The following is a 72,089-nucleotide window of genomic DNA, read 5'->3' as shown; positions in this document are numbered from 1 at the left end:
GCCACTAGTTCTTACCTCTACGAAATCCTCATCCAAACGGACTGATCTCTTTTCTCCACCCAGCTATATCAATCACTTTCTATCTCAACCTCCCTAGTGCTGGAATTAAAAGCATGTGTGCCTCCCAAATACTGGGAGCAAAAACATGAGATTCCCAAGTGCTGGGATTAAAGGTGTGTGCCACCACTGCCTGGCCTCTGTGGCTAACTGGTGACTGGCTTTGCCCTCTGATCTTCAGGGAAGCTTTATTTATTAGAGCATACATAAAATATTACCACACATACTGATTCCTCTCTTAATTTTTTTAAAGATTTATTTTATTCTTTTAAAATTATGTATATATTAATGTGTGTGGGGGGGGGTATGACCATGGGTACAGGTGCTGGGGGTGGGCAGAAGAGAGTGTTGGATCCCTGAAGCTAGAGTTACAGGCAGTTTTGAGCCACCTGATGTGAGTGCTGGGAACCAAACTTGGGTCCTCTGTAAGAGTATGTGCCCTTAACTACTGAGCCATTTGTCCAGCCTTCCTTTAACTTTGTATCCTTCTTTGTCACAAATCCTCTTGAGCATGGGTGACTGAGTTGAAGGGACAGAGTTGGCAGGAGTCAGCTACCTGTCTACAGATAATAACATGAGCAGGGAAAAGCATGCAGGCCCGTGAGAGCAAGCAGGCACTTGAGCGTTTCATTAAGACCAGTGTGCAATGGTTCTGGGTAGGAAAAGGCCAAAGCATTTCATAGAAACCAAACCCAAGAGCTGAACAAACATGTTGGGGACACATTAAGAGTCAAAGAGTTGGGGTGCAGTTAGTTGGTGGAGTGCTTTCCTGGTGCTCAAAGCCTTGGACTTGATCCCCAGCATCACATGTACAGCACGGTGGTACACATGTGATCCCAGCACTCAGGATGGGGAGTGTCAGTCACTGTGAACTTGATAGGCTCTAGAATCACTTAGATGACAAACTTTGTTTATATCTGTAAGGGAGTCTCCAGGTTGGGTTCATTGAAGTGGGAAGACCCATCCTAAATGTGGGTGGTACTGCTCTCTCATCTGGGGTTCTGGGCTGAAATAAAAAGGAGAACGCTAGCTGAGTACCGGCATTCATCTCTCTCTGCTTCTTGACTGGATGCCCCCTGATCAGCTTCCTCACACTCCTACCACCGTGACTCCTCTGCCGCGACGGTCTTCGCCTTCTCTGCCACAGTAGACGGTACCCTTCAAGTATGAGCCCAAGTCAGCCCTTCTCCCCACAAATTGCTTTTGGCGGGGATCTTGCCGCAGCGATGGGACAAATGACTAACAAGTAAAGGAAGGAGGCTCAGGAGCCCAAGAATATCCATGACCATATGAGAGTTCAAGGCCAAACTGAGATACAAGGGATCCTGTACCAAAAAAGAGGGAGGGGCCGGAAGGATGACTCAGTGATTGAGAGCACTTGGTGCTCTTACAGAGGGACCCGGGCTCAGTTCCCAGCACCCACATGGTGGCTCACAATTGTCTGTAGCTCCAGTTCCATGGGATGTGGCATTCTCTTCCAACCCTCATTGGCAGGATGCACACACATGGTTCACAGACGTACATACAGGGAAAACACTCACATACATGAAATAAATAAGTCTGGAAAAGAAAAAGGGATGATTGAGAGTCATAAGAAGCCATGGGACCATATATAGGATCAGTATATATATCAACAAATTATAAGTAGAAAGGCTAAAGATCAAAGGAGACAAAACGTCATGAAATTTCAAAATGAGACCACACCAAGAAATACAGGAATTAAAAACAAACAAACAAACAACAATACATGCAGGAGAGTAAGGAAGAGCTTATCACCCAAATGTAGAAATTCATTCCAAGGCACTAGCTTAAAATGGAGACATGAGAACCCCCAATGGATATGTTTCTTAGTTGTTGCCAGGCCTTTTCTCATCTGTTTTTCTTCTTACCATTTGTGTGCACACACCAGTGTGTACATCCATGTGTGCAAGTCTAGAGGCCAGAGGTCATGTCAGGTGTTGTCCTCAATCACTCTCTAACTTCTCTCCTGAGGCAGGCGCTCTCACCAAACCTGGAGCTCTCTGACTGAGCTAGCCAGTGAACCCCAGGAATTCTCCTATTTCTGCTTCCCGTGCTGGAGTGAAGGCCCCACCACCCTGGGCACCCAGCCTGTAAACTCAGGTCCTTTCCCTCTGAGTCACCTCTGAAGTTCACCTCCTTTGTCATGCACGGTTCCCCCCACATCTGTTTGGGAACTGAATTTTGACATGGCTGCTGTTACCTGCTTATTTGTCTCTTCTTTCTCAAGAGAGGAGATTGTGTGAGGAGTTATAGTTATTTGAATTTTCTGTTGATTTGCTGTCTCTGTAAATAAGCTGTTCCTGTCTAGTACTCCAAAGGTACTTATCTCCATGGAAGGCAAATATAATAAGGAATAAACAAAGAATGGATCATCAAATCTGTGCACAGAGGAAAGTGTAGGCATGGAGATTAGCTCTCAAATGAGCCTTATGTTGTCTCTGCCATGCTATCTGCTCATTGTTCCTGGTAGGGACCACTTTGGAGTTCTTTTATTTACTCCATGTAGCACTCTGTGAGAAAAAAGATAGGTATACTTCAGAAGTTATATAACACTCTAAAAATAAACTCCCTAGGCTGGTGATATGGCTCAGCTGGTGGTAAAGGTGCTTGCAGCCAAGCCTCAGTTCAATCCCCAGGACCAGTAGGCAGGGAGGAGAAAATGACTTCCAAAATCTTAGTTTTCCTATGTCCTTTGTCCTTGACTGCCACAAGTGAGCTGTGGCATGTGCACACCCCTCACTCTCCCACAATAGACAAATGTAATCAAACAAAAATAGTTGTGCTAAAAATAATAATTTCTCTGGATCACAAAAGCTTATATGGGTAGCTCAATGGGAAACTGCTCCTTGTCTTTAATCCAATTGAAAGTTGTAGAAATAATTTTTAAAGCAACATGGACATACATGTGTGTGTGTGTGCATGTGTCTCTGGTGTGTGTGTGTGTGTGTGTGTGTGTGTGTGTGTACATGAATGTGTCTGTGTGGTATATGTGCGTGTGTTTGTGTCTATGTGTGTGTGAATGCACACATGAGTGTTAGGTGTGTGCGCATGTATGTAGTGTGTGTGGTCACATAGCAAGCACTTTTTGGTGAGACCTGGATTAGATAGAACATGGAGGCGATACTTACCACACTAATTACACAGACATCTGCAATAATTAATGTTTGGAAGAAAGAATTGTATTTTGCTTCATTTTTGCTTCTTCAGAAAGGGAAATAATAAAAGCTCGGGGAATTACGGAAATACAAATTTATATAATTATCATCACAAAAATGAGGCCAAAGCCGACTGAGATCTAATGAGGTTGTTGTGGCTATAATTATCTAGTTAATTAATGCAATTCAGTCACCTAGACACTGTTAGCGCACACCGAGTATGTGCAGGCACTAGCCTAGGCTCTGAAAACACAAAGATGAGTGAGCCATGGTTTCTCACGTCAGAGGGTGAGAAAACCCAGCTATGGGGCTGTGGGAAGTGACCAGCAGCAGTGTGCCAGAAGTAGCTCAAAGCAGGGTGTCTCAGGTACGGAGGTCAGCAGTCTCCAGCCCCCAGGTTCCCAGATCTGAGCATCTGGGCCTTGGCAAACCCAAGTCTCAGGCTCTAACCCAGGGCCAACTCCACCTTCAGCCTCCTGCTTTCTGCTCACTCCCAGCTCTGGGACTCTCTTCCCACATCAAAGAAGTGACCTAGCCTTGTAGATTACACTTCTCTCAACACTCCCCTCTCCTCCTCCCCAATGTCTCTACTGTGGTGCTGATGCTCACCGTTTCTGGTGTATTCTACGAGAACACTCTCCAACTAGGTCTTTCTGTCTCCTGTTTTGACCTGTGTTCCTATGCAGCTTTCCATTAGCAAAGGGCTCTGCTTTAAAGTATTCTATCCATATTTCCAGAAACTTCTATGGGTCCTCATTGCCTTCTCTAAGGGAACAACAGTCAATATGTCCTCCTGTGATGATCCTTTGTAAGCAGACACAACTTGTCTTATGTTCAGCTCTGAGGGTAGTACCATACAAGTGTTATTAACAGGAATGTGTGTGTGTGAGGGTTGTTTACAGGAGAATGAGCACTTTACCAGTAGCTACACCACTGGAGAAAATGTCTGTCCCTACCCCCAACAACCACCAACCTGCCAATAGCTCCTTAGGGAGGGGAGGAGCGTTTTGAGCCCTACCCTGATCCATGATGGGATGCTGGCAGGCCTAATCTTGTGTAGGTCTCAATAGGGAAATTTCTTTAAACATCAATGTTTTCTGAAGCAAAATTTCCAGAAGTGGGGCTGGCCAATCTGTGTTAAGAGTTTCTCCAGATGGCTCTGTATTGGCAGCCTAGGCTAGCTGGAGAAGCAGGGTTTTGGAGTCACAGTGTGAAATTCAAACTTAGCACACAAGGTCTTGCGTATGATTCTTCCCTGGTACACACCCTACATCAGTCTGACTTGTAACTCATCTGCAGGCCTCTGTGCTGTTCCATATTTCTACTTCCCATCCACCCCGGAAAGCATGCCCTGAGCCTTCTTGGATGTCCCCCCATCTCTTATCTGAGTGGCCCCTCCTTATTAGCCCTATGTAAATCCCCTCTCCCTGTGTACTTCCATCTGTCTCTATGGGTCTCTTTCTCTTACTGAACTTTGACTACTTTGGGGTGGGGCTACAAATTACTCATGTCCTTAATCGTGGTACCCACCCTTATTCCTGATTCATAGCTGGCACATTACATAAATGAATGAATGAGCAGAGTGCTTGTTCTACTGAGACCAGGCACTGGCTGTGCAAGAAGTAGTTCCTCTTGAATACTTAGAAAGTTTCCAGTAGATACCAGCGAGTCTAGCTAGCACAAGCTCATTAGCATGAGCTGACAGGGAACCCAGATACACAAATGCTGCTACGTAAATATAACTGCTGCTTCTCCTCAGTGTAGGATTGATGGACTCTTGAAACATTTAGATTAATGTAGTGTTTGGAAGATGTCCAATGTTTTTATTTTTCATTTGCTTTGGCATTCATTTAGGGATCAGCCATATAAAATATACACAGAGTACATCTTTTGTTTTTCCCCGAAGTCAACCTTTTTAAAAATTTGATGTTTTTTTTTCTAGTGAAAATATTATGAATCCCCGACCACGAAGTAAGAAATCAACACTTAATTTGTACTGTTTAACTATAGCATGTAAACTGAAATGGAATTTTAATTAAAGATTTAGTTCTTCATTTTTTGATTATGTGTTTGGGTTTGGGAGTGTGTAAGTGCAGATCATCCTCAGAATCCAGAGGAAAATGTCAGATCTGCTGGGGCTAGAGTTAGAGGCAGTTATGAGCTGCCCAATGTGGGTGCTAGGAACCAAACTCAGGTCCCCTACAAGAGTAGTACGTGCTCTCAACTACTGAGCCATTTCTCTAGTCCCTTGAAATGAGTCTTTTGAAGGACTTTTATGATGGTTGAAGAGCAGCCAACTTGACAGAACCTGGAATTACTTAGGAGGCAAGCTCCCAGTCAAAACTGGGAGGGGTCGTTTTGCCTCTGGACATGCCTTTGGAGGATTATCGTGACTATATTACTGAATGTGAGAAGGCTCCTTTAGCTGTTTTGGCTTCTCCACCGTGATGGACTGTACCGAACTGTGAGCCAAAGTCAACCTTTCTCCCTGGAGTTGCTCTCATCATAGCGACAAACAACTTCTTCTGTATTTATTCACCTTTCATGATTTTTCTTTTGATAATAAATATTCATTTTTACTTTGGTGACTCCCCTTCCTCTTTCTGTGTCCACGTGGTTCATTTTGGTGGGGAGAGTGCTAGGGATGGGGTGTAGACTCCAGCTTGGCCAAGTGGCGATACACTGTGGGGTTCAAGAAGGATATCTGATCCAAGTTGGCCAAGAGTCGATCCTGTATCATTGTCAGTGGTACTGAGATAGATGTGCACTCTTCACAGTCAGGGCTGATCAACTGGTAGAAGCTGAGTCATGGCTGTCAGTGTGAGTAAAGTTGCCAGAGAAAGCCAAGAGAAAGGCTGCATTTGGGGTCTGGGGATCTGGCTCAGTTGGTGTGGTGCTTGCCTAGTTCCTTCCACCCTCCACCATATAAACCAGACATGGCAGTACTCACATCCCAGAATTCAGGAGGTAGAGGTAAGAGAAAAGAAGTTTTAGGATCATCCTTGGTTAAATAGCAAGCTTGAAGCCAGCCTGAATTACATGAGATCCTTTCTACAAACAAACAAACAAACAAACAAACAAACAAACAAACAAACTGTGGTGGTTTGAATAAAAATGGTCCCTCACAGGCTCATATAATGAATGCTTAGTCACCAGGGAGTGGTACTATTTGAAAAGATTATAAGGATTGGGAGGTGTAGTCTTATTGGAGGAAGTGTTTCATTGAGGATGGGCCTTAAGGTTTCAAAAACCCATGCCAGGCCCAGTCTCTCTCTCTGCCTGTGGATCAGGATGTAGCTCTCAACTACTTCTCCAGCACCACACCTGTCATGCTTGGTGCCGTGCTCCCCACTATGATGGCAACTGACTGAACCTCTGAAAGTGCAAGCAAGCCCCCAATTAAATGTTTTCTTTTCCAAGAGTTGCCCTGGTCATGGTGTCTCTTCATAGCAATGGAACAGGGATTAAGACAGAAGCCAAAAGAAAAAGGCAGGTTGTGAAACCACTTATGAGCCTTTCCGTCCAGCAGTGCCTCCATGCTATGTTTCTACTGAAATTTGTACTCGCTTGAGCGCTACATCCTCAAAAGAAAAGCATTCCTTCTTATTCGTTTTTTTTAAAAATTCAGTTCTGCATATTCATGTGAGTGGTGTGCAGGAGGGGGTTCAGCGTCATCCTTGATCACGTTCTGTTTAGGCAGGGTCTCTGAACTGAACATAGCCTGTTTAGTTAAGTAGCTTGCTCGGACCCCATCTCTGCTTCCCAAGTGCTGGGATGACAGGTAGCTGTCGCACCTGCCTGGGTTTTACTCGGGTTTTAGGGATCCAAGCTCAGGTCCCCATGCTTGCACAGCAAGGGCTTCATCCACCGAGCCACCTCCTCAGCCTTCCTTGTGATTCTTACGCTGCCATAAGACTATTCTTTCTCATTTACTATTAAATGCATCTTGTCCACTAAGACAGTACACCAGATTTTAGATAACCATTGAGTTTGGTGTTTTTCAGAAGCAGGGTAGGGAGTTGCAGTGTGGCATTTGCTGCTGTGGAGCTCCAGAGTTAGAGTTAAGTCAAGGAATTTCACTCCTTGGTTACATGATCTTAAGCCACTTACTCTCTTCATACCTGGTTTCCTCATTTGTGTATGATGGCTTTTCTACAAAACTATTATTCTGTGGAATATTCTAGAGTACCCAAACTGATACACTGTTAGAGAAATTGAGTGACATAAAGGATTTTCATGCCTTGACTATGAATGCTATAATGGCACAGACTGCATCAGAGGCTGGGATAGGCAACAGGAAAAAAAAAGTAGAAAGTTTGATAAACTTTACTTTGGATAAAGCACAGAAGATAATTAAATTCATCATATTACTATGATTAGCTTCATCTCTAATTGGGAGACTTGTTCCTGAAATGTTGGGACTGCTCTGCTCTAAGATGTCAAATTACCAAAAGATGAAAATAAATGGGCCAGAAAAAAAAAGTGCACTCACATCCAGCTCTGTCTTGTCAGACGAGAACCAAGAGGAGAAGCCTGAGTGTTGTATTTTCCATCTCTGAATCCATGGGACTTAGTCCACACTGACTGTACACCCCAAAGGGTTCTACGGGGACACTCTCCTACAAGTATGAAGAGCATTTTGATCACACTCACCTCAAGCTGGAACTTCTTTTTATCATGTGTGATGAAACCCCAGTCCCTGGGCATGCTCGGAAAGGCCTTTACCACTGGGCTGCATCTTCAGCCTGCCTGAGTTCTTCACTTGTGTGTTGTGAAGATAACAGCCCCAAGACAGAAGTAGGGGTCAGAGGGAAGCAATTAAAGTCTAAAAAGCTGACCCACTTTACAAGTAGTTTAGAAGTAGTTTTGGTAAGAATGGCAGAAAACGTTACATGAAATGAAATTGTTGGGATGCCTACTTTTGGAGACCCCCTCTGTTGCAAGGGGCCATGGCTTTAGTTTTCAGTAAGTCAGAAAATTAGGTCACAGTGTAGTTGCAAAGAACGAACGCTGTCCTTCTTTATTTAAAAGAAGTAGTTTTCATGGTGTGTGTATGTGCATATCTGTGCACATGCAAACAGGTGCCTGTGGAGGCCAGAGGGTGTCAGATTCCCTGGAGCTGCAGTTACAGGCAGTAATGAGCTGCCCAGCATCAGTACTGAACTGAACCCAGGTCCTCTGCAGTAACAGCGAGTACTTTTAACCAGTGAGCCATATCTCCAGCTCTTTTTATTTAAAAAATAATGAAGGTATTCTACAGCATTCTTACCTCCCAATGGTCAAGACTGCCATATTTATACATGACATTCAACTCACCTACAGCTAAAGAAAGTTGTTGCAACTTACCATTTGTATTTTCCCTTTCAAATTGGTACTTTCTACTCTTGACACTAATATTTATTAATATTAATAGCCTGGGGCTGGGGAGATGGCTCAGCAGTTAAGAGTACTTGCTACTCTTTTGTAGAGGACTCAAATTCAGTTCCCAGGACCAGAGTTGGGCAGCTCATAACCACCTGTACCTTCAGCTCCAGGGGATCTGATGCCCTTTTCTGGCTTCTACAGGGACTGGGCTCCCATGCATAAACCCAGACAACACACTCATACACATAGTCGGAAATGGAACTAAATCTAAAAGAATGGCCCAGATTATTTTTAAAATTTAAAAATATATTAATGGCCCTCATCTAAAACAAATCACACTGGCCTAACCCAATTATCCTAAATGCATGCCATGTTTATATAATAGAATGTTCATGGGCTTTCAACTTGTGTAACTTTTTATCAGTGTTTTCATCAATCAACCCCCCAATTAGCCTGTCACAAAATGAACACATACTGATTTTAATATGACATAATACAGAGTTGCAATAAAAAATGGAATAATTTCTCCCTCTAATCCTAACCCTCTACATTTCCGATTCTTGGTGTGAAATCTCTATCATTTGTATGCTAATACCATCCATAAACATAGCAATATACAGATCCCACTCTTCCTTCCTTCCTTCCCTATCCCCAGCCCCTCTTGGTGCAGTTGGCCAAATATTAGCTTAGACTGAAAATACAAGTTCATAAACTGGTGGCCGACATTGTAGGTACAGTTTGGAAAATATTTTACTTGCTGAATACTAGGGTATTTCAACACAAAAATCTTGGGGTATCTTAATCTTAAGTGGCTACATAGTGATAAAATTATCAGTGTTGTAGGGGCTTTTTTTTTTTTTTTTTTTTTTTGGTTTTTCGAGACAGGGTTTTTCTGTGTAGTTTTGGTGCCTGTGCTGGATCTCACTCTGTAGACCAGGCTGGCCTTGAACTCACAGAGATCCTCCTGGCTCTGCCCCCTGAGTGTTGGGATTAAAAGCATGCGCCACCACTGTCTGGCTGGCTGTTGTAGGGGCTTTTTACTTCAACTGTGCCCAAAGGAAAAATCTCAAATGCTACATGCTCTAATGTGAAACGTGGCAAGATCAGAGTACTTCAAGTCTAAATTCCTAAAAAGCCAGTCTCTGGCCAGGTGAGTGGCACAGATAGGCAATCCCAATACTTAGGTGGTAGAGGCAGGAGATCCCAGGTGCTCAAGGCCAATCTCAACCATAATACATATCAAGCTCATAGGCAGCCTTGGACTATATGCTTCTCTGTATTAAAAAATAATCACAACAACAATAACAACCAAAAAACAAATGAATAACAAAAAAAATTGGAAATTATAGAGTTTAGGATTAAGTGACAATTCAACATGGCTCCTGTATTCCCTATCATGTATACCTTCACCAATCCATCTTTCAATGTCTATCACTTACGAACACTTGGGTTTATATCTAACGTTCTTTGGCAACTTAATGGGGTTTCTTTTCATTATCTTTATTGTGGTATTGTCAATCAGATTCAGTTGCCTGTAACCCAAATTTTGTATCACAGTGGTTTAAATACTAAGGGTTTACTTTTTTCCTATGTAAATTTGGAGGTGGTTGATTCAGGGCTAATAATGCCTGAATTCCCTGGTCATGACGGACCTGCATTCTTTCTAATTACCTTTCTTAGGACTGCTTTCCAGTCCCAAGGCCAGTGTCTAAATCAAGGTTACTATTGCTGTGATGAAGCACCATGGCCAAAAGCTACTTGGGGAGGAAAGGGTTTTTCTGCTACCAGTACCACAGAACTGTTCATCATTAAAGGCAGTGAGACAGGAACTCAAGCAGGGCCGGAACCTGGAGGCAGGAGCTGATGCAGAGGCCATGGAGGGGTGCTGCTTACTGGCTTGTTCTTTGTAGCTTGCTCAGACTGCTTTCTTATAGAACCCAGGACCACCAGCCCATGGATGGTACCACCCATAATGAGCTGGGTCCTCCCCCACAAATCACCAACTGAGAAACTGTCCTACAGGTTTGTCTACAGCTGGGTCTTTTTGTTTGTTTGTTTGTTTTGAGGCAGGGTTTCTCTGTGTAGCTTTGGTGCCTATCCTGGATCTCACTCTGTAAACCAGGCTGGCCTCGAACTCACAGAGATCCGCCTGCCTCTGCCTATCAAGTGCTGGGATTAAAGGAGTGTGACACCACCGCCTAGCTACAGCTGGGTCTTATTAAGGCATTTTCTCAGTTGAGGATCCCCCCCTCCGCCCCCCACAACGCCGTCTCTGATGATTCTAGCTTATGTCAAGTTGACATAAAACTAGCCAATACAGTTAGTTTACCACCCCTGATGGCTGAAGATGTCTTTTCTCTGTATCTATCTCCAAACAGGAAGTAAAGGGTCTAAAGCAAGCTGACTTTTCCCCCAAGTGATTTAGCCTGCTTTGTAGAAATTTTTTCTAAGTTCCACCCAAGTGGCTTTACTTATATCTCATTGGCCATAGCTTACTGGCCACACCCAGCTGTAGGGGGGTTTGCAAAAGGCAGTGTCCTGGTTTCCTTTCTGTTGTCATAAAACACTGACCAAAAACAATAGAGGAAAGGAAAAGGTTTGTTTCAGCTTATACTTCCAGGTCAGAGTTCATCACTGAGGGAAGCCAGGGTTGGAACTCAAGGCATGAACGCAAAGGCAGGCTTGCTATCCCATGCAGTATCACCCACTCACAGGAGGTTATTACAGCAAGAACCATGGAGGTGCACTGCTTGCTTGCTTGCAGAGGCTTATGCTTAGCTAATGTCTTATACAACCCACGGCTGTGTGCCTATGGAATGGTACCACCAACAGTGGGCTTGGCCCCCCTGCATCAATTAAAAACCAAGATAATGTCCCTACCAAGACAATCTCCCTACAGGATAATCTGATCTATAGAATTTTCCAGTCAAGGCTTTTTTCTGACTCTAGACTGTGTTAAGTTGACAGTTAATGCTAACTAAGGCAAGTGGTGTTTCTTCTGGGTTCATTGGCATCTGAACAAAATCTAAGCACCAAAGAAGCCTATGTATCAATCTCAGTGCCTCATACCTGTGGGTTAATGAATGGCAAGCACTTTATCAGCTGAGCCACACACCTTTCATTAGCATTTCCATTTCTTCAAGATTCACCAAAGTGGAATTTCTAAATCTAATACATGTGAGTATTATGTTTAGAGACAAAGTCTCATATAGTCCAGATTGCATATATACATGTCTCTAAGTATTTGTTTTAGTAAATGACTTTTTGAATTTTATTTTTATTTAGTATATGAGTGTTTTGCCTGCTTATATGCTGTGCAGCCACATTAGAATTCCTAGCCACTCCCCCAGCTACATGACTCTACATGCGCTCTTCCATATGTGCTGTCCAGTAGCCAGGCAAGATGCTTAGTCATCCTACGGCCTTACACCCTATGTAATCTGTGGGCTGTGTGATCACAAAATCTGTTCACAGCATGATCATGTAATCTATGTACATGTGTGGCATGGCTACGGAAGCCCATATGTGCATGTGTGGGGGTGGGGGACCTATAAAAGCAGGTTCCACCTATTCCTTCTCTCTCTTCCTGCACAGTCATTCCATAGGCCTATGCACACTCTTTCTATTCCCTTCCCTTAATAAACTCTTTTTGTTTGTTTGTTTGTTTGTTTGTTTGTTTGCTTGCTTTTTTTTCCAAGACATAGTTTCTCTGTGTAGCTTTGGCACCTTTCCTGGAACTCACTCTGTAGCCCACCCAGGCTGGCCTCCAACTCACAGAGATCTGCCTGCCTCTGCCTCCCACATGCTAGGATTAAAGGAGTGCCCTTAATAAACTTTTTTTCCCCCATGGAGCTGAGGACCGAACCCAGGGCCTTGCGCTTGCTAGGCAAGCGCTCTACCACTGAGCTAAATCCCTAACCCCTTAATAAACTCTTATAGTGGGTTTTGTTGTGCCTCGTGGCTTCTCTTGCACGGTAAACAGAACTACTTAATAAATAACAGCCATGCATGCATGCATGCATGCATGGTGTCCACAGAAACCAGAGGAGGTCAGATTGCCTAAAACTGGAGCTGCATACTGTTGCAAGTCACCATATGGGTGCTGAGACTCCAACGTGGGTCCTCTGGGAGAATAGTCAGTTCTCTTAACTGCTAACCCATCTTTCTGGTCCCCTTCCCCCCAAGTCTAATGTTAATGGATAGTGTAGGGTAATTCCCCAGGAAAATGTGAATACTCACCATAGGATTTAACATGTCTACTTTCCCATGGCCTTGGATATCTTTCCTTTTAAATATCTTTTTCCTGAGCTAGGGAGAGGGTTCTATCAGTATAGAGCTGATTTCATGAGCATGATAATCTGAGTTGGGATCCACAGCATCCACAGTAAGATTGAGTGTAGTGGCTGACACCTATAATTCCATAATTCCAACAGTGAGGAAGTGGAAACAGGGAGATTCTTGGAGCTCACTGGCCAATCAGTGTAACAGAATTAGTGAGATCTCGTGAGATCTAGGCTCAGTGAGAGACTGCCTCAAATAATGAGAGGAATAGGAGACGACATCCAGTGTCAACCTCTGGTCTACACACACACACACAACCTACACACACACACACATACAACCTACACACACAAAGGAACATGTGTATAACACACACACACACACACACACACACACACACACACACACACACACACACACACACACACACACACACACATTGTTTTCCTTATACTCTTTAATTTAAAACCCTCTAGTCAGTGAAATTTAGCTGTCCCCGAAATCAAGTCTTTCCACTGGACTTCCCTATCACTTAGAATTCTTACATTGTTGCAAATTGTGGGAACCAGCTGCAGCTAACTTAAATCAGAGGGAATTTATGAGAGGGCACAAGAACTGCAGATCCTTGAAATGTGGGCAGCCAGACTTGGAAATTGCTAAGAGCTAAGCATTTGGTTGATCTGCGCTGACAGGAAATTGGGGTGTCTCAAGTGAGCAACGAACCCAGCTACCAAGTAAACCCCATTAGCCCCCCTTAGTTTTCCTTTCGCTTCGAGCCGGCCATCTCTGCACGGTCTCTTGACTGACATCCTCGGCCTCTGTATTTGGAGAAGCGTGGGCAGAAGGGGAGCATATGTAAACAGGGTGGTCAGAAACGGTTTGACAGGAAGTCTCTCTGAAGTTCTCTGCGAAGCTGAGGGAGGCTGACCAACTTTGCGAGCAGCAAACAGGAAGTCAAGGAGATCACAAGCAACAGACTGTTTGGGTAGACAGAGCATGAAGAACAAGCATAAATAACATCTCCAACAAGCACTGCAAGCTTCCAAATGTCTTCAACAGCCACTGCCTTTGCGGGCTCAGGACAAGCCTGACTAGGTGAAATAGAACGTTAGAGGTTTCCTCATGTCTTTGAATTTTTTTACATTCTCTCCCCCCCCCCCCCCCCGAGTGTATGTATGTCACAGCACATATGTGGAACTCAGACAACAATTTGTGGAAGGCAGTTAGCTCCTACTGCTATGTGGGCTCCAGGGATGGCACTCAGGTGGTCAGAGTTGTCGGAAAGTGCCTCTGCCTGTTGGACCATCTTGCTGGTTCCCCCTCCCCCACCCCCGTGCTTTTTCATATGTGGAGGCCACATACAACCAAACCACAGAAGCCTCTGAAGTGGCAAGTACAAAATGGCGGCAACAGGTCAGCTATAAGGCCCCAGGAAAGGTTTGTTTACTCTCTGTCCTGGTTAGCTTTCATTTGACACAGCCTGGAATCTCCAAAAAGGAAAGCCTTGCTTGAGGAAGCTACATCTGACTGTCTTGGGCATGTCTTGATGGAGTATCTTGATAGTTAATTTATGAGGTGGGCCGAGCCCACTGTGGGAGGCATCATCCCTAGGCCATGAAACGTAGCTGATCATGAGCCAGAGAGCAAGCCAGCAAACCTGCTCTTTGGTTCCCGTTTCCAAGTCTCTGCCCTGAATTCCTGCCCTGACTACCCTCAGTGATGGTTGTGACCTGGAAGTGTAAGTCAAAAAATTCTTTCCCCCTCAACTTGTTTTCTGTTGGAGTGTTTTATCATAGCAACAGAAAGAAAATTAAAACAGCGTATTCATCTTTTTCTTTTTCTTTTTTTCCTGCAGCTATAACAGAATACTTGGTGTCTTAGTTAAGGTTTCTATTGCTGTGAAGAGACACCATGACCATGACAACTCTTATAAAGGAAAACATTTAATTAAGGTGGTGGCTCACAGCTTCAGAGGTTTAGTCCACTATCATCATGGCTGGGAGCATGGTGGCTGAGTATGGCAGTGTGCAGACAGACACGGTGCTGGAGAATTCTACACCTTGATCCAACGGCACCAGGAAATGAACTGTCTTACTAGGCATGGCTTGAGCATATATGAGACTTCAAAGCCAGCCTCCACAGTGGCACACTTCCTCCAACAAGACCACACCAAGTCCAACAAGGCCACACCTCCTAATAGTGCCGCTCCCTTTAGGAGCCATTTTCTTTCAAACCACCACAGGGATAAGTCATTTTGAAGAGCAGAAAATTATTTATCTGCTTTGTCCCTCAAGGCTTGGGTCTCAGAACTCTAGCTAGGGGAGGTAAAGGAATGAGGAAGGGGCAGACACACACACACACACACACACACAGACACACACACACAATGAAGCTAGGAATAAGGTGAGCTTCATTGCCATGGCCGTATCCCAGAACCTCACTCACTCAGCCTGTTGATTCTGTACAGCACAGGAGGAGGAGCTAACTGGTTAATGCGGAGACTCTTAATGGGTTAAGTATTCAGAGTGAGCACCTGCTGAGTGCTCACCCTAAGTTGGGTAGCTATAGCAACTCACCCCCTTCTCTAAGGCTCAGGGATCATTTTGAATAATGGGGTAGAAAGAATCCAAGACCTGGGAGATGGGGAAGGGTTTTCTGGACACTATGGTTACATGCACAAGATCAAGCCAACAAGGTAAGTCAACATTCCAGCAGGCAACACTGAACTCAGGGAGTTACAAAAATCAAAGAAATAAAACAGGAAATGAAGAGGGAGAGGGATTGTTGGGAGGCTCCTGGAAGAAGTATGAGACAATCAAGATACATTGTTTAAATGTACAGAACTCTCAAGGAACAAATAAAATACATTGTATTGAAATAAATTAAAAAAAAAAAAAAGAGGCTGGGGAGATGGCTGAGTGGTTAAAAGCACTTGCTGCTCTTGGAGGGGACCAGAATTCAGTTTCCAGCACTCATATCAGGTGGCTCACAACTCCAGTTCCAGGGAAACTGACCACCTTTTCTGGCCTCTGTGGGTACCTCATGTGTGCACATACATTCATATATACATACATACACACACAAAATAAATAAAAATGAATGAATAGCTAAATGTTTGAAGAAATGCAGAAACCCACTCTAAGACAAGAGTATTCATCATTCCCAAGGGCAGAGCCCTCAAAGCATAATTTCTTCTTAACGCTTCTGCCTCCCCACATCCCTCCATGGGGGTTTAGTTTCCAACCTGTCTATTTTGGAGGATATATTCAAACAATAGCGCTTAACAGAGAAACACAGAGTTCAAAATTCTCTTGGGGAGAATTCTCTGGCAACATCAGGCCTGCATTCCCACATAGCAACGGGTAGTTACCGCCGTCTGTTGGGTGTGGGCGCTATGTGTTGCCACATCATCCTGGTGGCCCGCATCGCCCATCACAAACCAGACCAGAACTGGAAGTTTCTGATCCTTGGGTTGGGATGTAGCCCAGCTGGCAGAGTGCTTGTTAAGCAGGCATGAAGCCCGGGATTAATCCTCACCACCACACTAACGGGGCATGGTGGCACACAGGTAATCAATCATAACACTAGTGAAGCGGTGGCGGCGGCAAAGAAGATCACAGATTCAAGGTGATCCTTTGCTGCACAGCGTGGCCCACATGAGGCCCCGTCTCTCTCTCTCTCTCACACAAAGCTTCTGGCCTTTGCTGTAACTACTTCCTCACAACTGTCCAAGGCTAGGGTGTTGGGTAGTCTTCTTGGGGACTGTCAGTCTGAGCTCCTCTTGATGACATTTCCAAGGTTCCTTTAAGCCGTGCTTAGTAGCACTGTGGTAGAATCTTTCCTGTGTGACTTAACTACCTTTAACTGCTAAAAACAATCTGTCCATCTGCTGGTGTCCAGTCACTGCTGGACGTTCTGTCTGGGGTGGTCTCTCAGCACAGCTCCTCCCACATAACCCCAAGAACCTGATGAGAAGAGGTCATGGGAAAAGGGATTAGCACCTTCTAAAATGTACGGGGAAAACCAGGAACCATGCATCTGAAAGAAGAACCACTCTTGATTGACTGCTGGGAAAGCAACTTCTCAGAAACCTTCCCTTAGTATGAGGAGCTGTGACTACGCTCCATATTAACATATTAGCTGCCCTTCTGTACATATCAGGTCCTGTACAGGCTGGCTTTCTTTGTGTGTCAAAGTGAAACAAGCTAGAGTCATCAGTGAGGAAGGAGCCTCAGTTGAGGAAATGCCTCCGTGAGATCCAGCTGTAAGGCATTTTCTCATTTAGTGATCAATGGGGGAGAGCCCAGCCCATGGTGGGTGGTGTTATCTTTCGGCTGGTGGTCCTGGGTTCTATAAAAATGCAGACTGCGCAAGCCAGGGGGAGCAATCCAGTAAGCAGCTCCCCTCCATGGCCTGTGCATCAGCTCCCATCTCCAGGTTCCCTGCCCTGTTTGAGTTCCTATTCTGACTTCCTTCTGTGATGAACAGCAACGTGGAAGTGTAAATAAATAAACCCTTTCCTCCCCAAGTTGCTTTTTGGTCCTGATGTTTCATCGCAGCAATAGAAACCCTACCTAAGGCAGGTCCCATAGGAATCCTGGTCCCTCACAGCTTTCTGCCTGCGAATTCCAGCACACACTGTATCCACTCTGGATTCTCCTGCACCAAGTCTCAACAAATCAGATGTCAATTAGAAAAATACAACTCTCACCTCAGAAGGGATAAAAGAGAGTTTATACTGGAGCCAGATATGAGTGACTATGGCCCAGGAACACAGACCTCGGTTGCCATCAAATTTGTGTTCCAATGTAGCAACAGTTTCATGAAGTTTTTACAGTTACAGAACAAAATAAGCTGTAAATTAAGATGTTTTTAATATATTAGTGGAAATATTAGAGATGTGCCTTACAGCAAAGTTAAAAAAAAAAAATCACTGCTAGGCCTCAGATAGCTGATTGATACCCAGAGCTTTTTGATGGATGGAAAGGAGAGCTCTATTAAGTTAGTATATTCCAAAAGGTCCACCTGTTAGTCACAAACATGTTAGGCCAGACATAGGCATGGGCAAAGGAATGGCTAGAGAGGGGGCAAAGACAGCCCCCAATAAATTGTAATTAGGCCTTTGACCCATGACATTCCAACCTCTCACAGTCAGTAAAGTTATAATTAGTAAACAAGCCTTCCAGAAGGTTCCATGTACAATGGCCCTCTTTCTAGAAAGTTCAATTCTCACGGTCCCCAATTTTTTCCCTAATTCCTTTGATATTTTCCAAGTTGCTTTGGGCTAAGCTTGAGTATGCTGAGCGGGCTCTACAAACTCCTGCACCCATGCTGTTTCTCATGGTTCACTTTTCATCACATCCTCTTTGGTTGTCTTCATTTTAACCACTGAACTCTTCCTCCTACTTGGGGAAGAGGTCAGACTCCCCTCCCCCAGTGCCATCTCAGGTCAGGTCGGGACCTAAATACTGACACCTTCTCTTCTTGGGGCCTCCCTTTCTTCCTTCCTCTGCTCCTTACTCTGTGGCTGAACTACCAACCTGGTTCAGTTGCTACTGCTCAGCTGTTCTCCAGCTCTTCATCTCTGTTTCTCACAGTCCTCAGCACTTTTCTACGGCTCTCACTACGATTTGCTTCTCTCCTCCTGTGTAGAACTCTGAGATCACAGCGCTTATCTATGCTGCACCCCACTATTTTCAGGGTCAGTCCAGTCTCTGCCATACAAGACAGGTGAGAAATACTTTTCTGTCAAATGACTAATCACAGTAAAAGAGAAACAATATTTTACCCCTCAGGTCAGCTTAACACCTGATAACATGGTATTTTGTATTGAATAAGACATCCTTTCTTAATATATTTTTATTATGGTCTCATATAATCAAACCTATGGTGGTTCATTAAAGATTAGCCTGTTCAAAATATGCCCACTGGTGCAGTGATGGCTCAGAGGTTACAGAGGTAATCTACTACTTTTGGAGTAGATTTCAGGCCTGCTCCACAGAAGGGAATTTATGCCTGGTATGGCAAACCTGTCTGAAAGCCTGTGGCTCAGGAAGTCACAGGCCTTAGCAGGAAATCTACTACTGTTGTCTTGCTAAATGGAACTGTTGTAATACTACCTTCTAAATAATGATATTTCTACACATAGGTGAGTGCCATCCTCAACCTTGGCTGGAGAAGCTTCTCTCTGCAGTGGTCAGCAGATAAAGCAGACACTCATAAAGTGCTGAGAATATGTGACTATGTTGAGAGCTTAGCCTTACATGGTACAACTCCGTCAACCCTTACCACTCCACAGAGCTCAGGGAGTATCATGGAGGAGGGGGTGGAAAGCATGTAAGAGCCAGACGGGGAGGGGTGCGTGACATGCTGTCTCCAGGACAGTCCCGACACCGCAGCTATGGTTACCTGAAGCTCAAGCCAAGATCAGCCAGCATTCCAACAGGCCAAGCTGATTCGGTTCAGTGGGTTACAAAAATAAGTGGAAAAGAAAAAGAAAGAGAGAACACGAAGAGAGGAGGGGGAACATGCTAGGGTACCCAGGGAAACTGGAGAGAGGGTTCAGGGTAAATTTGATCAAGATACATTGACTAAAATGGCTCATTGCAATGGACATTTGCAAGTAAGGCTGATAGGACACTGTGTGACATTCCCAGTGCCACCAAGATGAAGGAAGAGGGGTTGGAGAGCTGGGAAAGACAAAGGAGCGAAGTGGGGGTTTTGTTGTTGTTTGGTTTACTTTTTTAAAAATTTTCTTTTGTAGGGGGGCACTGCAAGGGTGAAGGGCAGATATGGAGGGACCAGGAAATGAGTGGAATTGGGGTGTATGGTGTGAAATTCCCAAGGAATCAATAAAGAAATTCTGTTATAAAAAATTAAATAGGTAAAAGAAACATTTAAAAGCTACACTGTTTACATGTATAGAGTTGTTAAAGAATAAATAAAAGATAAGCCTGTTGGGAAGGAAAGCTATTAACTTCCCAGGTTCCTGCTTATGAGAAAGCCAAGTCTCTCCTGCACACTGTCTTTGCAGAATCCCCTGGAGATGTGACCCAGCAGCGTACTTTAGGCTTTCTATGTTACTCTGATGCTTTCAAGTTTTAAAAATATTGCTTTTTAAGTCTGTAACGTAAAAAACACACATCCTTTGTCTTTTTCTTTCCACCACAAAAAGCTGGTATCATGCTAACAGTACTACAGAAGGAAGTCCATCAATACTCCAACCCAAATACAGGCCACTTGTATAGTTTATTATGTAGAACACAACCTCTGGGACGCCGGCCTTTCTCAAAGGCCCAAGAGAATCTTACTACTCTTGTAGGAAGTCTATCATCACCCCAAAACCCAAATAAAGGCCACTTGTGCAGGCTATGTAGAACATAACCTCTGGGAAGCTTGCGTTTTTAGCTTTATTATTTTACATTTACTTGGGGTGGGGCGGAGGACTGTGCAAAATCAAAGAACAACATTCTGGGGTCTATTTATTCCTTCCACCATGTGGGTCCCCAGGGAATCAAACTCAGGTTAGCCGCAAGAGCCTTTACCTGCTTAGCTGTCTCACTGGTCCAATGCTTGCCTTTCCTGAAGACACTCACTGGAACCCCAAATTCGCCCCACCCCCCAAAGTATTGTTTTTTTTTTTTTTTTCTTGTTTATGTCTTTTTGGTGAACCTGTGCAACACAGAACATAATCTAACCTTTTGGACGCCTGCCTTTCTTAAGAGCACAGGCCCACCATCTTGGGGATCTTGAAACCTACAATGTAAATAGAATAACTGACATAAATCTCAGGACACAAACCTTGGTTCATCCCTTTCCTGACTGCTCATCAAGATGTGCTACAGCGATAAAGGGGGCACGCTGCTGAGCACGTTTCCAATTAGCCCCTCTCCCCCGCAGCAGAGAAGCGCTTCTGCTCATTTCCTCAAGCTAGCAGAGAAGGAACACACACACAGACGTACACACCCACGACCACCAAAAGGCAGCGGCTTCAGAACTGGAAACTCAGCCTGACTTTCTGGGCTTTCGCCGGACGGAAAACGCGAAGTGGAGTTTTCCGCAAGTCGGAACCGGAGCCGCGGCCTACGGCTGCCCGCCACCGCGCATGTGCTGCCCCCAAACCCTTCAAGCTCCGCTTGGGTTCCGGATGTCTAGCCGTCTGAAAACCCGAAGTGGAGTTGTCGGATGTCCGGAAAGGAGCCGAGGCCGCCCGGGCGGCACGCTACGGCGCACGCGCTCTCGCCCCTCCCACCCGGAACCGGAAGTAGGCGCGACCGCGGCCCGGGGCCTGGCCTGGCCGGGGCGTCGGCAGCGGCGGCCATCTTGGCTACCCGCGGCAAGGCAGTGTGAGGGGAAGAAGTTGTAGGGTGGGGGCGGGAGTGAGGAGGAGGAGGAGGAGGAGGAGGGCCGAGAGAGCGGAGGGGTGGAGGAGGAGGAGGCCGCGGCGGGGCAGGGCGGGGACAGCCTGCCGGCCGGCCAGCCTGCCGGGCTTGCGGAAGTACTAGGCTGCTGCTCACTCGCTACTGCTCGGGCTTCCCACAGCTCCCTCCCTTCCTCCCTCAGGACCGAGGGCGGCCCAGGCCAGTGCATGGTCAGCTAGCTCCCACCTCCATCCCCGGCCTCTAGCAGCACGGAACGGGCGGCGGCGGCGGCGGCGGCGGCGGGCGAGGAGGAAGATGGCGGGACGGCTGCCGGCCTGTGTGGTGGACTGTGGCACGGGGTACGGCGGGGCTTCTCTGGGTGGGGGGCACTGAGGCTGGGGACTGCCGGAGGAGGGAGATGAATGGGGAGGGGGGGGGAGTGAGCCGGCCGGACTGGCGAGGGCTGCTGGTGCCGGGAGCCTCCCTCCCTGCTCGGGTCGTCTCAGCCCTCCCGGGACGAAGATCTTTCCAGGCCCTTCCCTCCTGAGAAGGCCGGCCGGCCGGCCCACCTGGCTTTCCTTCCCCCACCTCTCCCTTTGGGATCTTGGGGGACTCACAGGGGACCGCCAGACATGGGATCAAGGGAAAAAAAAAAGAGAGAGAGAAAAGAGAAGCGCTCCCTTCTTGCAGGTTTTGCAAGATCGCTGTGACAACCCTCAATCTCTAGGGCGTGTGGGTGGGGAGAGGGAAGAGCCAGGCTTGTGAAGATGGAAAGCTGGAATGGGGGCTTTTGCAGAGGACCCCCCCCCCCCGGTCCCCGTCCCCACGCGCCGCCTGTGTTCCACCCGGCACCCAGTCCTGGCCCCCTCTCCCACTACCCAGTGGACCAAGTCACATTTCAGTTCCAGCGAGGAGGATCTCATGGGGTTATTGCTCTTGCCTCAAAAAAAGTCCCTTAGTGAGCAAGCGCGCTGCAACTTCCTCAGTTTTGTCAAAGCCGCTTCCTGCTTTCCGTCTTTTATAGCCTTATAAGGTAGTTTTTCGTCTCCAACGTTAGCACGTCTTGTTAGAACTTTCAAAATTAAGCAGGTTGCAGAAAGAGTGGATTCTGAGTGCTAGGTATCAGTGTGTTTGAATTAAAAAAAAAAATGTTCTCGTGCCCACGGAGGGAGGCCGAGAGGGGAGAGCAGGGACGCACCCTGGAAACTAAACTAAACGTTTACGTTCGTTTTGTGACAGTGTCTTGAATGCCGAAAGGAGGCATAGAGGTATAAAGGAATGTATAAATTGATTTAAAGTAATTGTTTCTGATAGTAGTGTGGTTGACTGAAATGGCTTGAAAGTGGTGGTTTTGTATTAATGAAGCTTTTAGAGAGTTACAACTTGCTCTGTGCAGTGACTTAGAGAGAAGACTTCATTTTTGATGTTCTAGGTTGAAATACTTTGTGGAGGAGAGACTCCTGTGTTGATGTCTAACCCTCAAACACACCAGTGGTTTTGAGGACAGTTGCCAGCCTTTCCCCTCTTATTCACTGTTCCACGGTAATTTAAAAGATGCCTTTCCCCCCACACTAGTTAGTCTGTGTAAATTCCTCCAATCTTAAGTCTCCTGCCTTTATTTCTAACGTACCATCCAGGCAGCCGGAAACAACGGATATCGTAGTTCTTTTTTTTTTTTTTCTTGGAAAATACTTAGTCTTGGAATTCCTATGTATTTCTTAGTTGACATCCTATTAAAGTTAGATTTTCTTTCAACCCAGTCTCGTTCCCCTGAAGCGTTTCTATATGTATATTTAAGTTTATCCTTTCATATAGTTTAATTGGTGAATAGATGAGTGAATAGGACTTTTCAAGTGCCTTGTATTGAAGTTACAGATACTGCTATGTAATACTTCATGCTTTAGAAATGATTGTTATTGTTAGGAAATCGTGTAGTCATTGACCACCTTATAAATAATGCCGAGACAGCTTAAATAGGATGTTTCTTTTTATGCATTTCTTTTGAAATGCAGTCTTGGTTATTTTTGAATGAGTAGTATTGGGTAGCTCATTGAACTTAGCTGTCCCTAAGTGACCTTTTTTTTTTTTTCTGAGCGGGTAACCTTGAATTAAAAACACACGTTGAGTGACCAGGAGGAGTGGTGCCGCTTCTGTGTCGGCTATTTCTGTCCAATATCTCAATTACTAAATCATTACATTACTACACTCATCTCGCCTTACAAGGATTGGTTAGCTGGACATTGATTTATGATACAGATTGAACTGATTAAAGTCATGTTCTCTATTCAGTATTTTTACCTTTGATCACAATCTGATTTTCCCAGTTTAGAGTTCTGTTTATTTTGCTTCTCAAAAGGATTTTTGTGTAACATCCCCCTTCCCCCACCTCCCAAGTTGGGTATTAAGTATAGCAGTTTAGAAATCATACCTTGAATTTTATCAGGAAACCCGTCTCTCAGTGACCAGGATAGCTAGCATGTCCAAGACTGACTAACGGAGTTTTTCATCTAAATAACTCCCCAAATGCAGCAGGTGCTCCTTTAGCTTGTGTTTCCCTCCCCCATGCTTTAGCCATTACACGCACCTCTTACGTGGCTATCTTGTGCTTATAGAGTGAGTGAAACATTTGCAGGTTGTCCATCCCATTTCATTAAAGAATTTAGGCAAAAAGTGATAGTCTGCTAATCTTGATGGTGGTCTTGATGCTTTAAGAGTTAGGACACATGAAGTTTAATTCCAGAACTTTAAATTAGGAATCCTCCAGCATAATTCGTCATCAAAGATTCATCATCATGACCCAGGTTCAGATCATGGAGTGTTTTTCACATACCTAAAGAATTAAGAAAGAAAGACTTACTTCATATCCATATCATGGCAACATACTTTTTGGTCTATATTGGCAAAGTATTGTAGAATAAAATTCCTGCTCAGAAATCTGGTTGCTCAGAAATCAGTGTAGGACTTGGGAGTGTAGCTTAGGACAGAGTGCCTCAACATGCACAAGGCCCTGCTTCAGACCCAGTCAGACAGAGGGAGCAGTGATGAGAAAAGCAGTTTTTAAAGCATGGAAAGGATGTAATGCTTGGTAAATAAAGTTATTGTAAGGGAGTTTCATTTTTGCCTGTTTTCACTCATTTCTCCACCATTGCATTGTGGACTTTCTTTTCTCTTTATGTATTTTGTTTTTCACTGAGAAACTGCTTTAGTGGGTTATACCCACTGATTAAATAACAGGTTAATATACAGCCTTATTTTGCAATCTTGGATATATTTAAATAAATTATAGAATTTCTCAAATCTTTTTTTTTTTTTTAAGCAGTCTTCTAACTGTAAGCACAAATATTTTTGTTGGTTTTGGTAAAAGTAGGGTCTTTATAGTTCATCCTGTGGCCAAATCCTATTAGTTAGTAAAGAGGAGTTTGAGAGCAGTGAGAAGCCATGGATGAGTGAAAGCATACTTAGGAAGTTTCTCTTTCTTGACTGTATTCTGTTTGTAATGTGTTAATAATACAGAAGGCAGGAACATTCATAATATCTTGATAACAAAGATTCTTTGAAACTCTTACTCTTGATTACTTGTGTATGTTGTTTAAGGTAATAGACACACTGCTGTTGAGAGGACAGGTTCTTAAGACTCCTTTCCTGCTAGCATCTTTACTGCCTGCCAGGTTCATGTTTTCTAGACTGACTTTGGGATGCACTGTGTAGTGACCTTTCCAGGGCTATTGTTAAACACAGTTCAGAATTTTTATTCTTAAGAACAGAAGGGAAAGGTTGGCTACTGGTAAATCCAATGGCCAGGGTTTTAGTTTGTTCTGTCTTAATTTGACTTCTGACAGCTCTTTTTTGCTTTTTACAAGTGAGAAGGGAGAATATTACCTTTAATATCATTTAGTTGGTAGGTTGTGGAGTAGCTGCTTGAACTAAGTTCTGTATTTGAGCCTGTGGGGTTCTTTGAGCCCCCTTTTAGAGAATTATATACATCAGTTTCTGTTAGTAAAATTAATTCAGCCTAACTCTTGTTTACAGTGATATTGTAGAAATAATCCTAGCCTTATGAATTTGATTCAATTAGTGAAATCTTTTTGTTTTTCTTTAGATTTTTTCCTGAATATTTGAATTTCTACACTATCTCCTTGTTACTTAAAAAAAAAAAGAAGACTGGGGTTTCTCAGGAAGTAGCTACTGCTTAGTAAGAGCATGTGCAAGGCCTGTGGTGAATGCTGTGTATCAGCTCCTCACCCTTTCCCTTCTCCTTGAGCAGTGCTGTTTGTGTTATATAGACAAGAAACTTAAGCTCCAGGAGGTTAAACCACTTGCCTAACTTCAGTAACATGGAATCTGAAGGATCAACCATGGACAGTTTTTAATTGTTTCAGTGTTTTGGGTTGGGAAGGGATTAATTTATTCGATAGTTACTTGAGGATGGTTGAGGTTTACTTTATACTTCCCAGTAGTAGTCCAGGCACTCTTGGAATTATAGTAAAAATATCTAATACAGACTGCCCTCATGAATCCTAATCCTAACATTAAACATTAAAGGTGGTGGATAGAGGCAGGGTTCTCTCAGTTTTTGTTTTTTTGAAGTAATCTCACCGAGTAGCAGTAATCACTGTAACTCAGGCTGCTCTTAAACTTGCAGTGATTCTCTTGTCTTGGTTTCCTGAGTGCTGGGTTGACTGTTGTGAGCCACCACAGGCAGCTGATACTGGCAGTTATCAAACACTAGATATGTGCTTTTCAGATAGTAAGAGCTGTTTTCCAGGTTTTCAGGAAAGTGGTGACTGTGGTCAGGAAGTCAAGCAAGCTGTAATGAATGTCAGATTTGAGCCATCCTTTCAAGGAGCTGGGTAGATGCACAGGAGAGCATCTTACCAAGGGAAGGAAGGAAAGCTGTTTGTGCACCCTGCTGAGGGGAAAAGTGGCTGCTTGGCCTGTACTGCCGGCCTCCTTCGTGAGTTTTGGGCTGTTGGATAACATAATGTAAGTTTAGATTTTATATGTGAACTGACACTTTCCAACATCTCCTGTATTAGGTTTTATATGTCAGCAAAACTTAATTGTAAAAGAACTCTACTTGATAGGAGTCCAAATTCTCAAGGAGAGTAGTTGATGCTGAAACCAGGACGTTTAGTCCATTTACTGAGTGGAATGCAGTAGGACTGCGTGGAGGAGAGTGAGGTCAAGCAACCAGGCTTGGTGTATGGCAGCAACTCGATCTGTACTGCGAGATCTGCTCCTGTTCTTACAGTGAGTGAGTGTGAAACAGGAATAGGAGTATGCCTTTGCTTGGTTCTTTCTTTCTTTTTTGATACTGAGTCCCATGTAGCCCAGGGTGGCCTGGCACTGTTGTCCCCACCTCTTGAGCAAACACCAAGGTGACTGGCACCACCACACCCAGTTAGGAGTATGGTTTTTAAAACTCTGTACACAGTGTGTGGAGTCAACGAGCGTTTGTTTCAATGGGCTTCCTAGATGAGTCTACTCGTGTTTGTTGAGAACACAAACCTCACTGAAGCTTCCGGGCAGCCTGGAGCTCACTTCGTAGCTCAACTCAGGGCAGTCTTCCTATCTCAGTCTTCCAAGAGTGGAGATGGCAGGTGTGAGCCAGCACACTCTGTTTCCTGGATGATTCTCAAGCAGCCTGCTCAGCAGCAGCTTTGCGGGTGGGTAGGGTATCGTAGGGAAGGTACAGTTTGCAGCCGGCTGGTGGTGGTGGGGTGGAGTGGAAGGTGGATGTTGGAAGACTGCTGCTCTCGTCTGCACCTCTCCTTTCCCTGTGCACTCTTTCTTTATGGCTTGCGAGGAATTGAATTCAAGCCCTGCCACGGAAGAACCTGTGTGCTTTGCACCCTTCCAGTTCAGAAGGTCTTTCTTTTCTCACTTAGGGTTTAGCAGTTGTAATTTTCTTCCTTATTTAGTTTTATAATGCTTAAAAATGGTTTCTTACACAGGGCTCGGCACATGGGGAGAACATGGTATGTTGCAATTATAATCATCAGTTAGCTCCCTCCTGGTTTTTTTTTTTTTTTAATTAAAGTTTTTAAGGAAAAGAACATGATGTTTTGTGCTTATTTTCTTATCTCACACAGACCTTGGCCTTCTTGCTGTATCTGGTGCAGTCAGTATGGGTTTTGCTTATTTAAGAGGAGAGAAGGCAGTACAGCTAGGGTTTGGAATTAGGGTTGTAAATTCATAAATGAGGATTTCACGATCGTGACCTTGAATGATTAGGATGATACAGGAGTTAGCCTATGGTTTTTGTTTTTAGTTTTTAACATTTATTTTCTGGGGTGTGGGTGTGGGCCCTGGGGATGAAACACAGGGGACTAAGCTTGGCAGCAAGAACCTCTACCCACTGGGTCATCTCCTTTGCTCAGGAATTAACTTTAAGAACCTTTAAATTTGGGAGACACAGAGATGGCTCAGTGGGTGAAGGCACTTGAACCTGGCCTGACAGCGTGCACGAAAGAAAGAAATACTAAAAAACAAAACAGTAGAATTGGAATAGTTGTATTTGTAATGCTGTTTTGTAGCTAGAAATGTCCTTGAGGAGTGAGAAATAAAGGGACTTCCTTAAGTCAGACATTCCGACGTTATATCATAACAGTTTGTATCATAGCAGTTTGTAGACTGGCTGATAAAATGAGAATTAAAAGAGAAAAGAACAGAAAGATAGAGTTGCAGTGCTTCTTTAATACGCCGGCCTCCTCCGTGTGAAACAGCTTCTGGAATGTCATGACGGGAGCTAGGGAGCCAGCGAGTCAGTGAGCGCCTGTGGCTTGTGAGTCATACTCTATTTCATCCTGTTTCTTCTGAGAGGCAAACTTTTTAATCAGGAGGGGAATATCTCAGAGTTGTGCTAAAACCCCCTGTCCAGCAGTCCCCGCTCCCCAGCTCCCCTACGAGTGAAATAGTTACAATGTTGTCCTGGAGGCAGAAGTGTGGAGTGGCTAAAATGTATCATCAAGCACATTTCTCGAAGTCCTCTGGATAATAAAAGCATTCAGTGCTCTCTGTAATTCTATTGGAACTTGTTAGGGTTTTAATGACACTACCTGTCTGTAATAGCCATATGATAAAAAAGGAGGAACAGAACACTAAGTACTAGCCACACTACAACATGTGCATTCTCACTCACCAAGCCCTTAGAATATTCATGGATTAACCAGTGCAAGATAGGTGATGGTTTAAATTTGGTTCTTTGGAATAAGATAGTAATGTCTATTACTTTGTGTTTGGTTGCTGTGTGTGTGCCTTCTATAAGACACAAAAAAGACCTGTCATGATCATGGGAACAAAAAAAGACAGATGACATCCCTATGTTCGTTCTCAAAAGGCGTTTTGTGATATTGTAAACGTTTGTTTGCTTCAGGGTTTTTTTTTTTTTTGTCCCAAATCATTTCTGATCCATTGCCTTAAACTCGGCTGTTTGCTTTTTCACACTTGTTCCTTGAAACCGGTAAAGGAGTGGCAGTGAGTTTGTGTGTTGTGTGTGTCTTCACCCTTTCTACCCTAACTGGTTTCTACCCTAACTGGTACTTGAGTGTATTGAGGTGTTCTGAGGCTGAACATTCCACTATTTTCTTCCTAAGTGCTTTTGTTCTTCTTTTAAAAGATAATTTATTTCAGTTCCACCGTCTAACAAGCCACGGCACTATGCATTGCCTTTCATGAAAGTAAGGTAGGTACTCTTGAGAAAGTGTGTCTACTTCTTCTTGAGTGTTCAGTATGAACAAAGGGTTACCAAGAGGAGGGATAGCAATCCTGAAGGGCATTTAGGATACAAAAGACCTTATAATTTAGGCTTGATTTTTTTTTTTTTTGATATTTGAAGTAGAAAACAAATGCTTGCTTAATTAAGTTTTAGAAATTATTTTAAGTAAATATAATGTGTTTTGTAAGCATTTTTAGAAACCAATTACTTTGTTACTTTCATAAATTAAGTGAAATGTTAATAATTTTTTTTCAGAATTTAAGTGACATACCTAATAATTCACATAGAATTGATTACAGAACTGAGCACTTATGGGGGCTTTTCTAGAAACACAAAGCCCAGCGCTGCAAAGGAGAGAGGTGTGTGTAGTGGTGAGCTCAAGCATGCATTAATTGAGTGGCTGTGGTAAAGCCTTAAAGCCCTCCCCCAGTGATACACCTCCACCAACAAGGCCCCATCTCCTTTTGGGGCTGTTCTCATTCAGATAACCACAGATACTGAATGGGTTGTGTAAATCAGCCATTTTAAGGCCCTTTTTAAGTTTTTGGTTTTTTTTTTTTAAGATAGTTATTACTCTTTCAGAAGTCCTACAGAAGTAGATACGATATATTTTAAAGATATAAGGATCATGAGGTATTGAGTAGATCTAGAGCGGTGGTTCTCAACCTTCCTAATGTTGCGGTTCCTTATGTTGTGGTGACCTCCAGCCATAAAATTATTTCATTGCTACTTCATAACTGTAATTTTTCTACTGTTATAAATTGAATTGTAAATATCTGACATGCAGGATATCTAATATGAGACCCCCGTGAAAGCATCATTTGACCCCAAAGGGTCACAGCCCACCCAGGTTGAGAACCTCTCATCTAGAGTTTGAGGAGCAATGTGCAGTCCTTCTAGAGATTGACCCTAGTGGGAATATACTGTACTCAGTAAGTGGTTAATTTTTTAATCCAGATAAGAGATTTCTTCTTAAGCATTCATCCTTTAAAAATTAATTACCTAGCGGGGCAGTGGTGGCGCACGCCTTTAATCCCAGCACTTGGGAGGAAGAGCCAGGTGGATCTCTGTGAGTTCAAGGCCAGCCTGGGCTACAGAGTGAGTTCCAGGAAAGGCGCAAAGCTACACAGAGAAACCCTGTCAAGAAAAACAAACAAACAAAAAAAATTAATTGCTTTTAGAACTACTAAATTCAGTATAAACATGGAATGTGTAGGAAGGTTATAGTGATCAATTACAATGCAAGTTAAATGATAAAGAACTATGTGTGGTCCATTTCAGTATTCTATGAGTAAATATTGTACCTAAGGGTGTGTTGACAATTGCAGATTAATTTTCCTTAGTTCAATTAAGAAGATAATTTTTACTATAGTTAAATGTTAAAAGTGACTATTTCTGTAGTTTGAAAGTGAGTATCTCTTGAGCAGTGAAATGGAACTGCTGAGTTTGATGTGGTGGTACATGCCTGAACCCCAGCCCTAGGGGAGCAGGAGGTTGTCCTTGGCTACATAGTGAGTTTAAGGCTAGCCTGGGACACATGAGACCTGTCAATCCTTTATGTTAGAAACTATATGAAACAAAGTGAAATGAAAAATGGAACTTAGGAAAGTAAATTTCTCTGAAAATGGAAAACTAGACTGAGAGAACTTGCTGTTTGGCTCTGAAATAATGATTGTGTAGGTTAAATGAAACCAGTTATTGGAAAGTAGAATCAGGTTGCTGTTTCTGGAGTACATGGCATATTTGGGTGTATTATCTAAAAACACAAAATTGTAATAAAGACATGAATGTTTACTGTTCAAAAGTCTTTGTAATTTTGCTTTATAATAAAGGGTAATGGTGATAGCAAATAATTAGTAATGGCTGAAACTTTTTTGTATTTAGAACATTCAAAGGCATTGTAATCTGTTGTGAGAAATTGTATTTAAAGCCAAATTTTTGTCTCCTGTTGTAGTTTTTTTGTTGTGGGAGTGGAAGTATTCCCTGACTGGCCTTGTCAGTATGTGTGAATGACCCTGCTCATCTTGTTTCTAGTTCCATAAGGGAAGTTATTTGAAAAACAGATTGAGCTTTTAAAAAGGGGAGATGGTGCTGGACGGTAGTGATGAACACCTTTGATTCCAGCACTCAGAAGGCAGAGGCGGTGGATCTCCATGTTGGAGGCCAGCCTGGTCTACATAGTTAGTTCTGGGACAGCCAGGGCTATGCAGAGAAACCTTGTCTTGAAGGAAAAAAAAAGGTGGGGGGAGGGTGGCCTTTAAAACTGATAGGAAGACTGAAAAGAATCAAAAAAAATGTACCCACCGTATACATTAGTCCCACTGTAGACGTTTTTGGATACAGTAACATTAGCACAGTTATTCTAGTGGATATAAAAGAAAAGAAATATTGAGTGCAGGTGCAAAGAAGGGAGGTCTGGACAGCAGGAGCCCCATCAAGGATGTGCTGCAGAAAGAGCGTGAGTCCTAAGCTGAGACCTCACTTCACGAAGGATTCAAAGTTCTGGCAGACTAGCTGGAGTTACTAGACCATGGATTGGAGAGTTGTTCCTGATGTGTGATGACATATTCTTTTCCTCCTAGATGAGACAAGTTTTGCCTCCTACCAAGACTTAATCCTCAGCGGTGGTTCTTGTCAATTAGCGTTGGAAATTAGATTCTGGAGGGAAAAAAAATAGCACTCCCTACAGTGGAAAAGATAGAGAAGACTAAATATACAATACATTCTGTATGCCAGGCACTGTTCCAGTTGTTTTTCGTATGCTAATTCATCATATACCTAGGCTCTGTTTTAGTGTAAACTGCTTGACAGAAATCAGGCATGTTAGGTGTGACATTTAAAGGCTTTCACACGATTGAGTAGTTTAGCATAGTCACCAGGTAATACAGTCATCATCACAGTCAGCTGGGGACATTTTCCACACTCTGCTCACTAGCAGTCACATTCGTTCCCTCTGTCTGAGCTCAACCCTTTGCATGCATTGATCCACTTTCTGTCTTTGATTTGTGAACTTTTAGGATTTCACAAAAATGGAAGCATACAATTTGTGGCCTTTGTGATTGACTTTCATGAGGGAAGTATTTACTGCTGTAATCTCTGCTGTTTGTGATAATGGACAGATATTGTCTGAGTGATTGGGAAGACAGTCTTGGAAGAGATTATTCCAGGAATGGATAGAGAGGCATGTAAGGAGGTCTGGAGGACAAGTCATTTGGGAAGGAAACACTCACTGATTCTAAGAAAGTGATGTCTGTTGTTACTTTTAATTTTATGGAAGGGAACTTTGTGAATTTAGTGTCATTGCTTAGACATTAGAAGTCTGTTTCTGTGATCATACTTCTGTCATTATAGATGTTTGTAGGATCAGGATCCAGGCTTCCAAATGGTGGAACACCCTCCCCTCCCCTCCCCTCCCCTCCCCTCCCCTCCCCTCCCCTCCCCACCCCACCCCACTCGGTTTTTTGAGATAGGGTCCTTCCTAGGGGAGTGTAGGATAGCCTGGGACTAGTTCTATCGGTCAAGTTGACCTCAAACTCAAGAACCTTCTACTCTAGCCTCCACATACTAGGATTCCAGGAGTGACCATTGTACTTGGCTCACCTGTGTCCATTTGGTCCTAAGTTCTGGCTAGATTCCAAGTTTGAACTTGAGGGAACTAGAATAGTGTTGTCTCTGTTGACTGAGAGTTCAGGTTTTCTCCCAATATTCCACTAGGTTTTTTTTATGTAAGGTTGAACATTTACTTGCAGATGGTAAGAAAAACCCTGGAGTTCTACAATTAGAAAAGTTTTCTAAGCAATTTTAATACATTTTCCCAGCTAATATTTGCTGCTTGTTGGGCAAGTTCTGTGAAATAGCTCTGACATTCTTATTCTAAAGTTCCTAACCCTAGATTTTGCCCTTGGAGTTTGGGTCCAGAGTGAAGAAAGCTGTGGCAAAGCTAAAGCCAAGCTCTTTACAGGGGGTGCATTGGTCTTCATCTTCTTTCATTTCCGGTTGGATAATCATAGCTTCAAGTTGTGTGCAATGTTTTATGCCATGTAAAGGCAGAAACAGGCTTTTCATAGGCTTCTTTCAGCTACTGAGAAATTGTAGAAAATGGCTTCACAGAATCAGTAGGATGAAGACCTTCCATGTGCTGTGACCTTGTGTTTGTTGTGTTGTGCTGTCTGCTGTAAAAGTTGTGAAATTCGGAAAGAAAGAAAACAAAGAAGTGCCATCCTTGACTCCCCTCCTCACCCTACCTTGTGCTACTGGGCATTGAACCTAAGGCATGGTTTGTACTGTATAAATCCACTACCACTGAGGTTCATTCCCAGCCTTTCCAAGTTTGATTTGGGGATAAGTGGGGTGTGGGTGCCCTGCCCTTTTTCCCTTTTTGTAGACTGCAGAGTCACCCACTGCAGAGGAATAGTGTATTTGCTGTTCTTTGGCTTTTACCACAGCCTTTCATCGAGTTCATTTTAACATTGATTCTTATTCCCATTAAGTACTTTCATATTTATGATCTGTTGCTATCTTCAAGTACCTTTTGTTGTGAGGTGCTTTTGAAAGCAAAAAATAATGTACAAACTGCTGTATTAAGTCAGAGAACCCTTGTCAGCTGCATGGTTGTAATAACAAAACATCACAGTTTGTAGAAGGTATAGTCATGTCGAAAGGAAGGGATGCTAATGCATTTTACAGTATAAGGATACTGACTTTACTAAAAAGTGTTTTTGTATAATTGGGTTTCTTTTAGCAATATACAGTGAATAATATAATAGATGTCTATACTGAATTATTGCCTGCTGATATTCACATATTTATTTCACCCTTTTATGGTTTTGAAGCCAGGGGAGCTTTGCCAGTGAATCTCCAGATTCTCTCCTTCCTGGACTGTGTCACACCACCAGTTCTTGCATAAAACATCGTGTGTGTGTGTGTGTGTGTGTGTGTGTGTGTGTGTGTGTATGTGTGTGTGTGTGTTTTAAGCAGTTTAGGTCTCCCCTGTCTCCCAACTGGCTATTTCTCCTGCCGTTATTTCAGTTATCTAGACTTGGTAACTTCAGAAGTGTTTGGAATTCTGTCTTCTGAATTCCCATCCCTAGGTGCAGGCCCATTCCCCTAAACTTTAGAAGCCAAAATCAGCGTTGTGGAGGTGTGCTCATCCACCGTGGTGGCTGTTCTAGTCTAGAAAAGTCTCTTCTGAAAATTTCCTAGGCCATAGAGAAACATTTTTGGTTGACTTTCTCAAAAATGTTATACTGTCCTTATAGGTTTCATAAAATTTAGTAAGACAGCTTTGCCATTTTTATTCCATGATATAGGGATACTTTTCTCAGTATAGCTAAGTATAAAGAAATAAAGTGGATTCATAATTTGCGTATGTAACAGCATACACACATGCATCTGTGCCTGAGCTAGCTCGAGAATACAAGAGAACTTGATGGGGTGACTACTGAGCAGGTAGGGATAGCTATGGGAAAGAATTACCTTTAATTTTATTTTGTATTCATTAAAATTTCTTCATAAGCGTATAGTACTTACTCAGGAATTGCTTAAAAATAGTACTCATGCATGGATAGAACACTTGAGAAATAATGATAGAAATTTAAAAATCAAAGCCCCCCCTCCATCCTGTTAGTTGGAGATAGTGACTCCTGTTTCTGGTGTTGCTCTTCTGGAAGAGAAAAACAGTGATGTTCTCTTACTTTGTTTGACTAGCTTAAGCTCCCAACACATGTGTTTCTTTGTTAGTAGTCGATCCTAGGGTTTTGGTGCTTGTGTGTGTGTGTCTTTGACATGTTTTGAAATAGTCACTAAGTATGATTTCTCTGTGTAGACGTATTTGGACATATTTTTGAACTGTTGAAGGTGACTCAATATAATATAAGCAATACAAAAAACAAGTACACAAACTGAGTGAGTAGTGACAGCATCAGGATGCTACCAACTTTGCTGGAGAATCACCATTCAAATTAAACATCTCTGGCTGGAGAGATGGCTCAGCAATTAAGAGCACTGACTGCTCTTCCAAAGGACCCAGGTTCAATGCCCAATACCCATGTGGTGGCTCACAATTGTCTGTAACTACAGTTCCAGGGGCCCCGACACTCTTACACAGGTATCCACACAGGCAAAACATAGCCCAGTAAAGAATTAAATGTCTCCCAAAAGAATGATTTATTTTTAGTATGTATTTAAGGTGTATAAATAGTGCTGTAAGTGCACCATATGCAATGATTCCTACAAAGTAACATATCCAGTCCCTAGCATATAATTGCATTCTACCTTTATGTGTGGTACCTTAAGCAAATTTTGAATATGCGGTACATTACTATTAGCCGTAGTTACCACGCTGTTCCTTAGGTAATTATTATGAATAATTATTCTTGTAATTATTTTTCATATTATTTAGTAATTACTTTTGTAATTGAAAGTTTGTGTCTATCAGCATCTTTCTATTCCTTTCACCTCCCAGCCCTAAACACCATTTTTGTTTCTTTACAAATGACTGTCATATTCCACAAATCTTTATCTTTTATCTTCAGTAATTTGACTGTGATGTGCCTAAGTATAATTTTCCTGGCATTTAAATGTTTGAGGTCTCTCAAGTATGTAACTAAATTTGGAAGGTTCTTAACCATGGCTGCAAATGTGTCACTTTTTGGTATTGTATCCCGAGCCCCAGGGGTCCAGTGTTTTTCTTACCTCTTTCCCTGCTTCCAGAATGGATACTATCTGCTGATGTGCTTTCAAGTTGCCTAATTTTTTTAACTTTTTCACTTTGCTGTTGTGTTTCCTCAATGGTCTTTATAGGAGACTTTTTGTTTGTTTGTTTTTTAAAACCTAACCTGTTTCCATTTGTCCTTGGTATAATTTTCATGTTTCTGGTGATTTCTTCCTTGTTATCAGATAGAGTACTGTTCTTTTATTTCATCGTAGTAGTCAAAGCTGATGTCCAGTCTTTATCTGATAGTTAACAAACTTTGGGATTGTCTTCTGGTTTTTCATATGAGGAGTTTAATGGGGACTAATTGTCTGACTAATTAAATATACTACTTATCTCAGGGAATCAGAGCACCGGATCCAATTTTAAAAACTTTATTTACTCATTTATTTATTTTGTATGTTATGGGTATTTTGCCTGCATGTATGTCTATACACCACATGTGTGCCTGGTGCCCTCAGAGGCCCAAAGAGGAAGTTGGATCATCTGGTACTGCAGTTAGAGATGCTTGTGACTTGCCACGTGGGTGCTGGGAATGAAACCCAGGTCCCTGGAAGAACAAACAGCCTGTGTTCTTAACCACTGAGCCATCTCCTCAGTCTCCTACTTTTTGGTTTTAATTTGGTGGGGACTGTATTAACTGTTTTAAAAATTGACTAATTTTAGAGAAACTGAAACAAATCTTATCTTGCAGGCAGTAGATTATCATTTTAAGATTTTAGGGTTAGTCAGTGATTTGTAGAGATTATTTTCTTCTGTTTTGTAGGAGTGCCAGACTTAAAAGCAGGACATCCTGTTTGAGGGTTTCTGTCTGGCTCATGCAGTTTGAGGTTATCTTGTATTAGACAAGTCCTCAGTTTTCTATGATGTATTCTGTTCCATTTATTCAGGAAAACAAGGTATACCTTGGGTCCTCTCCCTTTAGTGCAGTGGGTCTCAGCCTGTGGGTCACTATCCCTTTGGGGTCAATTGACCCTTTCATAGGGGCTGCAAATCCAGTATCCTTCATATTAGACATTTATGTTATGATTCATAACAGTAGCAAAGTTACAGTTGCGAATTAGCAAGGAAATGTTATGGTTGGGATCACTACAACATTAGGAACTGTATTAAAGGGTCACTCACAGCATTGGGAAGGTTGAGAACCGCTGCTTTAGTGCAGTGACAACCTGGACTTGGGTGGTACTGTTGACATTTAATGTGCACAGTCTTGTTTCTGACTGCTTATGGTTAGTGTCATGGAATCTCCTGGGAGGAACATGTTCGTGTCAGCTTGTGGTAGTTTTTATGCAAGGGAACACTATTGATTTCTGTCTGCAGACCTGTGCACAGTTCAGAAATGTCCACTTCTAGATATTATTGGGAGTTCTGTTTTTTTCTACATGTAAAGATTTAACATTAGGAAGAAATTTTGGATTGGAAGAATAAAGTACTACTTTGATGTGAAAGAGTATCAGATATTAACTACAATATAAGAGTCTCAGTTGGCTTATAAAAAGATGATTGTCATAACTATGTAAGTTTTCAATTTAAGGTATTTATGTGATTTAAGATGATGTAAGGAATGGAATGTGGAGAGAATATCTGGAAAATAGAATTAGGACTGATATTTGTGTGTGCTGTGTATACTGTGGTAAATACTTTACTGTGTTATCTTGTTTAATCCTTGTGAAAGACCAGTTAACCCTTTTTACAGATGGGATCAAGTCTCGGAAATTATTAAATAATGAAAGGGCAGTTGGCTGTCTGGAGAGGTTGTGAAAGCTTTCAAACAGGTAGTTGATATGTACATACCCTGAATTTTGCAAGATGAGTAGGAGTGTAACGGTTGTGTTGAGGGCTGGAGAGCAGTCGTCAGATGTGGTCAGAGCAGGGTTAATAGACGCTCAGTGGCATGAGATGAGCCAAGCTCTTCAGAAGCTCTCAGCTGTTCTGTGCCTAGGGAGGCTAACACAGCATTGGAACAGCTGGAAGAGGTTATTAGGCATCCCATATTAAAGGAACATCATCGTATTTGTTGCAGAGTTTTGCTTTAGAAACAAAAGCATAGGCAGTGGGAAATACTTGAAGGTTTGGTCAACAAAGCAGTATCATGTTTTGGACAGTCTTGTGTTTCTCTTAGTATTTTATGGTTGAATCTGTTTAGTATACTCAATTGTTGAACTTAGTTTGGGGCTGACCATCCCCAGAGTTGGTTCTTCTTTCATATTAGAAAAGTTTTCTTTTCTAATTATCAGAGTTCAGTGATGTCACAGCAAGTTACTTCTATCTAGGAAGTTTGAGTATGGACTAATACAAACCGTTGTAGTATGGACTAATACACACCGTTGTGACTTGCTTTCTAAAGCCTATTTGTAGTTAATGGTTTGTCCGTCTCTTAAGTAGCTCCCAGCATGTTGTCAAAGCGCCATTATGACTTCTAATTATTAGAATTTTTATTATTTTAGTAGTTTTTGTTTTAATAATATAGATGAAACACTGAATCAAAACATTAAAAAATCATTTGTTTGAATAGTAAAACACTCAAGGATATGAAATTACAGATAATTAAAAGAAAACCTTCATCTCCTTTCTGTATTCTACTTGCTTTGCTCCCCTAGATGCATGCACACAGTAAATGAGTAAACTTAAAAAGGCTCTTCCTGTCAAGCCCCATGATTTAAGTTCAGTCCTTGGGACCTATATGGTGGAAAGAGAGAACTAACTCCTCAAAGTTGTCCCCTGACTTCCACACCTGCACCATGGTACACATACATGTATTCGTACATACATAAATGTTCTTTTTAAAAAAGCAGTAGGCATTTGAGTTTGTCGCTCAGTCATCGAGCATCTGCCTAGCATGCACAGAGCCTCATGGTTTGGTCCACAATACTGCAGAATGAAACAGACGGTGACTATATGTGATTTTGATAATTTTCTTTTTATTCTTTTTTGTTTCTTTCCCCCTCCCCCTTTTCTTAATTTTTGTTTTTTGAGAGAGGGTTTCTCTGTGTAACAGCCCTAGTTTTCTTGGAATTCACTCTGTAGCAGAGGCAGGCCTGCCTGCCTGCCTCTGCCTCTTGAGTGAGTGCTGGGATTAAAGGTGTCCACCATCACTTCCCAGCTAGTGCTTTTGATAGTTTTCAAGGCAGAGATGCTAAATGAACTAAGCTTTTGAATATTGTATGATATGTATAGTAAAATCCCACTTTTTAACAAAAATCTAAGAATATATACTGAGATTAATGAAATTTTATGACATTTTTATTTTGCAGATATACAAAACTAGGATATGCTGGAAATACAGAACCACAGTTTATCATCCCATCATGTAAGTATTTCTTTTAATCTCTAGATGAGCTGATTTAAAGGTCTTCTTCACTATCAAAGTAAAATAACTCATCAAGCATGCTATTCTATCAGAATCAGGCATTTAGAAACATGATTGCCTGGTCCTAAATGGTACCTTATTTCCAAATCTCTTAACTATTCATTTCAGCTGTTTACCAAATCTGCTAAGTGTCTCTTTAAGGAAAACAAAACAAAACCCAGTAGTGGGTTGATAATTAAACAGTTTTCTGCTTTGAGGATATTGCTTGCTACCTTGTGTGGCGGTAACTGGTTATTAAGTAGCACAACCCCAGCCCCTGTAGTTCAGATAAAGTGACTGTACTTCAGTGAGAGGTGTGATTACTATTTGCAAGACCTATCCTATAGACATCCACTGCAAGTGGCAGTGTTTGAAGATGAAGAGCCTGTCATCCTCTGCTCAGCAGCCTCACTGTTTCCTGATATCCTATAAGCATACTGTGCTGGTAATATTGTCTTTGGGAACTTTTGTTCTTCCCTGCTTTTGTTAACTTTCTTCTGACCGTAACAATTTTAGAAGATTTGGATTGTTAGAGGTATGTTTGCTAGTAAAGGTGTATCTTGTGTTCAACATTAGTTTCGTATTTTTGATTTCCATCAACTTAGGGTTATTTGCATAATTATATTGAATGAAGATGCCTAACTTGAATTCAGAAAATTAAAACTTAAAGACTATGTAACAGGTTTTAAAAAACAATTATGTTTTTATTTTTATTCTTGTGTGTATGTGTCTGCCATGTATGTATGGGTGCCTGTGGGAGACACAAGAGAGCATCTGATCTCCTAGAGCTGGAGTTGTGACGGCTGGGTGTGCCGAGAACTTGATGTGGGTCCTCTAGGTGAACTGTAAGCGCCCTTAACCACCAAGCCATCTCTCCAGCCCCTAAATGTACATAACAGATTTTACCTCTGGGAATAGACAGATTTCTGAAATTATTTAGAGGGATTACTATGAGTTTTCTTAAATTTATTGAGGTGTCTTTTCCTATATGGAACTAAAATTTAACAGATCCCTAGTAGACAAGAATAAGAAGAGACTAAGTAGAGATGTCAAGAAAGCTTGCTTTTAGAAGTTCTTTTTGCAGATTTTCTCCTACTGTTGGTTAGTGTTTTTCACCTTTAATTTCTTGATTGTCCATCAAGCTTTGTATTTTTATAAGATTATAATTTTACTTTTAATTATTATGTGTATGTATGTGAGTATGGTTGCATAGTGGACATAATGTAAACAGAGGTCAGGATTACTTTCTGATGAGTCAGTTCTCTCCTTCTACCAGAGGATTCTGGAGGTTGAATTTAGGTCCTGAGACTTGTGGACAGTGCTTTTATCCACTGAGCCATCCCTTTGGCCTTCCAGGATTATATTTTTATTCAGAATGAAGCTAAGGGTTGGTGGCAAAGGATTGCAACACACTCATTACTTGGAAAGCTGAGACAGGGGGGTTCCAAGTTCAAGACTGTCAGGGTAGCTTAGTGAACTGTGTCTCAAAAGTAAAAAATTTAAGGGCTGGTATATAGCTTGGTGGAAGTATATGCCTGACATGCGTGAGACCCTAGGAACACACATATACCCAATTAGAATCAAAATAGATTTAATAGTTTTTGAAAACATAGTTGAAACAATCCCATAGTAATATTTTTTTGGGGATTTTGTACTTGAGGCCTTGTCCCTCAGAGGAAGTTGAGGTGTCATTGTATAAAATGAATTTTGTCACAGGTTTCTTATGACTTTAATTCCTTAGTTTAGCTGTTTAAATATTCTATTTGTTGTTGTTTTTAATCACACTTTACAATTAAAGAAGGGCAGGTTTGCCGGGCGGTGGTGGCGCACGCCTTTAATCCCAGCACTCGGGAGGCAGAGCCAGGCGGATCTCTGTGAGTTCGAGGCCAGCCTGGGCTACCAAGTGAGTACCAGGAAAGGCGCAAAGCTACACAGAGAAACCCTGTCTCGAAAAACCAAAAAAAAAAGAAGGGCAGGTTAAAAGTTTGGTTCATTTGAAAAGATGAAAAATGTAAAATGTCTTATTAACTTACTTCAAAGGTATTGCAATCAAAGAGTCTGCAAAAGTAGGTGATCAAGCCCAGAGGAGAGTGATGAAAGGTGTGGATGACCTAGACTTCTTCATTGGTGATGAAGCAATAGAGAAACCCACCTATGCAACAAAGGTATGTGCCGGAGAGTGGTCCAGGCAGTTGCTGTGCTGTCTCACTCGGATAGGGACTTGATGCTCTCTTGCATCAGTTTCTTGTTCTTGCTTTAGCAGTTTTGAGTCAGGGTCTTGCCTGGAACTGGCTATGTAGACCAGACTGACCTTGAACTCAGAGATTTGCCTGCTTTTGCCTCTTGAGTGCTGGGGTTAAAGGTGTGCCACCACATCTAGCTCTGTTCTCATCTTCCTGGCCATAGAAATTCTCCTTCCCCCATGGCTTTAACATACTGAAGTGAGTGGGTTTACTTTTCCATGGGCGTTGCCTCCCAGGGCCCTCAGTAGAGGTGGATTTTTCTCTCTTCTCCATATTGCTACAACTGCGAATGTTTTTCTGCCTCTTTTCTTCCCTGTCCTTTCCATAGCCACTACTCTAGCCTTCCTGGAAGGTAAGCACTTCCAACCATTCATTTCCTCCTTTGAGCTTTCCTTCCTTTGTAATTTTAAATGAAATAACTGCCCTACCATACATAAAGATAAAACTGCAGTTTTTGCTTTGTGCTAAAAAAGTAGCAAGAAACAACTTCCTCCCCATGAGTATGAAGTTGATAGAAGGGAATCGGGATAGGATGTTCTGCATGTGTCCCACAGGTGGAGCTAGCCTAGTTGGGGATTTAGCAGTCCTTGAGGGATAAGTCATTAAGCCAAGTCTTGAAGAATAAAATAGGAGTTAGGTGAGATATACAGACAGTCATTAGGCAGAGAGGCCAGTATATAAGAAGGCATATGAGGAAGATGGGGGGCAGCATCGCTCATATTCCTGAAATCCAGAGGCTGCATGGGAGCCACTTCCACCCTGTGGGCAACATTCATGGATATACTGGATGAACAGTGTTAATAAGGCTGCCTGTTCAAACCCAAATTCTGGCTGTGTTTCTTGCTAGCTCTGGTATCATCCAGTGGCTTAACTTTCTGTGTTTTAGTTATTTATCTATATAATGGAGTTGTTAGTACTTCAGGATTATTGTGGACCTTGATTAGAGGATGAATATAAAGAAGGTCTTGTAGTCCTCAAATAGTGAGGATATATTATTTGAGGGAGGCACGTATGATTGTGGGATAATGAGATATGGCAAGTGGTTTTAGTGACTTCATCTAAGGCCGTGGTTCTCAACCTTCTTATTGCTGCGACCCTTTAATACAATTCTTCATGTTGTGGAGATCCCCAACCATAAAATTATTTCATTGCTACTTCATAACAGTAATTTTGCTACTGTTGTGAATCATAATGTAAATATCTGATATGCAGGATATCAACTCACAGGTTGAGAACCGCTACACTAGGGTAATGGCAGTAAGGATAAAGATAAAGTGTGTGTGTGTGTGTGTGTGTGTGTGTGTGTGTGTGTGTGTGTGTGTGTGTGTGTGTATACACTCGTGCATGTGCGTGCATTTGTTCACATGTGTACATTAAATGTTACAGAAAAATTCATAACTAAAAGTAAAGGGTTAAGTGTGGCACCAGACCTTGGGAAGAAGATCTTTGTGAGTTTGAGGCCAACCTGGTCTCCATAGCAAGTTCCCGGCCAGTCAGGGCTGCATAGTGAGACTCTGTCTCATAACAACAACAAAACAAATTAATAAAAAAAAGAAAGAAAGAAAAATATATTGACCACACATGCCTATCACTCCCCTTTGGCAATTACAAATTTATAACTAATCTTACTTTTTATTCCATTCCCCAATTATTTTTTGGTCAGTCACTTCAAAGTACTTGCCTATTCACAGCATCTCGTGGTTTTAGTCAGAGTGTAGTACATTTCTCTGAGTGTTCCATAATTGGTTAATGTCTGGGCCATGGTTAAAATAAGAATTTTCCACTGGATTTAGCTGTTGAGTCTCATGAGTCTTTTGACCCATAACTTCTCTTTCTGCATATGGATTTTCTCTCTTTCTTTTCTTGATGTTTACTTATGGGGAAAAAAGCAGCTGTCTAATAAAATTTCCCATTTGGTTCTGGTCTCTGGATTGCATTTTACTGTGTCATTTGCCATGATCCACCACTTCTTATTTTTTTTTTATTGTTGGCATAGAAATCTAAAAGTCTTAGTCAATAGTATGTTGAAGTTTATTTTTTAAGAAAAATAAGAAAGTGGATATTTAAGGATTAACAAGGAATGTTTGACAAGGCACTGTTGGTAACTAGATAGGTAGTTAAGGGTATTCTTAGTTACTCCTGAAATTAAGGACATTCAAGTAGAAACACTGGGGTGGAATATAGAGGAGAGAATAAGCTTAATTTCGGATGTAGTGTAGTCGAAGTGCCTGTGAGGCTGCTCACATGTTGCCAGACAGTCTGTTGTGTGGGCTTTGGAGCTCAGAAAATAGATGGATAAGGATAGAGATAAGGGAGGTATCAGTTACTTTAGGAGGTGAATACTGTTACCTAGGGGAGTGTGTAGCAGGAGAGAAGCCTGAGAAGTGTACTAATTAGGCTTGACTGGAGAGGGACAGAGATAAACAGCATGGGATATCAAATAAGATGTCTGTGGAGGTACAAGTGTAGTAAAGCTGGATGAATGTAGCTTTGTGAATGGTTATCAGGAAGGAGTACTAAGTGGGGGTACTATTTCATGAGGTTAGGCTGTGATGGGAGAGAGAGATGAAAGGATAAGTTGCAGAATTAAGATGGATGTTTAATGCTAAATTCTGCTCACAAAACTGAAAGAAGGGCCGGGCGGTGGTGGCGCACGCCTTTAATCCCAGCACTCGGGAGGCAGAGGCAGGCGGATCTCTGTGAGTTCGAGGCCAGCCTGGGCTACCAAGTGAGCTCCAGGAAAGGCGCAAAGCTACACAGAGAAACCCTGTCTCGAAAAAACAAAACAAAACAAAACAAAACAAAAAAAAAAAAAAAAAACTGAAAGAAGGGGCATATAACAAAGTCTTAAAGTGGAGGAATATACTCTGAATTAGATAGGGTGGGAGCTTGAGAGCTGGGTCAGTGATTACGAGTGCATACTGTTCTTGCATAAGGCCTTCTGCTCACTACTGCCTGTCACTCCACCTCAAGGGAGAAGACCCCCTCCCCCCTCTTCTGTACTCTCAGGCACCTGCACTTATATGTGCATAACACACAGATAGATACCCATGTATACATAATTGCAGGGAGTATTGCTAACATAGAAGTTTACAGATTTGGTGAAGGAGATTCAATTCCTCTCTTGATGTCTTCTTTTTCTTTGGAAGATACTGGGCATCACCTACTGCTCAGGGAAAGAGTGCCTCGGGGAAGGTGAGGTCAGTGTAGTCAGAATATTGAAAAGTGATCTGTGGAGTGTTGAGATGAGCAGAGTGGTTAGTGTAGATGGCCCAGACAAGGGAAGTTCTTTTCAAATAACAGTAACATGCCTTATAAAGTATTGAGACCAAGGGTACTCAGGACCAGCACAGGGTTATCTCATTGATACTTAGGTGTTGAATGTGTGAAAGGTAATCTGTGAGAGATTCAGGAGCTTTCTTGGTGCTTTTTATATTCTGTAACATTTTCAAAGTGCCACCTAGATTTTGAAAAAGAATGTATGTGACAGTTGTTTGTAGCAGGCTTTTTATTTTTTTGGACCACCGACCAGCTCCTAGATCATGCTATGGAGACTTAGATTATTAGTTATGAATAATCTTAGCTTATGCTCTTTTCTGGCTAGCTTTTTTTCTTTAACTTAAATTAATGTTTCTCTTCATCTACCTTTTGCCTTGGGGATTTTTGCCTTTCTTTCTCTATGTTCTACTATGTGTCTGCTGGCTAGCAGCTGCCTGGCTGGCCCCGGGTGTCTCCCCCTGTTTCTCCCCTCGCTCCTTCTCTCTCAAGACCAGATTTCTCCTCCTACTTATTCTATCTACCCACCAGCCCTGCCTATCCCTTTCCTGTCTACTATTGGCCATTCACCTTTTTACTAGAGCAGACAAGTGCCTTACTTAGGCAGGCAAGGTCAAACAGCAACACATTTTTACATAATTAAACAAATACCGCATAAACAGATGATTTAACACACCTTTACACAGTTAAAGTAATATTCCGCAGCATAAACAAATGTAACACATCTTGGCCTAGTTATAATATTCTACAACAGTTGTTTATTAAGTAACTAGCAAGGTTTAAGCGTTATAGTAGCCACATAAAAAAGGCAACTTAAATTGAAAGGAAGTTATCTTTACTTCATGATTAACAGTTCCCATTGATATGCTTTGCTTGATAGGCTTTGAGCAGCTGTCTTACAGTGGAATGGATTGGACATTGCTACTTCTGTTTCTTGCTTTAAAAGTGAATTTTGTTTTGTATACTTGTTTGTTATCATAGTAACAGCTGGCAACCAACTTTACAAAAGAAACATTGTCATGAGGGAGTGTGACACAGTCTGATGTTGAAAATTACCTGTAGGCTAGCACTTGATGTGGTGTGTTACCTGTGTATGTTTGTGAAATTTAAAAGCTTGTAGACACACTCATGGGTTGCCCAGGTTCAATATAAACCTGGATAGTCTCCCAAATTAAATCATATGTACTTATTTATTATTCTAACTATCATATATTTAACAATGTTTTATTTACTGATTTGTTATTATAATTATTTTGAGGTGATATGTCATTGTTGCTTAGAGTACTCTCAAACTTGTGCTCTCAAGCAGTCCTCTGTTGTTGGATTTTCTTTTGCTCTAGCCCCACGTTGGAACACCAAAATGTTGTTGGTTGTTTTTGCGCTTTTAGGGGGCCCGCCACCCAGCTGCCAAATAAATCACACACAGAGGCTTATTCTTAATTGTAAATGCCTGGCCTTAGCTTAGCTTGTTTCTTGCCAGCTTTTAACTTTAAATTATCCCATCTACCTTTTGCCTCTGGGCTTGTTACCCTTCTCTTCTGTAATCTTACTTTCACTCTTACTCTGACTGGCTGGGTGGCTGGGTGGCTGGCCCCTAGTGTCCTCCTCTCCTTGTTCTCTGGCTTATTCTCCCCCTCCTCCCAGATTTCTTCTTCTGTTTTTCTCTCTGCCTGCCAGCCCTACTTATTTCTCTCACCTCACTATTGGCCGTTCAGGTCTTTATTAGACCATCAGGTGTTTTAGACAGGCACAGTATCACAGCTTCACAGAGTTAAACAAATGCAACATAAACAAAAGGAACACACTTGAATAATATTCTACAACAGTCCTCCTGCTAAAATGACAGTGTGTACCACCATATCCAGTTACCAAATGTGTATTATATGTTAGATATACAACAGGTATTAGTTAATGAGCTAATTATTGAAGACTAAGGCTATTAGGATAAAGTTTAACATTTTTGACATATTCATCTTATGTTTTTAACCCCCGGAATGTCTACTCTAAAAGTAATTTCATTTCTCTAAGTATGTATATTTCTACTTAAGCGTGTATAGCCTAAGGATGACCTGTGACAACATCACACCTAAAGAAATATACCTTTTTCTAGTATCTACTAATGAGCTCATAGGCTCTAGTTTGTATTTATAGGTCTGTTTTCTTGACATTATTAAGACTTAATTGTGAATTTTGTTTTACTAGTGGCCAATCCGCCATGGTATAGTTGAAGATTGGGACTTGATGGAAAGGTTTATGGAGCAAGTGATTTTTAAGTATTTAAGGGCAGAACCTGAAGACCATTACTTTCTTTTGGTAAGTACACATTATGTTTTATTGGGAACTCCCCCTTTTTTGAGATTGGATTTGTAAGCCCAGGATGGCTTTGTATTCAGGATCATTCTGCCTTACCCTCCTAAATGCTGGGTTAACAGGCATATGTCCCGATGCCTAACCTACTGGGAAAATTGTGAAGAACGTTTTAATGATCTCTGGTAGCATTAGCAACCATATTTGATCATGTTTTAAGTTGTCATATCTGAAAGACTTTGTTATATAAAACTGTGTCATCCTTAAGACCATCTGGCTGCAGACTGTGAAGTAGCAATGTGGTCAAGCACTACAGTGTAATCACAAATGCTTTTGATAATTAATATGTAATCATTAAGATATGGCCAGGAAATAATCGTCTTGTTTGTTTGTTTGTTTGTTTGTTTGCTTGTTTGTTTGGCACTGGCAAAAAAAATCTAAGGGAAGAAAGTTTTCAGCTCATAGTTTCTGAGGCTTATATCCACAGTTTGGCTCCATTGCTCCCGGCCCATGCTTGTAAAACAGAGCATCTCTGTGGGAAGTGATGGAGCAAAGGGCTGGACCTCAGGGGTAAGGGAGGCAGATAACAAGACCATGTATGACCCTGGTGACCGACTCTAGCCAGACCCCCACCTCTTCACAGTTCATTCATCTAATTAGTCAGTGGATAAATCAGTTGGTGGGGTCAAAGCTCTTGTGATCCAGTCTCCTCTCAAGGAGCTGGTCACCTGGCAATGAAGGCTTGAGCACACAAGTCTGCAACTGCCAATTTTACCTCAGCTGTCATAATTACCTCCAGAGGCAAGATGCGAAGCAGGTGATCTCTCTTTCGAAAAGTAAACATGGTACTTTGCTTTTCTAATACTAATATTAAGTCTATAGTATCTCCTTGGTAAAGGTCAGGTCACCACCTTGTTGGTTTTCTTTCTTTCTTTTTTTTTTTTAAGACAGGGTTTCTCTGTGTGTGTGTCTTCCTGGCTGTCCTGGAGCTCACTGTAGACCAGGTTGGCCTCAAACTCAGAGATCACCTGCATCTGCCTCCCAAGTACTGGGATTAAAGGCTCAAGTCACCACTACCTGGCTCATTGATTATTTTTTAACAGTAAAAGTACAATGCCATTTAATATCTGAACTTTTAAAAAATAAGTAATTTGTGTTCATAGCTTTAAAAGCAAATGCTTTTTTAAACAATGTTTCTTGGTTTTTAAAATTGTTTTAAATATTTATTTTATTTTCCTGTGTGATTACTTTGCCTGCATGTGTGTATATTGTGTGCCTGCCTTCAGAGGCCAGAAGAACACGTCAGGTCCACTGGAACTGAAGTTACAGAGGATTGTGAGCTTCCATGTGGGTGCTGGGAACTGAGCCTAGATCAATAAATGCTCTTAACTACTGAGTAATTCCTCCATCCCCTCTTACTGTTTTTAAAATATTTGATAACTACTACGAACTTTCTAGTAGGATAAATGAATGTTTCCTTTTTCTCCGTTTTATCTTCTTACAACACAAAATGGTTGTCTTTTGTGTCTTCTTTATACTTGGACATGAGTTTTTGCTAATCCAATAGTCAGTGTTTAATTATGGTGCTTTGTGAATACCATTTGTAGCTGGACTGTATGGAAAGTTGAAAGAACATTCCTGTGGACACCTATATACCTACAACCTAAGTTCAGTGATAACATTTCAGTATAAGTAGATACGTAGCAAATTGCTTTGACATACATCTGTTTATCCATCTGTTAGTCTGCTTTGTTTTTGAATCACATCAAAATAAGCTTCATTTAGATGAGAATCATTTTAATACTTAAACAGTATGTCCATCATTAAACAGTTTATTATTTGTTTATGGTTATTCTTGTTTTGTTTTTTGTTTTTTCGAGACAGGGTTTCTTTGTGTAGCTTTGTGCCTTTCCTGGAACTCACTTGGTAGACCAGGCTGGCCTCGAACTCACAGAGAACCGCCTGCCTCTGCCTCCCGAGTGCTGGGATTAAAGGCATGCGCCACCACCGCCCGGCTGTTTATGGTTATTCTTTTTCATATAAAATTTGTATATTATAAAAATCACAAATCTGAACCATTTTATGAATTTTGACCAGCCTTGGCAAAAGAAAAAGGACCAGAGATAGATAGATAGATAGATAGATAGATAGATAGATAGATAGATAGATAGATAGATAGAATGAATTTGCCTTTGTAGTCTGTGTAGACACCGAAGAGATGAAATGAGAACAAAATGGGTTCTGTCACAGCTATTCAGCCCTACTGTAGAGTGAAAATACCCACAGACCATACTTGGTGCAGTGCGCTTATAGATGTGTCCCTGTGAAGTAGTATTCCGAAATAGATGGTTGGCTCCCTGTTAGGTTTGAGAGTTGTGTAAGTAGCAATGTAAGTAACATATTATCAATGCCTTTTCTAGTTAATTTATGCTCTCCATTCCCTCTATGCTCTTCAAACCACTGTTTCGTTCGTTTTAATTTTTTTTTTAACAAATAAGATTAATTTCACCTATATTTGAGTTTTACATAAATGAAGTCATATAAGATGTGCTATAGTAGAACTTGTGTCATACAGTTCAGTATTTTCAACTATGACAGTCTGGCTGTTTGAACATTCTTGTCTCTTTAGATACTTATTTTCATTTCTTTTGTGGACTTGCTCTGCTGCAGGACAGACACTTAGCTGGTTTAGAGCTCTGGCCTAGGGCTACTCTTCATATAACACACTTAATTGGGTTGCTATTGCATTCCCGCCTGCATTTAGTGTGTTAATCTTTTTAACTTTAGTCTTAGTGAGTATACAGGCATCCTGACTTGGTTTCAATTTTCAGTTTTGGGTGACTTGTAATGATACTGAACACCAGTTTTTTTTAGTTAAATAATTTTCTCCAATACAATCTGTTCTAATTACATTCCCCTCCCTCATGCTTCACAAATCTTCCTGACTTTCCCACCCAAATCCACACTTTTTCTTTTCTATCTCATTAGAATATAAATAGTTTTCTAAAAAATAAAATAAAAATAAGTCAGCTTGGGACAAAACAAACAGGAAAAAAAGATCCAAAGCAGAAGTAGAAGGAGCGTACAGACACGGAGAGAACATACTAATTTGATGTGTATATGTGTAGGTCTGCTTTAATGCTCTGTAGTTTTCCTGTAATCTTTGTGTCTGAATTTCGTGCCTTTCAAATTACTTTATAAATTATTTTTCCTTGAGAAATTAAAAGTTCCAAAATGATCTCACATTGTTGTCTTTTTAAAATATTTTTCAATTCAATAGACTGAACCTCCACTGAATACTCCAGAAAACAGGGAATATACTGCTGAAATAATGTTCGAGTCCTTCAATGTTCCAGGCTTGTACATTGCTGTGCAGGTAAGTGACTCATACTTATTTAAGCTTGGCGTTTACATTTTATCCAGGCTTAATTTACTCCTAGCCATGCGTCTCTCTTTTCCCAGAAAGCTTTACCATAATTCACATTGTACCATATTCTCCTGAGCTGATAATTTAGAAACAATTAGGAAAGGGAGGTAATACTTATAGACAGGAAGAAAAAAAAAATCCCTCTCTGTCTCCCTCCCTTCCTTCCTTTTTTCCCCACCCATCTATATCTATCCATTCATCCAATCAGTCTACGGGGTCTTACTTAGTAATTTAGGCTGGTCTTGAACTTGTGGTCCTCCTGCTTCAGTGCTGGATTCCATGCATCTTCTCTCATGCCTGACTTCTGACTGCTTTGTTTGGTGGGATTCTTTGAGTCTGTGGTCTTGCAGTGTAGCCTAGGTTGTGCTGTAGGCTCCTTAGTGCTGCACTTCGCCTGGTTTCCTCGGGGCTTTTCATTCACTAGTTTAACATCTGTTCCTTTTTGTTGATGTACAGTAGTCAGTAAGATTTCTGTAACCCAGTATAGTAATATATACATATTCTAGTTTGGGATCCTAATCGTTTATAGAAGACTTGTGGAAATGATCACAAGACAGTTTCTAACTGTAAATGATAGATTTGAACTTTACCTAAAAAGGATATTTCAAAATTAAGTTTCAAACAGCTTTGTTTCTTTCTTTCTTACACTACATGAAAATTTCAGTGTAAAACCTTTAGAAATATTGTGTGGTGATAAGCAGTCATTGTATTACTGCAATGATTTTTTGTTAGATTAGGGTGGTGAGGCAGGTATGGTGGCTCATGGCTGGAGTCTCAGGAGTCTTAAGCTAGATTATCGTTGAGTTTAAAGTAAAGGAGGGTGGTGAACTAAATACCTGGTGTTACATTGCAAGTGGGCAAAGTTAGTGTTGTGTTTAATTCCTACTCATATATTTTGATTGTAAGAAATTAGCTTTTTTAAAATGTTCTTAGTTTACAAGAACATTTTTTTATTTTCGGAAAGAATTGTTTTCTATTGGCCATGATGAGATTCTTGGTAGGAAAAAATGGTGTTGTGTGTCATTGATTTTCTAGTTAACCAGGGTGTCTGAAGTGTGTGTGGTGTTTGCAGTTAGGTACTTGTACAGTGCTAACTGCAGATTGCATTTAGGAACTTGGAGTCTGAGTTCTTCAGAGTAATACTGACTTAGGCCGATTGGAGACCTTGGTACTTTGTGCCAGTCTGAGTAATGATACGTTTAAGTTTGGGCAATGTAGTAGTGCACATGGTACGGGTCACTGTTGGTTGTGTCTAGGAAGAGAGATCCTCATAAACTGAACTTTCTAAGTGGCCTGATGCAATAAAAGACCATGAACTTCTCTCAGTGAACTGTGGACCGTATGCAGTATCATTATAGGTTACTTCTAGAGACTTGCATCCCTAGTGATTCTTTAACAGTGTATTTTTGTCTCTCTCATTTTTTTCTAGGCTGTTCTTGCCTTAGCTGCATCCTGGACCTCAAGACAAGTAGGAGAGAGGACGCTGACGGGTACAGTAATAGACAGTGGAGATGGAGTCACTCATGTCATTCCTGTGGTAAGGACAGAAGAATTGTTAAGAGAATGTGAAAAAGTACACCTAGAAGTAAATGATAGGAATTAATGACACCTTCCTTTATAAGACTGAGAAACTAACTCTTTGTGCTGTTTTCCTGAGCCACCATCATGGACCTCTTGAGGTTCTTAAGGATGGTAAGAGCCGAGGGTCTTAAGAGCATCAACAGTTCTGAAAGGAGACAAAGCCAGCTCCCTGTCATACTGTGCCCTAAACAGTTAGGTTTGTAACTGATGAAGGTCACAGAGATGAGGACAGTGGACCTCACACAGTATGGCATGATCAACTTCAGATTTGATCTTCACTTAAAGACCTAGGAAAGTGGCAGAATAATCTGTGCTGATAATCTTAGCTGCCACCATGGGCCTCAGAGGAGCAAGATGAGAGCACACAGGAGGGCGTGTTCTCAGTGAGCTCAGATAGCACATGACAGCTTCCAGGTGTGGTGCACATTACACCCGCCAACCCTGGGTTTTCTGGGTGAATAGTTGGCCTGGCCAGCAACTTCATAGAAGTGGAATTACATACTCAGGTCTTTGTGACAGGCTTTGTTCATTTAGACAAATGTTTCCAAGATCATCTGTGTATAGCGGGTATACTACTTCATTTCTTTATGTTACTAAGTCATATTTCACTTGTGGGAGACCCGCTCCTGCTTTTACCCCAGGGTACTCCTGAGGAGGGAGAAGTGAGAAATATTTAGATAGAAGGATAGAGGGGAGAGAGACAGTTAGAAACACAGGATAGCTCAGGAGGGTCTGGATCCTTACCACTGCAGGACCCCTCTGTCTCTTCTAAAGGGCTTTTTAAAGGAATGCCAAGCGGCAGGGCAGTAGACCTCCTCTTACTAGATCAAAGCATACCGCACATCCAAGTGCAGACCCTTCCAAATACCTGGTAACCACACACGTGGTCAAGCCGTCTTCTAATGCAGCTCTGATGGGTAAAGCAAGCTCAGATCTCACTAGGAAACCTCTGTGGGCCTCCCCATTCACTGTGTGGAGATATCCCCTTTTGTTTACTTTGAGTATCTTCAGTATCTTATTAGGATGTGCCTAGAATTTAATAGCTTTGTGTAACTTACTCAATAGCTCCTTTTCTTTCTTAGTGGTATATCTAAAATAGTTGTGGGCATGGGGATGACTTGAGTAAGAGTGTTTGTACTCGAAGGATGGAGACTGTTCAGGTCCCTAGCACCCACATAGGAAGGAGGACAAAACTGTACATGCCTAATCACAGCAGTGGGAAGCAGACAGTGTAGCCCAAGAACTCAATGGCCTAGCTGAAAACAGCAAGGTTCTGGTTCAGTCAGAGACACTGTCTTGAGGAAGACACCCTGAATCCTACCCCAGCCTTTCAGATGCTGGGATTTTAGGCATGCTTGCCACATCTTTCTGAGAAATAGATCTTAATATTTTGATCAATTAATTTTCAGAACTATTATATGGGGGTGGGGTAGGGCATGCTTGTGCCAGGGCATGTGAGTGGAGTTGGTTCTCCTTCCACCTTTATGTGGGTTATAGGGATTGGACTCAGGTTTTCAGGCTTTGAAGCAAGTGCGTTCCTCACTAAGCCATTCTTACACCGCTGAGAACACGCAAGTGAAGTTGACCCTGTTCTCTTGCCTGCAGGCTGAAGGGTATGTCATCGGCAGCTGTATCAAACACATTCCAATTGCGGGAAGAGATATAACATACTTTATTCAGCAACTGCTGCGAGACCGAGAAGTAGGGATCCCCCCGGAACAGTCCCTGGAAACTGCCAAAGCAGTGAAGGTAAGCTCTATCTGCATGGTTCAGCTGGAAATTAGTCACGTGCTTGACTGTGCTGGCAAAGAATTCCCTGACCCAAGTTCTCTCAGCCAAAGTGACCCTTCTAAGTTGTTTTTTCTGTATTTCTCACAAAGCCCTTTGTGTATTCTCTCCATGTTCATATTGAGAGTATTTAAACATAGATTTTATGATTGTTCCTTTTATTAAAAGTAAAGATTTATTTTACCCAGAAATCATTACATCTCGGTTTATTCTGAAGTATTTATTTTATTTTATTTTTTGTTTTTGAGACAAGGTTTTTCTGTGTAGCCCTGGCTGTCCTGGAACTCACTCTGTGGACCAGGCTAGCCTTGAACTCCCAGAGATCCGCCTGCCTCTGCCTCCTGAGTTCTGGGATTAAAAGCATGTGCCACTACCACATGATCTTTATTTTAATCCTAATAGTTTTCTGTTGAGCTCAACTCTTGTTGAGCTCTGTAGTGTAGATGCAGTGTGTTACTCAAGTGATGTGGAACATGGACAGACACTGTGATGGGCATATGTGGTACTTGATTAGGTTTTTGACTATATGCATTGTTTATTATATCAGTCTTTCATGCAAGCAATCAGAATATTTTCCCTATTTTGGCATTGCTTTTGAGTTTGTCATTTATCCACAAAACCAAAACTTTCTGTAGTTCTCATGTTTGAATATATAAAACTGCCTTTGCAAAAATAACTCCATTTATTTGCATCTCTTTGTATGACATTTGTGGAGGTGTCTTTGTTCTTTCAAGCTTAGGTTATAAAGATGCTTTGACTACTTCCTGTGTATTAAAGAAACTACAAAATGGTTTCCAAACTTTTTCTCAAGTTGGTAACCTGAAAACTAAATATGTAGAACCGTGCATGGTGGCACATACCTTTAATCCTGGTACTTGGGAGGCAGAAGCAGATGGAGCTCTGTGAGCTGGAGGACTACCTGGTCTACATAGCAAATTCTAAGACAGCCAGTGATAAACAGAGAGAAACTGTCAGACAACCGGAACTACTAAATACGGATGAAAAAAAATGAATACAAACACTATTACTTTCAACTTTGGGAAATCTATAGCATTAAATCAAAGAAAGCAAATGAAAATCTGCTAGGAATTTAAATTTATTTCAGGGAAGATTGCTTGGGCTGAAGGTCTTTTAAAAAAAACATCTCTTCATGAAATTCCCACCTTCATGGAGAGATGTGTAAGATAATGAACTTGTTCATTTTTCCTAGGAGTCTTTCCTTTTGTGGAGGGATTGAGACAGGTCTCACTATATAGCCCAGGCTGGCCTCTAACTCACAGAAGATCCTCCTGCCTCTGCCTCCCCAGTGCTGGTATTAAAGGTGTGCATCATCACAGTGCCACATCATGATAGGCTTTTTATATCTTTTTGTTATTTGTGATAATATTTTCAGCTACCTTGGGAGGAAGAGTCCTTGATGTGCAAAATTACAGGAAATTGTGTATGTTATTTAAATAAATTGCCAGAGGGATAGAAGCAGTGTGACACAGTCACAGATAATCACATGTTAATTCAGTCTTGCAGATAATAGCAGAGTAGCTTACATTTTCATATTTCTTTCTTTATTCATTACCTTGATAAGAATTAGTTTTGTTCCACTTAGGCATAAAAGACCATTTTAATTTGTGTAGGTATAGCTATTCTTTTTTATTTGCATGTGCTTTTTCACTTTTCTAGAACATTCTATTCTGTTATGGACATAGTAGATGGTGAAGACTTTAATGAATGTTTTCATAAAGTAACATTAAAATAGTTAAGACCAAGTCTAATCTTTCATATTTTAGTTGTGTTAATGGAGTCAGAAACTATGTATAGATGAGTCATTCATTTGTACTACACAATATGATATTCTAGCATTAAATTTTTACCTATCAAAATTACCTAATTAAATTTCATAAAAATGGTTTTCATTCAATTCTGTTTGATTGATATACTATACACTATCTTCTTTTTCTTAACATTACCTAAAACAAGAGGAAAAATTACTTTTGTTTCTTTATTTGCTTTTCAGGAACGCTATAGTTATGTTTGCCCAGATTTAGTGAAAGAGTTTAACAAGTATGACACTGATGGGTCCAAGTGGATCAAACAGTACACCGGGGTCAACGCCATCTCCAAGAAAGAGTTCTCCATTGACGTTGGCTACGAGAGATTCCTGGGGCCGGAGATCTTTTTCCACCCAGAGGTAACGCTTTGTAGTTGATGGTTTGTTTGTTTTTAAATGGAGTTGCTTTGAAATATGCAGCAGAAAGTTAAGGAAATTGAGAGAGAATCAATCTCAGAAACTTTCTTTAGTGTCCTAAAGCAGCACAGAATGATTTCTGCCATACCCCACCCCTCCCCTGAGAAGCAGCTCCTGTTAAAGCAGCCTTATCTGTCTTCCTACCTCTTCAGTCTTTATGGCTCATGGAAGAGCAGAGAAGAGGGTAGCCTTTCCAGTTTGTAATGACTGAAATCATGGGGAAGACTCCGCAAAGCCTGCACCTAGTATAAAATGACTGTGTGCAGACCGCAGTTACTGTCCCAGCTGGAGCATTGTCTCTGACCTGTGGGATCTAAAGATATAAAGACAGTCTTAAAACAACAAATGGGTGTGATAGTCTAAAATAATAACAAAGCCTTCCGGTAACTTGGTATTAGGAATTTAGCTCCATTAGAATTTTAATACTCAGTGCCTGCTGTGCTTGTGTAGCATCAAGAACAGTTTTGTTTTTTTTTTTTTTTTTCACTTATTATTGGCAATGACTTTCATGGTCTCAGATTAAGCATTGGATATTGAAAACTGAAAGATTATTTAGTCTTATTCTTTTTGAGTTGAGAGAGGAAGAAAGGCAGTTAAACAAGAGTAGTTGCTTTCACAGATGGGCATGTGTGTTGAGGGATAGAAGGAGAGTGCATAAGTCTGCTTGGGAGAGCCAGGGAAACTTCTCAGAGAGTGACAAATGGTGTCAGCCCAGCGGTTGGGGGCTCTTTATATCTTACATCATAGTCTGGAAATCTAATGTGGAAATGACAGATTTGTGTACAATAAAGAAAGGTGGTTTTCGGTCAGAACAATGATGGGAACAGGTTGGAAGTATGTAAGCTTACTGCAGTGTTTCAGGTAAATAAATGTCTGTGTCATAGAGAAAGGAGGTGAAGGAAAATGGAGGTCTTACGATGTAGGAATTTGGCTTAGATGTGAGAAGGATAAGAATATGAAGAATCTATAACTTGAGTAACTTAGATCTTTGAAGCAAAGTGTGGCGTTGCAGTCAGAATAAGTAGTACAGTCAGAACAGATGAGTCTGTGTCCACCTTTCCTTAGCTGAGCATGGTGCTACAGTTGTAGAATCTCATCCCTCTAGAAGCTAAGGCACGAGAGTCTAGAGTTTGAGGCCATCTTGGGCTCCACAGTGAGACCTCCCTACCCCCCCACCCCCACCCTGTCCCAAAGGAAAGCAAAGCCAACAACAGAACATCTGAGTTCGTGGGATTTGCAGACTTGACATCCTAGTTTATTTTGTATTGACTTGGAGCTATGGAAGATAACTGCCTCTTCTCTCCCTGTTGTCCCTGTGTTCCCTCTGTACCCCAGTACTCCCTGACACTTGAGTTAAGTCACAGCGCTTCTGTCTGCTGGAGCCCTGTGCATGCCCTGTGACCAGCTCCTAGCCTGTGCCAGTTATCACGTGGTCATTAGCAGCTCATTTGTTCACTTTTAAAGTGATGATCAGGAAAATCTCTTCTCAGGATATGTAAATGCATAATTTATTTGTAAATTAAAATTTCTGGATTATGGAGCTTTCTAGACTTTCTATAGAGTCCTAATCCTTCTCTTTCAGTCTGGAGGGTCCCATTGCCTCTTCCCTTTTCTCTTGTGTGGGATACTTTGACTTGTGTCCTGTGTCTTATTCATTCATACTGTCCAGTTTTTGTCAGATAAAGATCATTTGTTCCTAGATTTACTGATAAAGCAGAGGAGATGAAACCTTGTTATGTCCCAGAAAGGCTCCTACATGGTGGGTAAAGGCTTGCAGACACAGGAAAAAGGGAGGGATGAAGGAAGTGATTAGGAGTCTGCAAGGTTCATTTAAGGGACTTTGATACCCCTGTGTGCTTTCGTTACTTTTAGGTAGGACAAAAATAGCTCAGGAAGCTGTTTTCTGAAGAATATTCTATTCTTAAGAATAGATTAAGCAGAAGTCTTGATGAGGAAAAAGCATTTGGTGGACTCCTATGGAGAGAACTGGGGTTGACTATGTGACTGTGTGTCCTTGCCTCCTCCTACCTCAATTTCTAAGCTCCCATCTGTAGTTAATTCTTTATGGGAAAGGGCCATTATTATCAAACCACTTCATTCTTGTTTGGGGAGGCGCTGCACGGCCTTGTCTCTGTGTTGTTTTGATTTTTGCTTTTAAAAATTCTCTGTACTGGTGGTGTTAGTTTGGGAAGAGAAGATTAGGGAAGTGTGTTTGGTTAATTCACCATAATTTCCCAGAATGGAGCTTGGTGTGTGTGTGTGTGTGTGTGTGTGTGTGTGTGTGTGTGTGTGTGTGTGTGTGTGTGTGTGTTGTAGGAAATGTGTCACTTCCCCAGTGAATTTTGAAGTTCCTTATAGATACTTCTGTGTTCCCATTTCCCTGTCATTGGAAGTATTCATTCATTTTTTAAAAATTCAGACTAGATGAATGTTTGAGTATTTAACCTATCCAAGATTTGAACACTAAGATATAATGTATGAAAGATCCAAGAAAATTTATTGTTGGTTTTTGTTAAAATTTTTATTCATGCAATATATTTTGATCATAATTCTTTCCCCTTCCCAAACTTTTTCAGATCCTCTCCCAAGCTCCCTCCCTACCCAACTTTATGCTGGAACAGGCTCTCTCTCTTTAAAAAAAAAAAAAAAGAAGAAGAAGAAGCAGTAAGCTAAAAAGTGCACAATAAAATATGAAGTCTGAAGGCAGTTTTCTATTGACCCTCTGGGCGTGGGGCCTGCCCTGGAGTGTGGTGGATCCCCAGTGGCTCTCTGTGGGCAAAAACTGATTCTCCCAGCAGGATCAGTTGTGAGTAGTTTCTTACAAAGGGTGGAAGTGTGTCCAGTTACTCTTCTCAGTGCTGCAGTTTTGTCTAGTGTGAGCCTGGGTTTGTGTGTGTGTCACTCCTGTTGTCCGGAGGACACTGTCCTTGGAGTCACTCACACCTCTGGCTCCTACGATCTTTCGGCCTCTTCCTTCTGTAGATGCCTGAGCCTTGTGGGAGGTCTTTAATACAGACATCCTTTTGAAAGTTTATTTTTAAGCGGCTACATTCACCACAAATATCAGAAAGAACTGGTTTCTTTTAGAAGGAATGCACTTGGCATTTTGAAATTTTTTAAGAAAAAATTGTAAGCCATTTTATGCTTTAAATTTTGAATATATTTCTAAGTATAAGAAATATATGGGATATTGAATTTATTTGGGATGTTCAGTTCACCTAAATAATTCTCCTTTAATAACCCCTTAGAACATTCTCATCTTTGTGCTACTGAGAGCTGACCAGGACACAGTTAGAGCTCTGACTGACTGCTAGAACAAAGCTGAAGGAAGGGCTGAGTATTAGTTCGGCGGAGCCACTGTTCAGTTTATTATAATATTGAGGAACTTGTAGTAATTTATTACTAACCTGTTTAATAAAAAACTTACTGCTTTAGTGAATATTAATCTGATTTTATTTTCTTAATTATTTTATTATTTATGTATATGGGTGTTTTGCTTGCATGTATGTCTATGTACCATTTCCTTGCTTGGTGCCCACTGAGAACAGAAGAGGGCATTAGATCACCTAGAACTGGTGTCTTGGATGGTTGTGAGCCTCCATGTATGTGGGTGCTGGGAATTGAACCCAGGTCCTCTGGAAGAACAGCCTGTGCCCTTAATTGCTGAGCTATCTCTCCAGCCCCAAATATTTTTTTAAACTGTTTATGGATGCATGTTGGTATACTTGAATGCAGATGCCTGCCAAGGCCAAAGGGATCGATCTTCCTGGAGCTAGTTACAGGAAGCTGTGAGCTACCCAGTACAGGTGTTAGGAACTGAACTCAGGTCCTCTGCAAGAGCAGCACACATCCTTAACCACAGGGCCACTATTCTGATCTTCGTTTGGAATTCTGTAGTGCAATAGCACCTGAAATTCTCCAACAGATAGCCCAAGTTAAACTTCATTTCTTTTCTGTATTAGAATTTCTGTGGTGTGTAGTGTGAGACCATTTAAAGGTTTTGTGATGTAGTCGGAAGATTTCCTGTGTCCCAGTCTGCTGGCGATTGGAACAAATCTCTCCCACTCGCGTTCCCCAAGTAAACACACAGAGGCTTTATATTAGTTATAACTGCGTGGCCATGGCTCAAGCCTTTTGCTAGCTAGCTCATATATCTTAAATTAACCCATAACTGTTAATCTATGTATAGCCACATGTTCGTGGCTTTACCTGTGTCCCATTAGATGTTGCTCTTTGGGCGGCTCCCTGGTGTCTCTCCCTGCTTTCTTCCTGTCTCTCTCTTTGAATTTCCCGCCTGCCTCTAAGCTACCTTGCCATAGGCCAGACAGCTTTATTTATTAACCAATCAGAGCAACACATTCACAGCATACGGAAAGACATTCCCCCATCATTGTAAAGTTTTGCTTTTGTGCATTCCTAATTAAAACTAAAAACTAGATGTGACAGTGCATACCTGTAAACCCAACACTCAGTAGGTTAAGGTAGAAAGGAAGATTACTGAAAACTCTAGGCTGGTAAGATCAGAAGTGAGGCAGGTGACTGCTGTGAGGACACAGAGCCAGCTGCAGGTTGACCAGCTGTGTTCTAGCCTTCTGCTCACAGTGTGGCAGATAAGGTGAACAAGACTGTGGAAAGGTTAGCAGTGTATGCACAGGGTGTGTGGGGGTGGGGTGGGGTGGGGGGAGCGCTGTTTTAGGTAAATAGCGAAGAGGACAAAGGACAATGAAGAGACTTTAGTTCTGTCTTAACAGTAGGAGGATGTTGTAGAAATCAATGCAGTAAAAAAGATTTTTCTGTCAAATTGTTGTTATTCTCTGTCTAGATTTGGGGCAATTCAGGGTTGGTTGTTGTTGTTTCTAACTGGAATCAGTGCCAGGTTCTGAGGTTGAAGTATTACCATGGGCCATTAAAGGTCAGTGCTTTGAGAACTAAAGGCTCTTCAGAGCGCTTGCAGTTGGAAGCCAAGAAAGATTGTAATCACAGATGTCATCGTGGACAGTAAGATTTAAGATTTCAAGTTCTGATTTGGTTTGTTTCAGTCAGTCTGCCTCTGCCTGTGTGTGAACTTGTCTTTAAATAACATCTAGAGCTAGCTGAGCTGAACTTTGTTTCCCATTTTCCTGTAGTGCAGTGTAGGGGTCTACTTCCCAGGTAAAACCCTGGCATGTGTGTTTGCTTTTGAGCATCACAAGTTAGAAATGGCTTTATTCTGACTATGATGTATCCTATGAATACATCACCGACACTTTGTTCTTCTGTTGATAAAGTTCTTGAGAACGTTATAAAGTACTGAAGACTGAACTAGTGTTCCTAAGGGAAGACAGGGGTTAGGTTTCTGTCATCATCCTATCTGTACATAGCCCTGGTCTATGTGTGCTTCGTTTGAACTAATCGTCATCCATACTGCTGTCTGTCCATCTCTGAAGGATGCTGCCTAGCTGGTGCTTTGGTGGTAAGAAACACAGCCCATCCTTCTTCCTAGACACATGTGGACTACACACCAGCACTGTGCCTTTCTAGACAGCAAGATCACCAGTCATAATAGGAAACAAAAAACAAAAAACGACACTCAATGGCTGTGGAAAGGACAGGTTTACAGTGTGACGGCTAAACAAGACAAATTATCAGCCTGTTGAGCTTCAACCAGGACTGTGCACACTTGAATTGAAAGTGCTGCTGCTCTGTAGGAATAAAGGTCACCTGTTGACCTGAGGGCTGCAAGTCTGTTCACACCGGCAAGGTTGCAGATGCAGAATCTACTGCTAGGGCAGGAGGCATCTATTTCACCCTTACTGGTGGCCTGCTAGTGGTTGTTTTCACCTTCTCATAGACATTTTTACTTTATCCGTGTGTGCCCAATGACCTGTGGAGGTCAGAAGAGGGCATTGGATCCCCTGGAACTGGAATTAAAGGGGATTTGGGAGCCATCCTGTGGATTCTGGGAACAGATTCCAGGTCCTCTGGAAAAGCAGCAACTGCTTTAGATTGTTGACTTGTCTTTCTAGCACACCATTTCACTATGGTAACTGTTTTACATAAAGGACACAGATCAGAGTTCCCTTTGGGGAATTTTGAAGGAGCAGAGCCACCAGTATGTGCTTCTGAATCTGTGTTAGCTATCGCCTGATTGTTTTCTAGGTGGTGATTTTGATGTGTACGTATTCTCTTAGCAGTGTACAGAAGTTCGTACTGTGGTGCCTGCTGTCCCATAATAGAGGCAGGCTTTGCATGCTCTTTCCTCTGTATAGTGTGTACATTCTTTTAATTGACTATCACCTGACATCTGTCCTCAATAGCTTTAGTTTGTTGAAGACCAGGGTCCTTTTACTCTTGAGCTGGGTAATTCAACCTTTTGTTACTGTAATATTTAAATCAACAACAGTCCCATAGCTCATGTGTAAAATTTACTTATCTTTCAGTTTGCTAATCCAGATTTTACTCAGCCTATCTCAGAAGTTGTAGATGAAGTCATTCAGAACTGCCCCATTGATGTCAGGCGTCCTCTCTACAAGGTCAGTGTTGACAGCAAAAATTGGACTTTGGGGCAGGGGGTGGGGGAGATCTGTGGTTGGTATGTAAAGTGAATAGAGAATATCTTAAAAAAAATAAGAGAAAAAAAATCTAAGCCACAGCCAGGAAAAAAAATTGGAGTTTGAGGGGGAGGATCTGTGGTAGGTAAGTAAAGTGAATAGAGAATATCTTAATAATTAAAATAAATAAATAAATAAATGAGAGAAAAAAATCTAAGCGACAGCCAGGAAAAAAATTGGAGTTTGAAATTTTCTTTTCATAATACTGAATAGCCTATTTTAAAACCTGTATTTTCACAATTGAATTCCTTGTATATTTGTCTTTAGATTGTTTGTCTTTTAGAATGAAGGTCATAATTGTTTTGTTTTCTTTGCCAACACAGAACATTGTCCTCTCTGGTGGTTCAACCATGTTCAGGGACTTTGGACGTCGTTTGCAAAGAGATTTGAAAAGAACTGTAGATGCCAGGCTGAAGTTAAGCGAGGAGCTGAGCGGTGGTAGATTGAAGGTTGGTTTTCTCAACTCTTGGCTAGGAAGATCGAAGGCCGGCCTCTTGGTTATGTAGTCAGAACAGAACATCATCTCACTTAAGAACATCAGACCAGCCTGCAGGTGTTCTGCTGGAGTGTTGTTTCTGTCCACAGACTCATGGCCTGCGGTCTGTCGTGTGGCACTAGATCTGTTGGGATCTGTGGAGTAATGGCATGACTTCACAGCTCAGGCAGACTGCTTATGCAATAGGTGTTTATGCTTGTTTTCCTCCTCAGCCGACAGTTTCCCTGCCCCACACATACCCTCCACTGTAGGGAAGGCTGACTTGTGTTTCACAGGCACAGATTTAAAATCTGTGTATAGGCCCGGTGAGATGGAGCCCTGGAGCACATGGAAAGGGAAAAGGAGAGAACCAGTTCCACAGAGTTAGCCTCTGACCTCCTCAGGTGCACCATGGCACACACATGCCGTCCACACACACACACCCATAATAAACTTTTAGAGAAAAAGTTTAAAATCTGGGTTTGGAGAAACAGTCAAGAAACATACACTCCTTTTTTTAAAAATTAATTTTGACTTTTATTTGGGGAGTGTGTGTTGTATGTGTGTGTGCGCGTGTGCGTGCATTCACACATGTTGAGATAAGAGAATAACTTACGTGAGTTGGTTTTATCCTTTTACCATGTGGGTCCTGGGGGCAAACTCTGACAACAAACACCTTTTCCCACTGAGCCGTCTTGATGGCCCGACACAATAAGGTCCTCTAGGATTCAATGGTCACTCAGTGTTTTCTGGCCATAGTTAAAGAACACAGGCTGTTTATTTTCTGCACTTCATCTTGGTTTGGGTTTGTTTGGTCTCCCAACCGGGTGGGTGCAGTCACATCACAGAAGTGATATCATGTCACTTTCACTGCGTTTTATCAGCAGATGCATGATGCGAACTGTCCCACCTCCCAACCTTGAACACTTGCCAGGTTTCTCTGTGTGGCCGTTAACTTTGCCTCTGCATGTCCACACTTAGAGGGGCCTTCCAGGCTGTGTAGCTGTCCTGTTTTTATCAGACTTTGAACCAACAGTCTCAGCTCCATTGTTGTTTTCTTGAAATAGTTGTGGCTGAGGTAGTTGCCAAAAGCATAGCTAGTGTAATTATTTTCTGTTGGCCCTGCTGTTGCCCTGTGCATGTCTCCTTTTATGTACTTGAGTGTATGTTTGTATTTAATTATAATAAATGATAATTCAATATATGTATGCACACTGTGAGATCAAAGCAAGATAATCACTCACCTATGTTCATAGCAGCTTTATTCATAATAGCCAGAAACTGGAAGCAACTTCCATATCCCTCAACCGAAAAATGGAGAAAGAAAATGTGGTACATTTACACAGTGGATAAGAAAACAAAGTGTGTAGCTTATGATTTGTGTCTGGAGCCTCTCAACTCTTGTCTTGTAGAGCTGTATAAAGTAGAGAAGCTTCTGGAAATAACTGTACTATGATGTATGGTCTTCTCCATCCTTCTGTCCATCCTGTTTCTTCCTCAGTTTCCATTTCCACTCTGTAGATAACCTCAGTTAATTCATGTCACTGGACTTTATTATTATTTGTGTGTATGTATATTTAAGCATAAATGATACAATGTTGCTTTAATTTACTGTTGAAATGACGTTACTGTGTCACTTTTCAGCCCAAGCCTATTGATGTACAAGTTATTACACATCACATGCAGCGGTATGCAGTCTGGTTTGGAGGGTCAATGCTGGCTTCCACGGTGCGTAAATTGACTCGTAAATGTTCATGTTTTAGATAGAAGAATAAGGACTTAAAAACTTTTGTATGTATGCACATAGTATTGATAAAATTGGAAGCATTTCATTTTAATATTCTTTGTATCTTTTGCCTACTAGACATTATTTACTTCAGAGTGAGCTTATTATACTGCATTTTAGCATTTATCATAGGGGAAATTCTTTTAAATGTGTAGAAATATACACACCAGAATGTTACTGGTATTTCTGTTTAAACATCTAAAAATGTCAAGGTAAACATTAGCCTTCGTAGCATAGGAAATATAATGCTTTATATAATGTAACTGAATAAAGAGAATTAGTCTAGAATCCTTTCTCTAGACCAAAACAGCTTTAAAGCTACCTTAGAACATGTTCAAGTATCATTAGTCTAGTACATATTGGTGCTGTTATGCTAGGTCATGGGCTATTAAAATGGAGGTGTTTTTATGTACATTAGTAGACTTACGACAGTGGACATAAAAACCATTTAAAATAAATAAGAATTGTTTTCTTTCTTTAGTTATCTTCTGTTATGCTATATTGCCAAGGCGTATGTGTAACGTGCCCTTTAGAATGTAGTAATGCAGCAGGTAGACACGGAGGGAGACCTCGGAGGTGCTTGTAGTGTGACGTGGTTCCTGGTTCCTTAGGCTCATGCTGTGCTTTAGAATCTGGGCACCAAGTGGGAAAGCCCTGTCAGAACAGACTGCACATCAGAACCCAGCAGACACAGGTGTCGGGGTGGACTATGGGGTGTGTATTAATGCCCTGCATTTCTGACAGATTTATGTATCATAGATTTTTTTTTTTTTTGGTAAAACATTCTGTTTTATTAATTCCAATTTCCTATGTACAAAAGAGTTACTAACACCAACTTCTCTGCATTATTTCTAGCAGTAAATGGGATAATGGATGGTCTACAGTATCAACTATGAACTCAGAAATACTGTATCACTTTCCCAGTACATGACTTGCTCAAAGCTTTGTCAGTGTCCTCTCTTCAATTCAGGGTAGACTTTACTGTCAACATCTGCTTCCCTGGAGAACATCTATGGGTTTACCATGATCCCATCACCAGCAATGCAAATTCCTTAAAGCAATGTTAGAGTCTATTTGAATAACCAATTCATCACTCACTAAGCAAATTCTTGAAACTTTATCAGGGACCCAGATAAAAGTCAAAATTTTTGCCTAAAAATCAAAGTAATAAATGGTGTAACAAGGTAAAAAATAGATAAAAACATATGCATTAGAAAATGAAGAAATAAAACTATCTTCATTCAGAGATGTCATGACTTTATATACAGAAAATCCAGCAAATATAAAATCCCTAGAACTCACACATAAATTTAGCAGAATTGTAGTATTTAAGCAGGTAGAAGGAGACATGCAAAATCAACTACATTCTTATATTCCAACAATCAGTCTGAACACTAATATTTGAAATTAGCAGAATATCAGTTGTAATGGCACCAATATGTAAAGCATCTGAATATTGGGTATTGTATTATTTTCTGTTGATGTGATAAAATACCCTGAATAAAGAAAATTAGAGAAGAAAGGGATTCTAAAAAATATAGAATCCATCATAGAGGGAAAGGCATGGCATCAGTCTTAAAAGCATGACAGCTACCACAACCGGTATAATCTCAATCAGGAGGCTTGAAACTTTGGTGGTTTAGTCTTGTGGATTTTAACAGTTCTCTGTCATTGTTTAAGAAAACCAACAATTGGCACTACTTTTTTATTAAATTAAGAAATTTTTTTTATTCATTTTACATACCAAAGACCCCCCTCTTCCCTCCTCCTGCCCCTCCAGCCTCCCTATATCATAGATTTTAATTATGATTTCTAGAGTTATAAGCTTTGTCCAAAAGCCGTGAATAAACTGATAAATGTTATACATTAACACCTGTTTTAAAGCATCTTTTACAGACCATTGGAAGATAGGAGTATTTGACCTTTTAAAAAATGCATCTTGTTTTGTTTTGTTTGCAGCCTGAGTTCTACCAAGTATGCCACACCAAAAAGGATTATGAAGAAATTGGACCTAGCATTTGTCGTCACAATCCAGTGTTTGGAGTTATGTCCTAAAGTTGACTTCTTGTTTATTGGGGTTAGGGAGATGGAAACAAGATAATCTTTCTGATGACCAGTTTTTGTCTGAATGGATGGTTCTGAGGTTTTTAACCAAACATGATCATACAGAAATATTTAATGAGTGTGTCAACATGCAGATGTAGAAGAGAGCCAAGATGATTGTTTTCCTTTAGGTTGAATATTTGAATCTTACGTGTATTAAAAAAGAAATGGGTTTTAGTTCTTTCTGTGCCCTGATATTTTGTATATTATTGACTTACCCAATGTGCTGGGCTCTGTGGGTGTGTAGAGAGCTCTGTAATGCCTGATTGGGCACTGCTGAGTGGGCAGTGCAGGAGCTTGTTTATATTTCATACTTTTTTATACTTTGAGGAAAAAAAGTCAAAGAAAAACTGTAGTATTGGAGGGAAAAAAATGTGACCAAGGAAAAGATGAATTCAACAAGCAGCCTCATGGGACTTGGCTGCACACTCTGGGTTCCAGTTATCTCGAGCTGCTCCACCCTTCCCTAGCCCACCAACGGTTCTCTCTGCAAACGCTTTGGATCTAAGAAGCTAGTCTCCTGGGTTAGCCGATGTCTGCCCTGCTTTCCGGTTACTCACATTCTGTTTCTTGCTTTAAAAGAAAAGACAAGACTGTTGGACCAGTATTGCAATTCTGTAGAGTCCTTTCTTATTAAAACAATAATGTGATTACCAAAATTGACATATTTAAGGCCTAATGCCGTTCTAATAAAGGCAAAATTTCTTTTTACTACTTGTTTCGGGCTCTTTGACCTCTTTATAAGTTAACTAATATGTCTATTTTCTTCAAATTCTGCAGTAGCTCTTTAAAAAGCACAGCGGTTGAATAGCAAGCTGACTTTTTTATGTGCTCTGTACAAATAATTGTGAACTTTTAATATGTTGAGTGCTTTCATTTTGATAACTGGATCTCCATTTGATATTTTCATTTGTATAACTCATTTGCAGTCTGAATTTTTTTTAGTGCCAGTCCCTGACATATCATGAAAAGTTCGTTTTCTTTGCATCTTAAAATATCTGGATCATGAAGAAAAGTGATGACAATAAATTAAAATTGAATTACCCTTTCTGATCGTTTTTCTTCATGCAGTGTAGGATTTCTGTTTCTGGAGAAACAGTGGGATTTGTTTAAGTCTCTAGCATGTGTGTGGTAGAATGTAAGATTTTACCAGTTATTTATAGAATAGCAAATGGTATGGATTATAATCTTGAGGCACTTAAAACAGCAGTGTCAGGAACCACACGATAATACACAAAACACATAGAATTAGGAATGTATCTATATAAAGGTTACAAAACCTTAAAATGCTTTTGTGGTCTTTTGCAATAAAACTATAGAGATAGACTTGGGGACTGAACATTATTTTTATGTAGAGTGTATCTGAATATTTAGAATTTCATTATTCATCTGAGAATGACTATGAGAAGTTGCATAATGAGTTTCATGAGCATGTTAACAAATGTGAGAGTGAGTTCCTTCCTCAACCTTGCCCTCTGGTGTTATCATTTGTCCATAGCAGGTACTGTCCCATCTTCTGGCCCAATAATCAGTACTTGACATAAAGGCTAGAGGGGGGTGCCTCAGGGCTTAGGGGCGCTTGTGCCCTTGCAGAAGACCCTGCTTTCAGTGGACAACTGCCTGTAACTCCAGTTCAGGGGGTCTGGTGCCCTTTTTTGGGTTTTGTGGGCAACAGGCACAACATAGACCATGGTACACATACACACTCACATGTGTAAAATAATTGAAACTTAAAAATTGCAGGTGCTGTCTTTGGGGGGTGGATATCTAGAAAGACATATTTACAGAATCACATCTTTAACTTTTTATGGGAAAACTTGTTGGAAACTTTAGGGGTACACTTGTTGGAAGACCTGTGCTGTGCTGTGTGTTTCCTAAGCATTTCCGGATATGTCCGGAGGAATAAGCTCTTTCACGTGAGTCCCTGCACCTGTATGCATCCAGGAATGCTAGGATGCTGAGGTGTTCTCTGATCACTTTCCACCCATGCCTTTTGAGCTGGGTTTCTCCCTCAACCTGGGGCCATGTTTCTCTTCAATTGTCGACCCTTCCAGGTGGGGTTCCAAACGTCCCACTGTGTCCAGCACATGGGTGCGTTTACTCACTACTGTCTCACCAGCTCCCAGAGATGTATTTTGACTCTGTGTCGTGGTCCAGGCTTTGTGCATAAAGACTGGGAAGCATTCTGTCCTGAGCTTAGAGGTAATAGAACAACCATGTTCAAAACAGCCATGTTTAGATGTTGCTATCTCTATCCCTTTTGAACTTATTTTTAAAAAGGGGGGGGTGTATATCTGTTTTTAGAATAGGTCACATAATTGGTACTTCATGTATCTACTTAAAATGTCTTAACATTCATCCTTAGCAAGATGGTCATTGAAAAGAGATCAGCCCTTGTCTGCATTCTGTTTCCTGTTACAGTCAGACAATACCCTGACAGAAACAGTTAAAGGAAGGAAGGAAGGAAGGGTGTATTTAGCTCACAGTTCCAGGGCACAGCTGCAGGGACGTCAAGGTGGCAGAGACCTGAAGAAGATGGTCACAGCCTGTCCACAGGACAGACGGCATGCGTGCTGGCTCCCCCCAGAAGCTGGATCACAGGATTCTGAATTGCATCATGGTGAACACTGGACCACCACAGCCCTTTTGTTACATTTGGTCTGAACAGCATTTTTGTACTTATTTCTAATAAAATTGAAACTAATTCCTCAGGGCACTGGGAGCATGAATAAATGGATTTAAATTTTTGAGATGGGGTTTCTTTGTGTAACAGCCTTGGCTGTCCTGGAGCTCACTTTGTAGATCAGGCTGGTAGAGATCTGCCTGCCCTGGCCTCCCAGGTGCTGGGATTCAAGGCATGCGCCACCACTGCCTGGTTTAAATACTTTTTTCTTAACTGAAAAAGGAATTACATCTTTTTTTTTCCTTTTTCTTTTTTGTTTTTTTGTTTTGTTTTGTTTTTTTGAGACAGGGTTTCTCTGTGTAGTTTTGGTGTCTGTCCTGGATCTCACTGTCACAGAGATCTACCTGCCTCTGCCTCCCGAGTGCTGGGATTAAAGGTGTGCACCACCTTACTTCTTAAGCCCCATTGCTTTTTCATTCAACCATTATGATATTAATGTTTGTGTATATATAATGTATACATGTGTGCATGTTTGTGTGTGTACATGTTTAAGGTGTCTGAGTCTGGGAGTGCCTGTGCAAGGGTGTGTGTGTGTGTGCGTGTGTGTTGGCACATGTGTGAGGTCGTAGAACAACCTCAAGTGTTAGTCCTCACCTTTCACCTTGTTTGAGGCTGTGTTTTATGATTTGCCACTCCAGGCTAGCCCAAGAGCTTCCAGGGACTCTCCTGTGTCCATCTCCAAACAGTGCTAAGAGAACTGATACGTACCACATCTGGCTTTGTGTGAGTTCTAGGGGTTCAAACTTGTCCTGTGTTTGATGGCAAGCATCCTTACCCACTGCGGTCTCCCTAGCTTTGATTCTGGTATTTATATCAAGGCAGTTACTTGTCTTAACTTATTTCCCAAAGAAAGTACTTTTTCCACAACGTGTGTTAGGAGGTAGGAGTGGCAGCCTGTAGCTTCTGAGCCTAGTCCTCCCATCTTTCAGCTGTTGAGCTGAGTCCTCCCACCTGCCAGTCGCTGACCTTAGTCCTCCCACCTGCCAGTCGCTGACCTTAGTCCTCCCACCTGCCAGTCGCTGACCTTAGTCCTCCCACCTGCCAGTCGCTGACCTTAGTCCTCCCACCTGCCAGTCGCTGACCTTAGTCCTCCCACCTGCCAGTCGCTGACCTTAGTCCTCCCACCTGCCAGTCGCTGACCTTAGTCCTCCCACCTGCCAGTCGCTGACCTTAGTCCTCTTACCTGCCAGCCACTGAGCTTAATCCTCCCACCTGCCAGTCGCTGACCTTAGTCCTTCCACCTGCCAGCCGCTGACCTTAGTCCTCCCATCTTCCAGCTGTTGAACCAGCTACTGCTGTTCCCTGTGCTGCAAACCAGAAGCAGTTACCAGAACAATGCCTCTTTTCTTGCCTAAAGGATGCGTTTTCAATCATCATTTCAGAGAACGGAAGTGTTCCTTCGGCTGTTGTCATAGACACTGAGATTGGTAATGACCTAGGAATGTCTTAGGTGGCAATCTTTGATGCCGGACACATGATAGTGAACAAAGTAATGTGTTTTTTCTTCTGAGACTTAAGTTTGTTAGGAATTATGTATGTGTATGTGCTTGTGTGTGTGTGTGCCCATGAAAACCAGAAGAGGGTGTTCGAGCCCCTGTGGCTGGTGTTGAAGGTGGTGGTAAGTTGTATGATGTGGTGCTGGGAACCAAACTGGTCCTCTGCAAGAGCTGTATGTTTGAACTGCCGAGCCATCTCTCCTGCCCAAGTATCTTTTCTACTTAGCACCATCGAGGTGGCTCGGCTGGTAAAGGCTCTTGTGGTCAAGCCTAGTGACCTAAATTCAAACCCTGGCTGGAAGAAAACCAGCGCCGCCAGTGGTCCTCTGGCCTCATGTACACTATGGTGCACGCATGCTCAAACACATGAAATCTTCAAAAGGTTTTCCTCTAAATCTTAATAGCTACTGTATACTGTGCTCACCAAATCTTACCCTACCCAGAATTATGAAGTACACTTTCCAGTGTTGTGTCTGAGTTCTGTGAGTAGCTGCCTTTTGTGGTTTATACCCCCCAGACCAACACAAACAACCCCTTCCAGTATGTTAGCATTAAAACATCTTGTTTGTTCTGAGACACAAAGAGCCTTTGCTTGAGGGGCATCGTGGGGTTGAGCACAACTTTTCCTCCCAATGGTTTCTTTATGTTTTCTATAATGACTGATTGTTTAATGCTGACATATTAGAGCCGAAATGTTTGAATACACATTTAAGCAGTAAAAAGTACTGAGTAGGAAACAAGAATTTGTCTTGAAGCAGTTAACATATGCTTAGGATAGGATAAAACAGAAAAAGCCCCTGATTACCCCCATCCACAAAAAGACAAACTCAGAGAGATGCTGGATTGAAAGTGCTCTCTTCCAGAGAAGGGATTTAACAGAGAGAGCCATGTGCATAGGCCAAAGGGAAGGCTAGGTGGTTGAGGGCTTGCATGAGGCCTGATGATCTTAGTTTGATGGTTTCCGCATTAACAACAAACTGCACCTGTCTTAACTCAGCTCCCCACATCTAGACGGGAGCAGGGGAGCTCCGAGTTCACCCACCATGGGGGAGGTGGCAAGGCTGCAGCTGCAAGAG

At 41.6% G+C, this 72,089-nt stretch overlaps 1 protein-coding gene across 1 annotated transcript; it reads left to right on the top strand.

The window, feature by feature from the left end:
* Positions 1 to 21,173: 21,173 nt before the first annotated feature.
* On the top strand, positions 21,174 to 67,879 carry Actr3 (actin related protein 3). Its single transcript, XM_076547251.1, has 13 exons — positions 21,174 to 21,221; positions 21,441 to 21,597; positions 38,922 to 38,977; positions 41,057 to 41,181; positions 46,738 to 46,848; positions 50,123 to 50,218; positions 51,699 to 51,806; positions 53,456 to 53,599; positions 55,650 to 55,823; positions 62,300 to 62,392; positions 62,794 to 62,919; positions 64,590 to 64,673; positions 66,691 to 67,879. Exons 2-13 carry the CDS (start codon positions 21,554 to 21,556, stop codon positions 66,784 to 66,786), a joined length of 1,257 nt encoding a protein of 418 aa, XP_076403366.1. The 5' UTR covers positions 21,174 to 21,221; positions 21,441 to 21,553; the 3' UTR covers positions 66,787 to 67,879.
* The last annotated feature ends 4,210 nt before the right edge of the window (positions 67,880 to 72,089 follow it).

This window comes from Peromyscus maniculatus, chromosome 11 (assembly GCF_049852395.1).
Source record: "Peromyscus maniculatus bairdii isolate BWxNUB_F1_BW_parent chromosome 11, HU_Pman_BW_mat_3.1, whole genome shotgun sequence".
Lineage (NCBI taxonomy): Eukaryota > Metazoa > Chordata > Mammalia > Rodentia > Cricetidae > Peromyscus > Peromyscus maniculatus.
Note: the sequence above shows the minus strand (reverse complement) of the source record. Positions and strands in the feature narration are given on the sequence as shown.

Coding starts and splice junctions, on each gene's coding strand:
- Actr3 (XM_076547251.1), top strand. CDS start 21,554: ATGGCGGGACGGCTGCCGGCCTGTGTGGTGGACTGTGGCACGGG. Junction 46,849..50,122: donor AAGACCATTACTTTCTTTTG/GTAAGTACACAT, acceptor TCAATTCAATAG/ACTGAACCTCCACTGAATAC. Junction 62,920..64,589: donor TGAGCGGTGGTAGATTGAAG/GTTGGTTTTCTC, acceptor GTCACTTTTCAG/CCCAAGCCTATTGATGTACA.